At 38.2% G+C, this 67,225-nt stretch overlaps 6 protein-coding genes and 1 pseudogene across 8 annotated transcripts in view; 6 read left to right on the forward strand and 1 right to left on the reverse strand.

Moving 5' to 3' along the window:
* Positions 1-883: 883 nt before the first annotated feature.
* LOC131327502 (probable polyamine transporter At1g31830) lies at positions 884-8,888 on the forward strand (annotated as a pseudogene).
* LOC131325749 (probable hexosyltransferase MUCI70) lies at positions 8,796-15,012 on the forward strand. 2 transcript variants are annotated; one of them, XM_058358170.1, is made up of 8 exons: positions 8,796-9,157; positions 9,256-9,387; positions 10,793-10,972; positions 11,393-11,464; positions 11,551-11,747; positions 12,000-12,415; positions 12,860-13,044; positions 13,915-15,012. In XM_058358170.1, the coding sequence occupies exons 2-8, from the start codon at positions 9,306-9,308 to the stop codon at positions 14,286-14,288; spliced, it is 1,506 nt and encodes a 501-aa protein (XP_058214153.1). In that variant the 5' UTR covers positions 8,796-9,157; positions 9,256-9,305; the 3' UTR covers positions 14,289-15,012. The 2 variants fall into 2 exon arrangements, with proteins under 2 accessions (XP_058214153.1, XP_058214154.1); XM_058358171.1 differs by having other exon boundaries at positions 9,301-9,387.
* A 6,877-nt stretch (positions 15,013-21,889) lies between these two features.
* LOC131325747 (probable hexosyltransferase MUCI70) lies at positions 21,890-27,556 on the forward strand. The gene is made up of 8 exons (XM_058358169.1): positions 21,890-22,115; positions 22,213-22,344; positions 23,530-23,709; positions 24,144-24,215; positions 24,309-24,508; positions 24,797-25,212; positions 25,697-25,881; positions 26,359-27,556. The coding sequence occupies exons 2-8, from the start codon at positions 22,263-22,265 to the stop codon at positions 26,730-26,732; spliced, it is 1,509 nt and encodes a 502-aa protein (XP_058214152.1). The 5' UTR covers positions 21,890-22,115; positions 22,213-22,262; the 3' UTR covers positions 26,733-27,556.
* Positions 27,557-28,774: 1,218 nt separating this feature from the next.
* Positions 28,775-33,439, forward strand: LOC131325058 (protein CHAPERONE-LIKE PROTEIN OF POR1, chloroplastic-like). The gene is made up of 3 exons (XM_058357101.1): positions 28,775-29,274; positions 31,311-31,659; positions 33,118-33,439. Exons 1-3 carry the CDS (start codon positions 28,807-28,809, stop codon positions 33,291-33,293), a joined length of 993 nt encoding a protein of 330 aa, XP_058213084.1. The 5' UTR covers positions 28,775-28,806; the 3' UTR covers positions 33,294-33,439.
* A 1,815-nt stretch (positions 33,440-35,254) lies between these two features.
* On the reverse strand, positions 35,255-40,919 carry LOC131325059 (probable protein phosphatase 2C 60). Of its 2 annotated transcripts, none has more exons than XM_058357102.1 (5): positions 40,456-40,919; positions 39,117-39,507; positions 38,046-38,413; positions 36,477-36,713; positions 35,255-35,782 (listed from the first exon to the last, which is right to left on the reverse strand). In XM_058357102.1, the coding sequence occupies exons 2-5, from the start codon at positions 39,433-39,435 to the stop codon at positions 35,528-35,530; spliced, it is 1,179 nt and encodes a 392-aa protein (XP_058213085.1). In that variant the 5' UTR covers positions 39,436-39,507; positions 40,456-40,919; the 3' UTR covers positions 35,255-35,527. The 2 variants fall into 2 exon arrangements, with proteins under 2 accessions (XP_058213085.1, XP_058213086.1); XM_058357103.1 differs by having other exon boundaries at positions 39,117-39,510; positions 40,456-40,916.
* Positions 40,920-56,897: 15,978 nt separating this feature from the next.
* LOC131327428 (translation initiation factor IF3-1, mitochondrial) lies at positions 56,898-63,295 on the forward strand. The gene is made up of 8 exons (XM_058360588.1): positions 56,898-57,297; positions 57,957-58,047; positions 58,871-58,938; positions 60,536-60,634; positions 60,798-60,854; positions 61,362-61,430; positions 62,107-62,166; positions 62,270-63,295. Exons 1-8 carry the CDS (start codon positions 57,106-57,108, stop codon positions 63,041-63,043), a joined length of 1,410 nt encoding a protein of 469 aa, XP_058216571.1. The 5' UTR covers positions 56,898-57,105; the 3' UTR covers positions 63,044-63,295.
* A 1,529-nt stretch (positions 63,296-64,824) lies between these two features.
* The window catches only part of LOC131327430 (monooxygenase 2-like), a 3,157-nt gene continuing 756 nt past the window's right edge, over positions 64,825-67,225 (forward strand). The window contains exons 1-4 of the mRNA XM_058360592.1: positions 64,825-65,045; positions 65,361-65,507; positions 66,185-66,253; positions 66,480-66,883. Of these exons, the coding sequence (XP_058216575.1) occupies positions 64,969-65,045; positions 65,361-65,507; positions 66,185-66,253; positions 66,480-66,883 (697 nt within the window). The 5' untranslated portion in view covers positions 64,825-64,968. The remainder of the gene's footprint in view (positions 65,046-65,360; positions 65,508-66,184; positions 66,254-66,479; positions 66,884-67,225) is intronic.

The raw sequence follows: 67,225 nt of genomic DNA on the forward strand, positions 1-67,225 counted from the left end.
GAGTGCAATTATAATTCTGTAGTGGGGTGAATTATAATTAGTGAAATAAGAAATAGAATCCTGGTGGGATTAAGTTTTCTTATTTACACTGGGAGCCCAGACTTATTACTCCTTAGGTCCCTATCGTAGCTCTATATATACACGTTATGCTCTTTAGGTCAGGAGGATGTTTTTCTATTATTCAGTAAATAGAGGTAGGTTTAGAGAGAGCAAACAGATCACGAAAGAGTCCACACTTGGTTCGTGTTCTAGACGTGCAGGGAATACGATAGAAGATCGTAAGGTACGGTCGAGCAGTATTCGTGGTTTATAGCAAGACGTGCTATAACAAGTTCAACCAGCGTTCGTGTCGCAGGGAGTTGAGGTAGAACCCTAATTCCGTTTTATAGGGTTTTACAATTTTTGTTGTCTAATCTGTACGCGTCATTACTGGGTCTTGGGGATTCGGTTTCCCAACACTTACGTGGTGTTCCACTAATACTTTTTTTAATTTTAAAAAAAGTGCACATGTTGTTTTTATTCAAATTTTTTCTGTCTGTTAATTTGAGTCAAATTTTTATGAATTATTGATTCGTCTTAACGAGACGAATTGAAAAAGTAAAAGTTTTTGTTTTTATCCAAATATTTTGGAAAATAGTAGTATCAGCTCGTTTATAGTCTATAGAGACTTGCTTAGTAAATTGATCAAGCTTGACTCATTAAGTGCTCAGTTCGTTTAAAATCGAGTCAAACTCGAGCTTGAGTTTTGGTCTGTTCTGAAATAAGCCAAACTCGAACACAGCAAAACTCGAGTCGTTCGCAGCGCTTACGTGCTACTAGTTATTTATAGTACTACACGTTTCTCTCTCTCTCTCTCCTTCTCTCTCTCTGATTTAACCAAGCGGTGATTTCTTTAGTCAACTGAGAAGTTTGCGGTATCTGGCGAAGCTGACGCGTGGTGGGCCACTCGTAAGATCAGTCTGCAAGCCGTAATGCTACACTAGCACCGCGCCACTTGCGCAACCCTCCATCCCCACCGCTTCAATGGTTAGTTTTTTCACGCTCACATATCTGTCTTCTCTCTGTCTCTCTCTCTCTAACTTCTCAATGTACGGCGTGTGGAACTCTTGGCCCCATTAATCTTCAGCAGAGGTAAAAAAAAAAAAATTCAAACCCAAGTTTCTTTTTCCTTGCATCTTATTCCCACAAAATGCTGATTATAATAAAATGTAGGCTCTGTTATGTTTTGATTGTGTTTGTTACTATCTCAATTTTGATTTGGTAAATTTTGTTTGTGTTTTGCCTCCGGTTAAAGAGTAATTCAATTAGCATATGGGAGGAAAAAAAAAAAGGAGAGAAACACAGCTTAGTGGTTTTAGTTTTAGCTTACCCTTACAAAAGGGATGTGGAGGTAAGGTGACCAACCCATTACCCCGCCCCTGCCAGAGAGTATTGCCTCGTCACACCGCACCACTATTTCGTCACACCGCACCACTATTTGTTTGGGATCCAATGCACATACATGGTGACCGAAGCTAAGGTCTCCCCAATTTGTTTGGGATCCAATGTGGATGGTGTTACAAGTGTGTTTAGCCCTAATAAGGGGCTATGGGACTTGGGCCTTGTTCAACCAAGTCCGAATTTCCCGCACTAAACCAACCCCTCATTGGTGGCTTTGCCGCCATATTGGAACTGGTAAAGTGGTGAAGAAAATATATCATTCCAATATTGGAACCACATTTTTTGGCCAGCTTTATGCACATCTCCAGATTGGAGGGACATAAAGTTATAGTTCAAAGTTCAAACCTAGTTCCTATGGCCTTGTGGATTTTTTTTTTTTATTGCCGTGAGAGTCGAGTCTAATAAGCCCCTTGTGTTTTTGTGATGGTTTCACTCAACCAACTTAGAAAGTAAAAGCCTCAATGCTTCAACTCAACCACCCCCTTGGGATTCATATTGGAACTGTCAAAATGATGAAGGAAATAGTTAATTACAATTGGGATCATATGATTGTGTGCTTGGTTGTCGCTCAAGCATGGCTTGTTTCTTTTCTATTCAAACTAGAAAATCAAGTATGAGGTCTGCTCATTTTAATTGAATTTGAACATAGTCTAACCCACTCTAAGATTCGGTAAGTGTATGATTGTGGTCATATCCCACAGAAGCCTTAGCTGCATGGTTGGTTCTGTTGGGCTGCAGAAATAGTGAAAAACGCATTTCAGTAAATTGGGAGTACGTTATCTTGCATAAGGATAAGATCGAAGAGCAATCAGTATTATGATATTATCCTTGTTAGCTAGTAAACTAGTATGCACTAAGTTCTAACTGGTCTAGCCGATCAAAAAAGAAAAGTTTTAACTGGTCTATATGAGGGATGTGGACTGCATGCACCAGGATCGGCTCCAGATAACTGGGCTTCAACCCCCGAAACCCCTTGTCAACAGAGAAAGAAAGATAGTCCCCAATTCTGACAAAATCAAACCCATAAGGAATCTTATTATCTTTGTTTGTTAGGATTCTTGCAACTAGATGCAACAGAAATGAAAATCTTATGGAAAGGAGCAAACGTAATTGACACAAGAAGTTGCCCAAGGAAATCACGTGAGATAGAGTTCCTCAAAAGATATAACCCATCTAGCCTTTGATAGAGCAAATAACTGCAAAAAAGGCTTCATGTGAACTAACCCAAGTGTTTGGGACGCAAGGCTTGGTTTGTTTTGCTTCTTGTAGTATTTCAAACTGAGGGAACCATTATTTGCTTAATAAAGTTTGCAAAATGTCTGTGTCTGCAGAAACAAAGGGCTTCGTCAACAAAACAATCATCTACTCAAATGCGAGACCGCAATAATGCCGAATATGAATCTGTGGGGGAAGGATCTTCTCCCAGGTTAGAAAACTTCAAAAAGCTTTCGATTGTGCCTCTTGTTTTCCTGATCTTCTACGAGGTATCAGGGGGTCCATTCGGTGTCGAAGACAGTGTGAAGGCAGCCGGTCCTCTTTTTGCCTTCCTCAGCTTTCTGCTGTTCCCCTTTGTATGGAGTGTTCCTGAAGCTTTAATAACTGCTGAATTGGGTACCATGTTCCCTGAAAATGCAGGTTATGTTGTTTGGGTTTCATCAGCTTTCGGTCCCTTCTGGGGCTTTCAACTCGGTTGGATGAAATGGCTAAGTGGGGTAATCGACAACGCACTATACCCAGTTTTATTTCTTGACTACCTAAAATCATCCGTTCCGCAATTAGAAGGTGGGTTCCCCAGAGTGATAGCTATTCTGACTTTGACTACGGCACTCACCTATATGAACTATAGGGGTTTAACCGTAGTGGGATGGGTTGTGATATTGCTAGGGGTGTTTTCAATCCTACCTTTTGTGGTTATGGGACTCGTCGCGATTCCTAAACTAAAGCCTTCAAGATGGTCTGTGGTAGACTTGCACACCGTGGATTGCGGTCTGTACTTAAACACTCTCTTTTGGAATTTGAACTATTGGGATTCAATTAGTACTTTGGCTGGATAGGTGGAAAATCCCAGTAGAACTCTCCCGAGAGCTCTCTTTTATGCTCTTATCTGGGTCATTTGGGGGTACTTCTTTCCCCTTCTAATCGGTACAGGAGCTGTTCCACTTCACTGTGAACGATGGAGTGATGGGTATTTCTCAGATATCGCTCAAATGATTGGCAGAGTGTGGTTGAGATTTTGGGTCCAAGCTGCAGCCGCTCTCTTATATGGGGATGTTTGTAGCCGAAATGAGCAGTGACTCATTCCAACTTCTTGGAATGGCAGAACAAGGAATGCTTCCTGAGTTTTTCGCCAAGAGATCTAAGTACGAAACTCCTCTTATTGGGATTTTATTCTCTGCATCGGGTGTAGTTCTGCTGTCGTGGTTGATCTTTCAAGAGATCATGGCGGCAGAGAACTTCTTATACTGTTTTGGAATGATTATGGAGTTCCTTGCTCTGTGACATTAAGGGTGAAATACCCAACAGCATCTCGGCCATATAAGGTTCCGGTAGGTACAACTGGAGCAATCTTGATGTGTATTCCTCCAACCATATTTGTATTTGTGGTTTTAGCCTTGGCTCCTCCTAAAGTAATGGTCATTAGCCTTTTGGCCATCATTGTTGGCTTCATTTCTCTAAAAGTTCCGATCTTCCAGATATCCGTTCTCCTTTGCAGGAGGGCACTGAACCAGGAATTGTAATTGTATCATATTTTTGTTGACCTAGCTGTAGTGATGACCTTATCTGACGTATGCCTCCCCTTTTGTAACGGCTTTTTGAGAAGCTTATGGAATGGCCCAGCAAGTTTTGTACAGAGTCAACATGTTATATGCTTCAGTAACAATCATCTAGGTTAGTGTATCTGATGCAATTTTCTTCGATGGTATTTTCGTATGCTGGTTATTTGATTTTGAAGTTTTACAAGCCTAAGAAAGAACCAATTCATTTCTGGTGTGACTTATGGGCTTTGTCTCCACACTTCCTTTCCCTTGAGTTGTCCTAATCTACATTTTTATCTTTGTTTTTTCGAAGAGACTACTTGCCCTCTGTTATGTCAACTATTGATCTGTTTTACCTTCAGCCTATATAGCAGTTAGTAGCCCTCCGTATGAAATAAACTCACCTAGGTATATTTCTACTTGACATACTCCACCGTGTGCAGTTTGGACACCTGCATGAGCTTAGGAGAACATGGAACTGCTATAACCTAGGAGTACCTTGACATCCCAGGTATGATAGGAAGTGTGAAAAGAATCCATGGCAAAAGCTATAGTACCCAGACACCAGACGCCTCGGGATGGCGAAGCTCCATAGCAAAGATAACATCAAAAACCGATGGAAATCAACAACCCACCGGTCTGAATCCGGACAAAACAAAACAAAATAAAATAAAACATACACTCCCCTCCACCATTGAGCAACCCTTCTCTTGTCTAACTCCCTATCAATCAAAGCTCTGAAGCCGACGACTCAAGAAGCCACTGACGGCGAGCGGAGTGGTGACGAACGGCAAGTGGAATGGGTAGAGAAGGGGAAGGGGAAACCAGATCCGAAGGCAGAGATTGATTCCTTCCCTCCCGCCGCCCAAAGTTGGGTATAAACACAAGGGGGAGAGAGGAGGAGAATAATAAGAGAAAGTGTGGCGGCTGTTTTAGGGTTAGAGAGTGGTGCTTGAAATTTTGCATGTCAATGGAGTTAGTTTCTGAGTATTGGGCATGATTAAATTAATTCGTGACCAAGATGTATATTTTTTGTATCAGTGTTCTAATTGTAGTGTTAAACGGATTGATCTCGATGGAGTTAGTTTCTGAGTATTGTCGTTGTATCGAGCTCCAAAATTCTCATGCGAAAAGGCCAATTCGAATATATTAAGATTCGCGGATCAAAAAAGAAGAAGAATAATATATTAAGATTCTGTGGGGGCCTATATTTAGGTCATTCACAGTGGTATAATCAAAAGCAAATTATTTTTAAAGTTAACAATGTTGGTATAAAAAATGGCTCACAATGATATAATCAAACTTAGCAACATTCTTAAAAATAATCAAATTTTGGGCTTTGGATAATCAAAATTAGCAACCTTTTTCAATAATCAAAATTTGTGGATCTCACACCATATAAGTTAATTGGTTCCAAAATTGTATACACGCATGTTTCAAATGGTATTTTATTCTTCGCCTGCTCTATATCTCATTCTCTTTACCCACAAACTGTTTCTCTTTCTTTTCCTCAAAAAGTGAAGCTCATATCTTTCGTTCATCTACAATTCAACTAATTGTCGCCGGATTAAGGTATTTTACTTTTTTTTCCGTTTCTATTTTATTCTTTTTTCATTCCTCTCCTTGTGATTGAGTACATGAAGAACCTTGCATTCTTTTCCAAATTCAAGAACACATCTGATTATTTTTTTTTTGAATACATGATTTTTTTTTCCCAAATTCATAATATGAGGAATGGAAGTCACCAATTTTTTCCAAAATTAAGGAAGGTACGTAAACGATATATTTTTGCCCGAAAAAAAAACGTAATGGGGGAAAGTGATCAATGGTGGAAAACATAAGGAGAGAGTGAAATTGTAGTGGACCCCTTATTTTGGTTATGGACTAGAAGTGACCATTGTGGACCTCAACATTGTTAAGCTTAACAACCTCTTAAATGGATAATCAAAAGCTGATGTGTCAACTTTTGGTTATCCATTTTTGATTATACCACTGTAGATGGCCTTAAAACAATGATTTATCGTGAGAAAATTTTACTACTATGATTCAAATAACAAATTGATGAAATAAAATGGTTTATACCTTGGTTTAAAAATTTATGTTTCTATTTTCTTTTAGAGAATAAATTTTTTACATTGCCGGTATAAACATTTGTTTCCTTCAAATCAATTACATCTCGCCACGTTGCAAAACAGTAGTCTTAATCAATAGAATATGACGACGTGACACAATATAATTGATTTGGAAAAAATAAATGTTTACACCGACGGTGTAAAGAATTTAATCTCTTTCTTTTATTGGCAAGGACACAAGTTTAAGGGAAGGCAAACCAAGACATCATTGTATTATGGAAAAATCTAAAATCAGCCTACTGATCTGACAATAAGAAGTGTGAATGTATATTAAAAAGTGTAAATATATATATATAAAAATATATGTTTTCCTTATTCTCTTGTGTGCTTATTGTCAACCCAGTGGGTTGACAATAGAAAGACCGTTGTATTATTAGTTTACAAAATTGCTCCCGAAAAATCTTTGAGGCGAAGAACCGATTTAAGTTGTTGTGGAAATATTATTAAAGGGTTTGTGTGTATGGTAGCAAAATATTGTGCGGGGTTTGAATTTGAATGAAAATCAAGGAAAAGTGTATTAATACGACACCATACATAACAATATGCACAACGTGATTGTTCCATTGTTCTATACTTCTATTGATTTTCGTAAAATATCATCTCATTTAATAGCCAATGAAACACTGACACATGAACATGTTATATACATGAGAAATGATATTGGCATTCCAAAAATTAATGAATGCAGGCACTCCAAAAAACAAAAGGAAGTGGCTTTGGAGTTAGGCCATCCATAGTGGTATAATCAAAAGCCAATTATTTTTAAAGTTACCAATATTTGTGCAAAAGAAGACTTACAATGGTATAATCAAACTTAGCAACATCTTTAGAAATAATCAAATTTTGAGCTTTGGCTAACCAAAACTAGCAACCTTTTTCAATAATCAAAATTTGTGGACTCCACACCACATAAGTTAACTAGTTCAAAATTTTGTATACACGCGTATTTCAATTGGTATTTTTTTTCTTTTCTTCTTCGCCTACTCTATATCTTCTTCACTTCACCCACTCCCCACAAACTATATTTCTTTCTTTCCCTTAAAAAGTGAATCTCATATCTCTCGATTATCTACAATTCAACTCATTATCGCCGGATTAAGATATTTCACTCTTCTTTTTCGTTTCTATTTTTTTCTCCAAAAAAATTCATAATAGAAAGGAAAAAAGTTATTGATTTTTCCCCAAAATTAAAAGAGAGAATCGATATATTTTTGCAAAAAAAAAAATGTAAATATAGGGAAGTGAATTGCAGGAAACAGAGAGGGAGAGAGTGTGAAATTGTAGTAGACCCTTATTTTGGTTATAGATTAGAAGTGACCATTGTAAAGCTCAATATTGTTAAACTTAGTAACCTCTTAAATGAATAATCAAAAGCTGATGTGTCAACTTTTGGTTATCCTTTTTTGATTATACCACTGTGGATGGCCTTACACTGATTTTGAAGTACTTGCATCAATTTTTAGAGTGCCAATATCATTTTCCATGTACATTTGTTGTGAAAGATGGGTTAATCGAAGTACTTAGGCTCCGTTCCCGAAAGGGAAACAAGTACTTATTTTTTAAGAAGGCAATTTTAAGCTCAAAAATTATATGCTCATAGAAATAATTTTTTTATCAATATGGATCTTGTTTGATAGATCTCATTGAGATCTTTAATACGGTGTAAAAAAAATTGAAAAATTATTTTTCATTTACATTATTTTTAAGTTTAAAAATGTGAAACAAATATTTATTTTTTTAAAAATGTGTTCTAGAACGGAGCCTTAATGGGTTTCTCTTAATTTGGGAAAAATAAGTAACTTAATTTAACGATTCACTAAAATCATTATAAAAACAACAACAACAACAACAACAACAACGAAAAAAGGAGCAAAAACCCTCATTACGATTTTCTTTCACGATCTAAAACGTTAACGTCGGAGAATTTGTCCAAAAGATAAACAGTGGTAAACATATACCGATTGATATATAGTCGGAGATAATCAGAGTGAAATTTTAAGTACTTATTTTTCTTTCTGGAACGGAGTCTTAATCACATACCGATTGATATATGGTCGGAGACAATTTGAGTGAAATTTTTTATAGTATTATGTAAAAAAATAAAACATTTGGCCCCAATGTTTAAAACCCCGCCAAAGCTGAATTCTCTACTACTCCAATCTGACCTTAGCAACCCTACTGGAGATATTGCTATTTTTAATGTTTTTTATTAAGGCTCTGTTTGGAAGTCACGGAAAAGAAAGGAAAATTAAAAAAAATTTACTCCCATTGTTTGGTTGAAAGAAAAAAATAAAATAAAATAAAATAAAAATTTTAAGTTTAGTGAATAATAATTTTTCCGTTCTATTTTCTTCTCATTTTTCTTCCTTTTTCTTTTCCTTCCTTTTCTTTTCCATACGTTCCAAACAGAGCCTAAGTCGTTGGGGCTTCTTTTACTCAGTTTCCGCACTGGGGATTCTCTAACAGCACTGGGGATGGATTCTCTAACAGCACTGGGGATTCTCTAACTTCTTGGGATATTCAAATTCTTGACTCCAAGATTCAAGAAGCACCTCTTTGAATTGATCATGTCGCCTCCAGAAATTAAACGACTTTTTTTGTTAGTTCTTCACCAAGTAGATCCTCCCCCGGTTATCAAAAAGAAGAAGAAGAAGAAGATAGAACCCCACACCCCCCCCCCCCCCCCCCGCAGCTCTTTGCAACTCCCTCTCACTCCCATTCAAGTGAAGGAACCCAGAAAAAAAAAAAAAAAAAAAAAAACACCTTCTTCCAATTTGCATTCTGTGTGCATATGCATATGTAGATACAAACACACGGCGTGAAAAAAAGGTAATTATTTGTTGATTTTGATTCTGCCAGTTTGCCCAGATCTGGGCACCGAAAAATAATCTCTCCTTGTTTGTTTTCTTGCTTTTTTTTTGGGGTAGGATTCGATCGTTCTGTTTGGGTATATAATGAGAATCCGAATCCAGGGAATATGAACATCGATTACCAACGCTCCGTTTCGCTGCGGGCGAGCCGGAGAGCTGAACGTAACAATCAAAACCAGCAAACTGAAGGTAACCCATATTTGTTTGTGTGTCTGCATATTTTTTATTTGGTAATGCAGGGTGGCCTGACCCGGGCCAGCTTTCGCATACCTCGTACTAATCCCTATGGCCACTCCCACAATTTTTCACATGCTTATGCATGCTGTTAGGTGGCCCCAAGAGTTGCTGCAATTTTTGGGTATAGGAAAATGCTAGCCTCCTGTTCACACCACATTTTAGGAAAAATTAGGTAAACACCTCCGCTAGGTAGAGAATAATAGGTAAAAGGTGCATTGATATCCGAAAAGGTGTACTGATCGTTGTGAAAATGTATTAATATCTGTGAGCTATGTGTTGATATCCAAACTTGTTTGGAATTATTTGTGTATTATCCTCCGCCTAGTGAGCGAAAGTTCGCAAGACCATTGTGTATATGGGTTGGATTAGATATTAAATAAGGATGCACAAAAGGTGGTTAAAATCAATGGCGTCTCCAGTAGTATTTGTTAGGCCAAATGGTCATTCGAAAATGCTTCAGTTTTACATGTGATGTAAAAGCCTAGGTCGCGTGGTCACACCATGATACAGAGCGCCTTTCACGGCTATTCTACACAAGCTTTCAAGTGGCAGGGTGATTTTGCTCTGAGTGAAAGTTGAACTAGAAACTAGTGTTGTTCCAGCCATTAGAGTAAGCATGCATTGGATGGTTTGTTTTGGGTCTACAGGCCAACATATCTAGCAAAAAAATCCATGCATGTGCTTCAAATATAAATGCTACGGTGACTAATTGCCTATGCACCGGTCACGTATGAATGGTGGGCAGTGGCGGCTGCATGACAACGTCTACGGTGAGAACAAAAATTGTATTCCATATTTATATATTGTTAGTTGGTAGGTCTAAGTTTGTGTGTATGTACGTAGCCATTATTTAGTTTATACACATGACCAAAAAAATTGTTAATACTTAAAATTATAGGGAGTTTTCTGCACACATGTACACTTGTATTTATAATTTTTTCCATCCAAGGGTCTCATACCATATTTTCGAATAACCTGAAAAACTAATTCAATTAACGAGGATATTAAGAGTCGTGCAGGGGCCCGGGCACCCCCTTCCGTCCGACCCTTATTGTGGGTCAATAACATAATGTTGTTACTAGTTATTATAATGTAAAGATTTGTAATCAGATGGTACCTAAATACGGCGCCAAATATGGTCTCCTTAGCATTACTCATATTCATACTGCGCTTTTTTTCCCAGGCCAATATAGTTTACAAATTTCCAATAAAGCAGAACTTATAAATTGTGAGTAAGTGAGCTTGGATGGGTGGTTAAATCTTGGAGTTGTGGCTTGGGGGTTATAGTCTAGAGTGACCATAATTAGAATATAAAGCTTTACGTATCGCTATGCTAAACTTGCTTGTGTGGATGCAGATGTTGAAGGGGAGTTTTTTCCTACGGGCAAGTGGTCTCAGGATTACCCAATGAAGATTACATGGAGGAGGGGTTTTCTTCGTTTGGTTCTCGCGGGGGGCATCTTGTGGATGTTTCTCATTCCCACTGTTTTGGTGTTTCATCTTTGGTCTTGTCAATCTTCACTGGCTTTCTTTTCTGGTATTTTGGAGATAAGATTCTTTTACCTAAAGTTCGTTTCTTTGTGCGTATATCACCCAAATTGAACTTTTGAGACTGCTTATGCCAAACTTCCAAAGAAATTATTTGCATTTTGGGTAACAAGGCATAGAGTATTTAGCATCATATTTCAACTGAACACTTAATGTTAAGTTACATGATCTGACCTATTTATGTGCATCATCAGAAACATTTGCTAGACAAATCAGTTGCCCTTTTTGGTTGCACATGCGGTGGTATCAATTAGATTTTGTTTGAGTTGTTGACATGTAACAGTTATACTTTTTAATTGGGCTATGCATGCTAGTTGAAAAATGGTCAAGAACGTACTGTAAATATTTTAGATCTTGCTATCATTGTGCTTTCAGACAATCGTTGTACATTGTTTTTCTCCATGTGCAGCTATGTGTAACAGAGGCAGCAGGGTGTTAATCATGTTAGACACAATGGGACTTGTACCAAGACCTCCACACCGTAAGATTTTATTAAGTTTCCTAGTTTGAAATACTCATCTCTATAGGACGACGGTAAGGATTTTGTGTGTGGTGATATGCAATTAGGTTGTCTCATTCCCGTTGCGGATGACCCAGAAAAAATAATTATTCCAAAGAGAACTCCTAGCGAAGTTGTTGAACAGTTGACATATATCACGGAGGATGTGGTAGGAAATAATGGATCTAGTCAACCACCACTATTTGGAGGGCATCAGAGCTGGTTGCAACGAGATGAGAGTTTTGAACTAAAATCATCCATGAAGGTGAATAATTATCTAATTGTATGATTCCTTTTGCCATAATTTGGTTAGACGAATGGGTTATGGCCTTATGGGCCTTCTAGCTTTTCGGTAGCTGGCCTTCTAGCTTTTCGGTAGCTATCGTATGTTTGAACTTTAAAATCCATTGATTTTTAGTGAATTTTTTTTAGCCTTTTGTGAAAGTATATTGCAACTCAGTCCTTCCCTTCTGATTTATGTAGATTTTTCCCTTTTTGTTGTGTTTTCTATCTTCAGGTGCACTGTGGTTTCATGCGTGGTGGAGGTGTGGAAATGGCTACAAAAGATATCAGTTATGCCGAGAACTGTAGGTTTGTTGTTGCTTCTGGGATTTTTGATAGATATGATACTCCACATCAGCCTTCAGATATAAGCCCGCGTTCTCAAAAGCTATTCTGTTTTCTTATGGTGGTGGATGAAATATCCATCGACTTCATCAAGAAGAATGTCACAGTCAGAGAAGACAAGGATGGGGGACAATGGGTGGGTATTTGGCGTCTTATTGTGCTGAAGAATCCACCTTATGATGAACCCAGAAGGAATGGAAAGGTTCCCAAGATATTAACGCACAGATTATTTCCTCAAGCACAGTACAGCATTTGGATTGATGGTAAAATGGAGCTAATTGTTGATCCATTGCTTATTCTAGAAAGGTCTGGTCTTTTATACCTGATTAAGATGGACAAAGCCAGTTTACGGTGCTAATCAAGCTTTAAACAACCTTAAATGCTAACGACAGCAGTGTTTAAGGTGGAAATATTGTTAGAGTTTCAACACACTACCTATTTTTTAAGAAAAAATCACATTTTCAGTTCACTTTTTGAACCTTAATCACCTGGTTCGTATTTTCCCTAGACTATTGTTGACCAGTACGTGTGATGAGTTGCATAGATATCACTGTATGTTGGCATAGTTACAGGCCTTATTCAACAAATTAATGAATATGCCAACAAGTGTTATTGGTCGTGTGATATGAGGAATAATGCCGTGAAAGCTACTGTTCAAAACTGCCGTAGAACTTTGAGATGCTCTTATCAATTTGACCTTGAACTGATGGGATGTCTTAGTTAAGAGATGATTTCGTCATGATTTTGCAGATACTTGTGGCATGGGAAGCACACATTTGCCATTGCTCAGCACAAGCATCATCGCAGTATATACGAGGAGGCTGATGCAAACAAAAGGAGGAAGCGATATGCTCGACCTCTGATTGATCTTCACGTGAAAATATACAGTTATGAAGGCATGGAGCCATGGAGTCCAATGAAAAACACTATTAGTGGTAAGCAGGGATGGAACCAGGATTTTTTAAACTTGGGGGCCGAACTATGAACAACAAATTTTGAAATTTCAAGGTTCGGGAATCTGATAGTTTATTTGGTTTGGGTTTTGAGGGAGATTTTTTTGAGTAATGAGTGGAGAGAGATAGAAAAAGAAACGAGAGTAATAATTGAAGAAAAAACTGATTGGAGACAATGTGCAGAGAGAGAGGTTGGATTTTGGGACCCAAAACGAACATAGTCTAAAGTATTAAAATGTCTAAGACTCTAAATAACACCCAATACAAAAAATATAGATATATAGTTGCTCTTACCAAACAAAAAATCTTAATATTATTATTATTTTTAAAAAAACTCCGAAACTACACGGGGGGCCGTGGCCCCCATAAGCCTCTTATATGGCTCCGTCTGGTAAGGAAGGAATTGCCAACATCTTTTGGACCATGTTTTTCTTCCATTATATGTTTTTACCGAATGCCATGAAGGTGACGTAGAATAGGTAGTTTTCACACTTGATTGTGATGCGGAGCACCTCAAAAATAACATCCGCAGGCTTCTGCTTCTATGTTTATTTTCATAGGAAGGAGGAGGAGGAACTTCTCAAACTCGTGAAACCATGTGGGAAAATAGAATACTACCTTGTTTACTTGAATATGTTTTGTTTCCTATTATTTGTTCTTCCGAGTGCAACTATGGTAAATACTGAACAAGCATATGGCTCATCATTGGTTTTAACTTCTACTGGAAGTACTGGATACAGAATGATGAAGTCCTGCTTCCTGCACCATTTCCTCCTACAAATCTGCTTATTACTATTGTATTCTGCTTGTCAATATGTGTTGTACATACATTGACACTTTCTTTAAATGCAGATGTGCCAGAGGGGGCGATCATTATACGCGAACATACAGCTCTGAACGATTTATTTAGCTGCTTGTGGTTCAATGAGGTCAACCTCTTTACACCAAGAGATCAACTGAGCTTTGGCTATGTTGTTTACAGGTTAGGGGGTGTCTTCAAATTCTTTATGTTTCCGAACTGCGAGTACAACTCGCTCTTTGTGTTGCACCGACACACTCGCAAGCATTCTTCCAGAGTTGAATTGGTGAAATCGTTGGATGAGTTTAAGGGGAACAACGGTGATTTGAAAGAGAGTAGGGGAGGATTAGGGTTGTGGACTCCTTATCCTGGGAACCTTAGTTCCGTTTTACTACCGCCTGTATCACGAACATCAAAAGCAGGATGAATTTGAATTCATCTCACTTCCTGCTAATTTCTAGTTCTTTTTGTAGTTTTTTAGAATCTTAATACAATTCTTTCTAACTGACTTCGTCGGTAAGAGTCAATGGGGACCTATTCGAGCTCCTTGTGTAGTTTCATGGAAAAGAAGTGCATGTTGTTTGCTCTTCAAGTTGTTTTACGTCCTGGAATTTGTGTATTTAAACCATTCTCTCAGGGACAATGCAAAGTTGAGTTCTCATGGTCCTTGATGTAATATCAACTGCTGATGAGCGTGAGCACCGGTTTATCTGTGCAATAGATACCTTTGCAACAACGAAGACAAAAGTTTGAGTGATACATATCAGACACAGATATGCAACTCACGTGGCTGCCATATGGGGTGCTGACAAAGATTGGTCCTCTGTTATCCTAGAGGGAAATTCTCAAGTGGGGTGGTAAATGGTATTTTTGATAGATCGTGCAATCCTCATTTGTCGATCGCGCAACCAATGCAGCATATCGGATCCTCGTTCTCTTTCAATTTTGTACAGAGTCTCATTTTCCCCCGATATTGTCAAACAGTGCTTGCTCATGGGATGGCTCAGCGAGCTTTCAGGCTTAGTTTTCATGGCCTCTGGTTTGCAATTAGCTCCCGTGTGCATCCGGTCCTGGTTACAAACTTACAGTTTCTTCAGATATTTATTTACCCATTTAGTGGGGGTTATTTTTTTTGGCCCCTTTTTTCCTTCCCATTTTCATTTGTTCTGTTTCTTTTGTTTCTTGAATCTACCGAGGGGGAAAGAGGAGAAAGAATTGATCTTTAAGATGGTTTCAGAAGTCTCTTGTTGGAGTTTAAATTATTTATACAGCCGATGTAAACATTTGTTTTTTTCAAATCAATTATATTGCGTCACGTTGCCTGTTCTATTATTAATTAGGACATCTGTTTCGACAACGTGGCGCAATGTAATTGATTTGGAAGAAATAAATATTTACACCGCCGGCGTTGTGCCTAGAGATGGCAATCAGACCCGCTCAACCCCGAATGGAGCGGGTTTTTCACCACATTTTTGGGTATTGGGTAGGGGTAAAAATACTAAAACCCGGCTAGGTTTGGGTAGGGTTCGGGGTGATAGTACCCCATCCCGAAATGTATTTATTTATAAAATTATACTTTTATCCTAATCTAATTATCATTAATACTTCAAATTTTATATTTTTACCCTAATATTATTATCATTATACCAAAAAAAACCCTTATATCCTTACCTTTATGTTTTCACCGTTATGCTAAACTAATACTTTATTTGTGCTTGTCGAACCGCTTTTTCACTATCTCTCTTAAACCAATCGGTGTTAGGGAGGGTTTGAATTAAGTCTTTTATGGCATTCGATGTCACACCCGTAAGTTTGTTTTTAGAGCGATCGCATGGAGTGACATTGTGTAATCAAATCCATGAGGCACCCCGGGCCCAACAATACTTATTTTCTTTTATTTTGCTTTTAGATTAGCAATTTTTAAATTTTTTACGAAGCAGGGCGGGGTGGGTAAACCCGTTTCCCAATCGGGGCCAAAACATACCCGGTCGGGGAAAAAAGTATTTAACAGCTGTCTTATTTGCCCTAAGTGCCATCTTATTTAAATATTTTCAACATCGGTTCATATTTTTATACTTTTTCAATTCGTCTCGTAGCGACGAACGATTAACACCAAAAATTAAAACAAAAAGTTACAAAAAAAATTCCAGAATATAAGACTAGGCGGAGTTCCACCAAGCAGAAAGGACTTTTGAAGATTTTGTACTTGTTCAAAAAAATTGCGTTTGTTAGTTTTGCGCAAAACTTTTGTGAATTATTAATTTGTCTCAACAAGAGGAATAAAAAAATTAAAAAAATATTTACTTTTGTCCAAATATTTTAGAAAATAACTACTTTTCAGCAATAAAAATAAAAAAAGGTTGAGTTTTCTTTTTTGCTAAAAAGTGGTTATTTCTTAAAATATTTGAATAAAAGTAAAATTCTTTTACTTTTTCGATTCCTCACATCAAAACGATTTAATAATTCACAAAAGTTTGATGCAAAACTAACGAACATGTATTTTTTTAAATAAGGACAAAATCTCCCCCAAAAAAATGTTAAAAGTTAAGCGGAACGGAGCCTTAAAAGTTTACAAAAACGCAACCTCTATAATAGGGAGTACTATTTTTTTTTTTTTTATAGATAAAAAGATGATCGGTATAGTTTTTAGAGAATTGATTTCTACACTTCCCTAATTGATGCAAACATTTCTTTCTTTATCTTTTAGTGGGTGAATTTATGAAACAGTCCGGCATGTATACACTTTCTACAAATTTCTAGGGACTGTTCCGTAAATTTACCGGCTAAAAGATGGAAAAAAGAGTGTGCATCAATTAGGGGAGTGTATAAATCAATTTCCTTGAATGCGAACACAATATTACAAAAGTACGATTTTGACCTCTCAGAATTTATGTCAGGGCCAACCACAAGTCCTCTCGGAAACATAAACAAAGCATAATTTCCGGGAGTTTATAAATGCGACTGTGAATTTACTGCATACGACTTGTTTTTTAAGTAAGAAATATTTAGACAAAAATGCCCTCAATGAAATTGACGAAAATGCCCTTAAATTTAGTACATATAACCACATCCATACAATCACACCATTACAACACAACCCACATCTCCCTCCAATTCCATCCATTATCTTCCTCCCTTCCACCATAGCTGAAACTTTGGAAAACCAAGAGCTTCCACCATTGACCCAATCCACCTTCTAAATCTCACCTCCCAACTCTCAATGAAAACCGCAATTTCTTCCTCTCCCTCCATTCCTGGAGAAGAAGTATTTGACCCAACAAATGAAAGCAATATGCATTTCAAACTTGGTCTTTGGGGATTAGATTCATTTGCAACCAACATGGTAGTTGAGAAGGAAAAGGTAGTGCTTAACCTCCGAATCTCGCCTTCAAATGAGGTTGAGAAAAACCCCAAGCGTAGGGCTAGGTCGTCGGTAGCATAGTAAACCGGCAAGACCGGGATCGTACCACAGGGAATTCGAAATATAGCTAGTCTGGATTGTAGGTTTAAAAGGTAGAAAACGGCGTTCAAGACGGCCAACTTGATTTTGCGTAGAATTGGTAAAAATCGCCCGGGCAAAAGACTAGGAAAAAACTTAATTAACTTAAAGTAGGCAAGTCTAAGGATCTTCTAACCCTTGACAAAGGAGGTTGCCGGTTCTCAGAATAACTCAGGCGTGAGTCACGACCGCGTGCTCACGCCCGGAGAATTTAACTTTAATGACTACGTTCAATGAAAGATTTGATTAAACGGAGGCGAACCAACTTGTTTGACAAATTTGTCGAACACATAGGAGGCCACGAGCCCTCAGGGAGCCGCTTGCCAAGACCGCTTGACAAACGCCTCACCAAATAGTTAACACCCCTTTGCTTGGACCAAAAATGCAAGTTAAGTTCTATTCCGTAAATCATGCTTTTAAGCCCTAATGTTTGAGAACCAAATAATCACCTAAGTCCTCGAAAAAGATTATCCCAAGACTTGGCCAAACGATTACTCACACATACTTAAAGCAAAAACCAAAGTATAGAAATAAGACATGAATTTAAACCGATAGAAATGAAAATAAAGTTGATTTTATAAAGGATCTAGTCCGCGGCTACAACATTAATAAACGAGAAAACATTAAACGACAAATACCTTGAGGAGTTCTTTAAGACATTAGCTAGAAAAACTTGAAAGTCATTAATGGAGTTTTAGAAAATTAAAAGACTTAAAGTGGAAAGTGACAAGATGATCAAGAAGAGAGAGAGAGAGAGACCCTATTTATACAAGGTGGTCTCTCTCTCACAAAATATCCCAAGAAAATATCCCAAAAGTAGCTAAAAGTGGAAGATATTCCAAAAGTAGAAAGTAGAAAAAGCAGCAAAAACGTGGCTGTAATCTGCAGTATGAACCGGTACTGGCCAATTCCCAGTATCGGTTCATAGGTCTTCAAAAGCTGAAAAACTTCAACTCTGGACAGCATGAACCGGTACTGGCCAATTCCCAGTACCAGTTCATAGGAGGCAGAACTTCAGTTTTTGCTCTGCCCAGACAGCCCGACAGCGACCCGACACCCTCTTTGGCCTAGACTAAACACCCGACGGGGCTTGGTGGAACATTGCCTCACTGCCTCAAACCCTTGGATACTTCCGACTACGATCCTTGGCGTTAAGAATCGCCTTAGCACCGCGTATTACCTGAGACAACCAAAACAAACCCTTACGTGCAAAATGAGATACAAATGATCTAAGGGAATCAAAATGCTACAAATTAGGGAACTAGAGCACCAAGATTATACAATCTTGGTTGCTCATCAGGTAGCTACGGATGTTGTAGCTTTGGAGCCAAAATCGCAACAAAAGCAAAGCTCCTCCAATTTTCTGTTTCTCTGTCCCGACATTATCAGATTCTAGAGCTTGATTATATTCAAAAATTTCAAACTCTAGAATCTAAAATTTTTAGAAAATATCATATTCTAGAATCCGAAATTCATAGTGAATATCAAATTGTAGAATCTGAAAAATATATCATATGTCGTAAATAAAAATACGAACTAATATACATCCCTGAGGTTTTAAATGGTTCAGATATATAAGTACGAAATTAGTAAATTGTTTCAGATTCTTGTAATCAAATGTTGGTTTTCTTGTGTTCGAAATATTTATGAAATTTTAGATTCTAGTAATTGATGGTGGGTCTACCGTGGTGCTGTTATTCCCGGTTCCTTCCACCTGGTGTTGTTCGGATTATAGAAGTCAAAACATTACATAAATTTTAGGTATTACAATATGAATTTTCTCCATGTATTATATCCACAAAAAATCAAACACTACATTGACCAACATTCGATTACTAGAATCTGAAACTATTTACTAGTTTCGTACTTATATATCTGAACCATTTAAAACGGAATATTTAAATATTCATCCGCTTTATCCATGTCATGTAAGAATTCATCCCTCTTTTTTTTCATGCTTATGTTTTCATCCTCTTAGTAAGTGAATTGCCTTTCTTACCCTTTTCACTATGATATACATATATTATGTTATATTTCTTTTCTAATTTAGTGGGATTGGATTGAATTGTTTTCCTAATTTAGTGGAATTTGGTAAATTTAAATATGATTGATTACTTTTATTTTTTATCCTATTACTTTTATATTTCAAATTGAATCGCATCAAAACAATCATAATTCATGATTTTTTGGTAATTTTAATATGATTGATTACTTTTATATTTCAATAATAATATTTTTTGGAGTATGTCATGTTTATTAAATTGGTTTCAAGCTAGATTACGAATGGTCATGAAACGTTGAAATCGACATGATAATTTAACTATGAAATGCTAATCACGATAATACATGTTTTGATGGTAATTTAACCATATTTCATGGAATATGATCCACTAAAAATATGACCTTTTTGGATAATACGTGGGCATTTTAACATGATCAATACATGCAAAAATGTGGTCAATTTATCATGTTAATTTCATAAAATACGGTAACTTTATCATGTTTGGTTGGCCAATACCTATAATCCATAAAGCTGATGGCCAAAGGCCTTTTCATAATGAACCGTTCCGATCTTTCTATGAAATCGAATAAAACTAAATATAGAAAATTAGAGGCCGATCCACATTTTCATGTTAGGTTGGATCCCAATCCTGAATTTTTTTCCGAAGCTAGATGGCTCAGTTATGTTGTGTAATGAACATTTTTGCCCTAAATCCCAACAAAAGAAATAAAACTGCTCACAACCCAGACGAGCTCTCTCTCTCTCTCTCTCTCTCTCTCTCTCTCTCTTTGTTGCAACTTGATGCGCAACCTCGTTGCCACCAACCACCGTCCACCGTGTTCCTCACTTCCAGCCCATAATCCTCCCTCAACTTATTAAGATCAATTCCAACACCGACAAAGGTGCGATCGGCGTCGGCGAGACTATTGACATCATATTGAAGGGGCAATAAAGGGCTGTTCAAGGGGAAAAAGTGGACGACAACAAAATGAAATGAGTTGTTCAATGACCCAGATCCAGGTGAAAAAGTTAAATCGAGCGACAGCGGTGTTCTTCCTTTATCGGTGGATGTTTGCGTGAGGTGGAGACAGTGGCGGTGGCGTTCTTCCTTTTTCGGCATGCATGGAGGTTGAGCCATGAACGGAGTATTGATCAGTTATAACTGCATTCTTCCTGTGATGCATGGGTTGAGAGTGAGGAAATTTTAAGGAGAAAAATTTAGGATTGGAAGGCAGAATTTATGGGGAAGGATTGGGGGAGCAATTTTTGGGATTGGCCTGATTCTACGGTGGGATCAAAATCTGTTAAGTTTTCATCCCAAAATTATATATATATATATATATATATATATATATATATATATATACAGTCCGGATCCAATGAGGGATCCCTTACGGCCTTACGGTGCGGGACTCCCCTTTCCCGATCGAATTGCGACGATCTGAGCCGCTCAAAGTGTGCAGAACGTGATTTTAAGGGTACTCGCGAGAAATCAGCAAAAAAAATGATTGGAAAGAGCTTAATTCGAGCAGTTTTTTACGGAACCGTTCAATAAAAAACTGTTCGGATCAAGCCCTTCCCGATCATTTTTTTTTGCTGATTTCTCGCGAGTACCCTTAGAATCACGTTCTGATCACTTTGAGCGGCTCGGATCGTCGCTACCGTGCGGGATCCCTCATTGGATCCAGACTCTGTGTGTGTGTGTGTGTGTGTGTGTGTGTGTGTGTATATATATATATAAGGGCATTATGGGGATTATTAAAAAGTGAGGATGAAAACATAAGTGTTCAAATTGATCGGGATGAAAACTTAAAAAAAGTGGGTTCTGAGGATGGTTATTTTTTTTTTTTTTTTTTATTTTTTGAAAATGTGAGGATGGTTATTTAAGTATGTATGATATATGATATATTTTTCGAATTCTACAATTTGATATTCACTATAAATTTCGGATTCTAGAATATGACATTTTCTAAAAATTTTGAATTCTAGAGTTTGAAATTTTTGAATATAATCAAGCTCTATAATCTAATAATGTCGGGATAGAGAAACAAAAATTGGAAGAGTTTTTCTCTTGCTGCTGTTTTGGCTCCAAAGCTACAACATTCGTGGCTACCTTTTCCTTGTCCACCACCATGTTGGTTGCAAATGAATCTACTCCCCAAGGACCAAGTTCGAAATGCACATTGCTTTCATTTGTTGGGTCAAAATACTTCTTCTCTAGCAATAGAGGGTGAGGAAGAAATTGAGATTTTCATTGAGAGTTGGGAGGTGAGATTTAAAAGGTGGAAGGCGGACTGGGTCAATGGTGAGAGGTTGAGGTGGGAGCTCCTGGTTTTTCAAAGTTTCAGCTATCGTGAGAGGAAGGGAGGAAGATCAGATGGAATTGGAGGGTTGTGTTGTAATGGTGTGGTTGTATAGATGTGGTTATATGTAGTAGATTTAAGGGCATTTTTGTCAATTCCATTGAGGGCATTTTTGTCCAAATATTTCTTGCTTAAAAACGGGTTGCATTTATAAACTCGCAGTATTTATAAACTTTTTTTTTTTTTTCCTGTGTTTGTTCTTCACCAAGTAGATCCTATCCCAACACACCCCCCCCCCCCCCCCCCCCCCCCCCCCCCCCCCCCCGCGTCAATTCCCTCTCACTCCGATTCAAGTGAAGGAACCCAGAAAAAAAGAAGAAGAAGAGCTACTTTCTTTTTTCGAATTTGCATTCTGTATGCAATAGATAGAGACTCACAGCGTGGAAGAAGGTAATTATTTGTTGATTTTGATTCTGTCAGTTTACCCAGATCTGGGCACTACAAATAATCTCTTCTTGTTTATTGTCTTGTTTGTGTGTGTGTGTAGAATTCGGTCGTTCCGTGTGGGTATATCATGAGAATCCGAATCCAGTGAATATGAACAACGATTACCAACGCTCCGTTTCGCTACGGGCGAGCCGGAGAGCTGAACGTAATAATCAAAGCCAGCAAAATGAAGGTAAGCCACTTTTGTATGTGTGTCTGCATTTCTTTTAATTTTTCTTTGATAATGCGTAGTGGCCCGGGCCAGCTTGTGCGTAGCCCGGATTAATTCTTACAGCTAGAGGTGTCAAACGGAATGGAAATGCACGGTTCTAGATGGGCATGGGGCGCGGCACAACAAATACTAGGTTGTTACACAATTTTTTTTCCCTGACAAAACTCGGTTGGAGATTGGCCGACACGAGCACGGCACCTCACAACACCATAAAAAAATGGCACGGCACGATGAAGTAAATGGGCTGGTATAGCACGACCTGTTTGACACCTCCACATACAGCCACATCCACAGCCTTTTCACATGCTTACGCGTGGAGTGAGATGCCCCAAGAGTTGCTGCTTAATTGGGTATATGGGTTATATTAGATATTAAGTAAGGAGTCACAAAAGGTGGTTAAAATCAATGGCAGTCTCCAGTATTATTTGTTAGACCTAGTGGTCATTCGAAAAGGCTTCAGTTTCACATCTAATGTAAAAGTGTAGGTCACGTGGCCACACCGTAACCTTCCACAGCTATTTGGCACAAGCTTTCGCTGGCGGGGACAATGGCAATTTTGCTTCTAGTGGAACTCAAACTAGAAACTTGCGGATAAGGCTTATGCGCATACATTGTCTATTTTCAATAGGTAAATGAACTTTCAAATCAGACATAAAGAGATGTTAAGTAATGTTGTTCCGGCCATTAGAGTAAACATGTGGAAGACGGATCGTTTTGGGTCTACCGGCCAACATATCTAGCAAAATAATTCTTTGCATGTGCTTCAAACATCTATGCTACGGTATAACGTTTGTAATCAGAATGTACCTAAATATGTATCCAAATATAGTCTCCTTAGCATTACTCATAATCATACTACGTTTTTTTTTATAGGCATATATTGTTTCCACTAAAGCAGAACTTATAAGAACTTATAATTTGTAAGTGAGCTTGGATGGGTGGTTAAGTTGTGGCTTTGGGGGTTACAATTTAGGGTGACCATAAGTGTTAAAGCTTCCAACTCAAAACCAATTGGCAATGAGTGGAGAGGCTGCCCAGGCTCATATACTAGTTTTGGAGGAGAATTTACTGATGTGGGACAATTTCCAACAGTAAGCAGTATAGAGCATACGTGTTGCTACGCTAAACTTGCTTGTGTGGATGCAGATGTTGAAGGGGAGTTTTTTTCTCCGGGCAAGTGGTCTCAGGATTACCCAATGAAGATTATTTGGAGGAGGGGTTTTCTTCGTTTGGTTCTCGTGGGGGGCATCTTGTGGATGTTTCTCATTCTCACTGTTTTGCTGTTTCATGTTTGGTCTTGTCAATCTTCACTGGCTTTCCTTTCAGGTATTTTGGAGATAATCTTTTACCTAAGTTCCTTTGTTTGTGCGTAGATCACCCAAATAGAACTTTTGAGACTGCTTATGACTTCCAAAGAAATTATTTGCATTTTAGGTAACAAGGGAGACTATTTAGCATCCTATTTCAACCGAACACATGATGTTAAATTACATGATCTTACCTATTTATGTGCATTATCATAAACATTTGCTAGACAAATCAGTTACCATTTTCTGTTGCACATGTGGTGGTATCAATTAGATTGTTTGAGTTGTTGACAAGTAATAGTTATACATTTTATGATTTTAATTGGGCTATGCATGCTAGTTGAAAAAAATGGACAAGCACATGTCATCCATATTTTCTACTGCAAATATTGTAGATCTTTCTAGCGTAATGGTTTCAGATAATGGGTCTACGTTGTTTTGCTCCATGTGCAGCTATGTGTAACAGAGGCAGCAGGGTATTAATCATGTTAGACACGATGGGACTTGTACCAAAACCTCCACACCGTAAGATTTTATTAAGTTTTCCTAGTTTGAAATACTCATCTCTATAGGAAGATCCGAAGATGGTAATGATTTTTTGCGTGCTGATGCAATTAGGTTGTCTCATTCCCGTTGCGGATGACCCAGACAAAATACTTATTCCAAAGAGAAGAACTCCTAGCAAAGTTGTTGAACAGTTGACATATATCACGGAGGATGTGGTAGGAAATAATGGATCTAGTCCACCTCCTCTATTTGGAGGGCATCAGAGCTGGTTGCAACGAGATGAGAGTTTTGAACTAAAATCATCCATGAAGGTGAATAACTACTATCCAATTGTACGATTCCTTTTGCCATAATTTGGTTGTGTTTCTTGAATGAATCTACTTGTCACTTTAGATAAATTATGTTTAAAGCAAAAGATTGTGAGCAGGTTTTCTTAAACCAATGGGTTCCGGCATTTCAGTATCTATCGTGTGTTTGAACTTTTTAAATCCATTGATTTTAGTAAAAAACACTAGAGCCTTTTATGAAAATGTGTTGCAACTCAGTCCTTCCCTTCTGATGGTAGAATTTTTCCTTTTTGCTGTGTTTTCTATCTTCAGGTGCACTGTGGTTTCATGCGTGGTGGAGGCGCAGAAATGGCTCCAAAAGATATCAGATATGCCAAGAACTGTAGGTTTGTAGTTGCTTCTGGGATTTTTGATGGGTATGATACTCCACATCAGCCTTCAGATGTAAGCCCACGTTCTCAAAAGCTCTTTTGTTTTCTTATGGTGGTGGATGAAATATCCATTGACTTCATCAAGAAGAACGTCACAGTCAGAGAGGAAAAGGATGGGGGACAATGGGTTGGTATTTGGCGTCTTATTGTGCTGAAGAATCCACCTTATGATGAACCCAGAAGGAATGGAAAGGTTCCCAAGATTTTAATGCACAGATTATTTCCACAAGCACAGTACAGCATTTGGATTGATGGTAAAATGGAGCTTTTGGTTGATCCATTGCTTATTCTAGAAAGGTCTGGTCTTCTATACCTGATTAAGATGACAAAGCTGGTTTACGGTGCTAATCAAGCTTTAAACAACCTTAAATGCTAACAGCAGCAGTGTTTAAGGTGGAAATAATGTTTTTCAATGTACCTATTTTTTAAGAATATTCACATTTTCAGTTCACTTTTTGAACCTTAATCACCTGGTTCACATTTTCCCTAGACTATTATTGACCTGGCGGTGCGATGAGTTGCATAGATATCACTGTATGTTGGCATAGTTACAGACCTTATTCAACAAATTAATGAATATGCCAACAAGTGTTATTGGTCATGTAATCATAAGAGGATTTATGCCATGAAATCTGGCCTATAGAACTCTACCATTCAAAACTGCCGTAGAACTTTGAGATGCTCTAATAAATTTGACCTTGAATGTTTTTTTTGAAAGGAAATTTGACCTTGAACTGATGGGATGTCTTAGTTAAGACATGATTTCATCGTGATTTTGCAGATACTTGTGGCGTGGGAAGCACACATTTGCCATTGCTCAGCACAAGCATCATCGCAGTATATACGAGGAAGCTGATGCAAACAAAAGGAGGAAGCGATATGCTCGACCTCTGATTGATCTTCACATGAAAATATACCGTTATGAAGGCATGGAGGCATGGAGTCCAATGAAAAACACCGTTAGTGGTGAGGACGGAATTGCCAACATCTTTCAGTCCATGTTTTTTCTTCCATTATTTGTTTTTACAGAATGCCATGAAGGTGATGTAGAATATGTAGTTTTCACACTTGATTGTGATATGGAGCACCTCAAAAATAACATCTGCGGGTTTTGTTTATTTTCTCAAACGAAGGAGGAGGAGGATCTTCTCAAACTCGTGAAACAATGATGACATGGTTTGGTGTGGGAAAATAGAATACTACCTTGTTTACTTGAATATGTTTTGTTTCCTTTTATTTGTTCTTCCAAGTGCAACTATGGCAAATACTGAATAAGCATATGGGTCATCATTGGTTTTAACTTCTAATGGAAGTACTGGATACAGAATGGTGAAGTCCTGCTTCCTGCACCATTTCCTCCTACAAATCCGCATATTACCATTGTATTCTGCTTTGTCAATTTGTGTTGTACATACATTGACACTTTTTTTTTTATAAATGCAGATGTGCCAGAGGGGGCGATCATTATACGCGAACATACAGCTCTGAACGATTTATTTAGCTGCTTGTGGTTCAATGAGGTCAACCTCTTTACACCAAGAGATCAACTGAGCTTTGGCTATGTTGTCTACAGGTTAGGGGGTGTCTTCAAATTCTTTATGTTTCCGAACTGCGAGTACAACTCGCTCTTTGTGTTGCACCCCCACACTCGCGAGCATTCTTCCAAAGTTGAATGGGTGAAATCTTTGGATGAGTTTAAGGGGAACAATACTGATTTGAAAGAGAGTAGGGGAGGATTAGGGTTGTGGACTCCTTATCCTGGTAACCTTAGTTCCGTTGTACTACCAGCTGTATCACGAACATCAAAAGCAGGATGAATTTGAATTCATGCCTGTTAATTTCTAGTGCTTTTTTGTGGTTATTTACAATCTTCATACAATTCTTTCTTACTGACTTCTTGGGAAGAGTCAATGGGGACCCTATTCGGGCTCCTTGTGTATTATCATGGAAAAGAAGTGCGCGGTGTTTGTTCGTCAAGTTGTTTTACGTTCTAGAATCGGTGCATGTAAACCATTCTCTCTACAAGATGATGTAAAGTTTAGTTCTCATGGTCCTTGACTGATATGCGTGAAGATCGATTTATCTGTGCAACAAATGGGAGAGATAGGAAGAAAATTTGAGTGATACCTATCAAACACTGATGTGCAGCTCACATGGCTGCCGTCTGGTGTGTTGACGAATATTGGTCCCGTCTCCTAGAGGGAAACTCTCAAGTGGTGGCAAATACTATTTTTGATATAGATCGTGCAATCCTCTTTTGGTCCATTGCTCAACAGATGAAGGATATCGGATTCTTATTCTCTTCCAATTCTGTACGAGTGTCTCATTTTCCCCTATATCGGTATATCCTCAAATAGTGCTGCTCATGGGATGGCTCAGCGGGCTATTTTTCATGCTTCTGATGTGCAATCAGTTCCCCTGTGCATCCGGTCCTGGTCGCAGCTTCTTCAGATATTTCTTTGCCCATTAGTGGGTTGTTTGTTCTTTCCTTTTTGTTCCATTTTCTTCTCTTCTGTTTCTTTGTTTCTGTATCCTATTGATCTGAAGGATGCTTGCAGAAGTGTCAACTCTTGCCGTGCCAGCACAAGATCTCCGTTTGTTGCAATGCAAGTTTACAATGCAAAGGATTTTCGAGGTGAATTAACAAACCAAGTCGTTTTCGATTGTATATGATAGAAGTTTTTATTTTTTGGTTCGGTCGTGTCCAATTGAAGTCGGGCCAATTCTATCGATAATTTTTTTAGTTTTTCAGCCCTAGTTTCTTTGTTTCCGTTGATGTTGGATACTTTGTTGAATTAGTGTCAAGTGTTTTCAACTGTGATTAATGTAGTTTAATGCTTTTTTTGTTGGGGTTATTTTTCATGCTGCACTAGTCCAATTTCAGAGACACTCCGAAAGCGCTGATTACATAAGAACCTTAGCGGAACGTGAATTATATGTTCAAACTAATCATTCCGAACCCTATTGCGGGCTTTTTTGCGATAACTGATACACATATACTAAATTATAGTTTCACATTTTGCTGCAAATTATAGACTTTGGATTGTAGTAGAAGCAGATAAATTTGTTTACTACATATGTGAGATTATAATTAAGCTCTGGTAAAAGTTGGTAATACTATTTACTGTAAAATGCTGAAAATCAACTTCTATTTTTCTTGAAATCGAAATTATTGTCCGAAAGGCACCTAAAACCTTAGAATCCCCTTTCAAAAAAAACCTTAGAATCCCAAAATGTGCGAAAGGCACCTAAAACCTTAGTAATATTTTTCGTACACTCGCAACGAATAGATTACACTCCTAGTTTCGAAAACTTAAAGCAAATAAAACTAACAAACCAAACGGCCCCTCTTTCCTTAAATTTAATTAAATAGATATTAAAATCTTTTCACCTGCAATAGGATTTTCCACCACTGCCGTTGTGGGTTCTACTGTGCATTTACTGTTCTAATCTAAATTGTTCATCTTGTAGGGCTCTCAAGGCAGTATGAACGTTGATAAGTATTTCAAAATTTAAATTTTGGATAATAAAATGGATGAAGTTAAACTATCCATACCACCAATTTTATAATAATCATTCTACCTCAACACCTACTCACACTTACACATCTACACTCACAATAAGGGTTGAACCCGCATACTACACATCTAGCATGTCTGAGACCCACCCTTATTGTGAGTATGAGTATGTAAATGGGTATAGAGTTAAAATTTTCCATTTTATAAACCAAACTTTAATTTTGATACATCTATAGAATATCAATATCCGATCAAACTCATTATTTGATCAAGTACACTATTCTGCAAGTCCTGTAATATAAATGATTAGATTAGATCACTCATAAACAGACGATGGGACCCATAATCTCATTAACTTCCAAGTGATAATCAAATGGCGCAGAACCAAGAAAAGCATTCTCTCTCTCTCTCTCTCTCTCCAAACTCTACAGAGACAATCAGAGCAAACCAGCCTCACATTTCCACGCAACACAGAAAAGAACCCCAACAGATGGCCACCACTCTCTCGGCCCGGCCCAACCGAACCCTCCTCGGCCGCGAACCGGCCGGCCCGGTCCGCTCACGGCAGCCCTCCGCCGCCCAAATTGTGAAGATAACAGCGATGATGAACAGGACCGACCGGTGGCGGTGGGGGGCCGCGGTGTCCGCCCCCTTCCGCCGCACTCTACCGCCGGTCCTCCTCGCCGGCTCGAGAGCCGACGACTCGGCGCCGTCGGAGATGTCCGTGGAGAACGCTTTGAAGCTACTGGGCGTACCAGAGGGCGCTTCGTTTGAAGACATACTTCGGGCCAAGAAATCGATTATCGCCGGTTGTAAGGGCGACGAGGAGATAATTGCACAGGTGTAGTGTTATCTTGCACAGATATTCTTACGTGCTTCTTGAACTGTGTAGTTGAGTGCATCATGGCTCACCCCAGTTTTAAGTATTGAATGAAGTATAGAGTACAAGTTACATCAACCTAGGTTTATGTCACCAATTATCGTAATACCCATGTCTAGGATTTACCGTGACCTGAATCGAATAGTCCTCGAACCCCGAATAGTCAACCAAGAGCAAACCGAATCGAATCAGGCTTCATACTTAATTTGTGTATTGTTATGAAGATATGTTGTAATAATTAAGAACGTACAGAAGAATAGGAGAATCGCCGCTGTAGACTAGTTAGGAAATCACATTGATAGCTTCGACTCATGTCCTAGCTCGTCTGAGAGCTAGATTACTTCTCGCAGCGAGGGATAAAAAAGGAGGTGCAAATACAAATATGTGGATAAAGGGCAACACCATAAGCACTGTGGCGGGCACGGCTCGGCAGAGTGGACCAGAAGAGCCGTGGCTAGCCAGACCTGTAGACTTGAGGGTTGGTTGGTTCGGCGGTGCACAGTCGTTATGCCTCCGCCGGACCAGTCCTGCCGGGCCAAGTTCATTAACCCCCAGAGGAACCATGAATCCGGATAGTGGTCAATCTTAGCTTTCAGTTCGGCGGCACCCCACCGGACCAATTAGCAATCCCAAAACATGAAGTACTGCCGGGTCATATCGACCAGCAGAACCTTTAACCACCTAACCACCCCTGCTCCCTGACCTAAAGAGGAAGTCAGGTAGAGTCGAGTAGGAGTGACAGGTGGTGTGATACGGTTTCCTTAATTACACGAGCAGATTGTGGGGATCATGCAAGGGATTTGATTGCGGACCTGATTTGGTGCCACGACTGACGAACCAATCACGGAGCGCGTGATACATGTACATGGGTTGGTCTCCACGTTCCCTTGGCCTATAAAAGGAGCAGTCCCCCTAGAGATGAAGGTAATCAACTCTTCTCCTCTGAAACCCTAAACTTAACCTAAAAAGCTCCTCTTTCCTTTCACTGACTTGTCCGTCGGAGTGCCTATCCCGGACTCCCCATGATCCGGGTTTGGGTGCTAACGCGGGTGCTACTTGTGCAGGTCTCAACCACACCCAAGATATACCAACCTAGCCACCTTCTCATCCAAGGTTCAACCGGAGAAAGCACAGCACCACAAGCACATGTTTAGAGAATCTGATTCTTGGTCTGAAAATGGATAATAATCTAATTAGCTTTATCTGGGGGTTTCGTTTTGGGGGTTATTGCTTAATAATGGACTGTAAAGTTTTAGTAAATGGAAGATTGGATTGTGCTTCTGCGTTTTGAACGAAGTTGTTTATTACTTCCCTCGTGAATTTGCGGTACCATGAAGTTTAGCCGCAGAAAAAACTTAAACTTGACTGTTGATTTGTTTTGTATTCTTTTCTGTTTGGCAGTGAGAGTGCATTAGGTATTTTGCCTTTTATTTTCTTATAATAAGTGGTGGAACATACAAGGCTTTGCTATTGTATCATTTGAACTTTATTTCTAAGGTTGCTGCATTATTGGATACTGATTTGCGTCCTTAGTTTCTGGTGAATTTATCCCCTGAAAAAGCCACAACCCATGGATTACTGCAATTTCGTAGAATATAGGTGTGCTACATCTCAGGATTATGAAATTTTTATCATATCTTTATTTTAGGATAGTCTAATTTGAGAACTATGGTAATTGTGAGGAAAGCATTACTGAAAACCAACCAGTTACCTTCAGGTTATTCAGAAATTTAAGCAGAGCTTCAAAACCACATTCAACCTGGTTGGTGTGTTCTCTCTCACACTTGCTTGTGCCCCTGTGGATGTGCATAATTTCATTGAAGCCATCTTGGAAACGATTTAGTTTTTGGACATCCATGTGGTAGTAAACCAAACACATTTTCCAGTGCTTATTGAACTGTGCTTACCACAATGCATTTGTATGTTATTATTATGCACAGAATTGGTTGTAACCTAATTTTTTCTGGGTCATAACTTCTGTGTAATGATGGTTTCAGGTAGAGGCTGCGTATGATATGTTGCTTATGCAAAGTTTGTCACAGCGCCGAGCTGGAAAAGTTGTTGATAGCAACATCCGTTATGCTGATGTTAAAGCTGTAAACGCACCAATGCCTCAGTGGCTGCAAGCGACTATTAAGCGTTCGCAAGTTTCATTTGAAACGCCAGATACTGGTGACTTGGGCATACAAGCTGGTGTATATGGAGCCCTCATGGTCTTAAATTACGTCAATGGAGCCTCCACATCTTCTGCAGCACCCTATGCTGGGGCTGATGTTCCTGGGCTGATCCTGGCCACAAGTTTTGGAGCATCCTTATACTTCATGACTAAAAAGAATATTAAGTTAGGTAAGGAGCATTTATTCATAGCAGGCTTCCAATTCTGTCAGTATATTTAGATTTACTTTTATCTTCAATGTTCTGCTTATTTTATATTTTATTGTTGTTTTCCTATCTTATCCTTTCCTATTTTTGTCTTTTCGCTTGATATTGCATTTTGTTGATTCAAAGTCACTGTTGGCAATGTTGATCACATGAGCGCTGCACATGCTTACTCGTGTTGATTCTTTATGATGATCAATTTGATTGCTTCCTGTTATGGTTTGAAATTGGTAAATTCTCAACTATACATTATTTCACTTGAGAATATTCTCAACTATTCATTATTTCACTTGAGAATATTCTCAACTATTCATTATTTCACTTGTGAATATTCTCAACTATACGTTATTTCACTTGAGAATATCTGTGTTGGCATTGTTGCATGTTAGCCAAATGATTGTGGACCCCCAAATGTTGCACCTGAGCTGACCTCTCCCATGCAAGCCTGCAGAGTGAGGGAGGTATTGGTATGTCAGGGATTCATTTGTTTAAATGGAAATACTTGAAATACCCCTATTATGTTTCGATTTGTTTTGAGGTTCAGCCATAACTTGTTTCAGTTGCATCCAATTGTGGAGGTTAAGCACACGTCATTTTCATGTTGCTGGTACTGCTGCACTAATCTATGAACTCTCTTAGATGCGATTTGACCGATCTGTTTATGCCTCTGTCAGAGCCCTTAACAGTTTCTGACCTCAAGAATCCCGTCACGTTTATGTACTTCATTTTGCTAAAGAAAAAGAGAAAAATATATGGCGTACAATAGAAGAAGTGAATATGTTTTCGGTACAAGACAAAAAGCATGTTCAAAAGCTCCAAAAAAATAGATCTTGCAGAGGAACTGTGATTTCAAAAAGTAAACGCATGTTTCCCCTTTGATTGTTGAACTATTTGTGGATGATATTTTTGAGATGGGATTCAGGCATTCAGTTGAAACGATGTGGATGAGCTTTTTGCAATAGCTGGATGTATGATAGAACATTCTAGCTGGAGTTGGGTGATAATGGGTGAATGATGATTATGCACTCCACCTTTTGGTGGGAATTTTTCTTACGTTAGGTGATTACAAAGAGATGTATCAGAAGAGACGATGTTGGTCAGGGTTAGATACATTTTGCTCTTCTCTTAGAAATACTTATTTCATCCTTCTCTTAATTACAATTAGGTGATGAGTATGTGCTGGTGCTTCTATGTGGTCCTTTGTTGCTTCAAAAGCCCAATCTAGGACTGAGCACAGTTAGGAAACCCTTTAATCATTGGAAGAGTAGTTTCACATGCTGCCTGTATATCCTATCAAGCTACGGTTGATCCTCTCTCAATCAACTGTGTTTATGCTAATGTATACCTTGCACTGTATGCCTGTCAAAATTAGAGACACCACACTTACGGATTATTTCAAATTGGTTTGTATTTGTTCTTCTGCAGGAAAGGCAACTGTAATTACCATTGGGGGCCTTGTAGTTGGGGCGGCAGTGGGTTCTGTGGTGGAGAACTGGTTGCAAGTGGACATTGTCCCATTTTTCGGCATACACTCCCCTGCTGTTATAGTTAGTGAATTTATACTCTTCTCTCAGTTTTTGGTTTCCTTGTACCTGAGATAGGATAAGAAAAAGTTGTATACATGACTTAAATCACTAGTCCTGTAATTATTCATGTGCATGATCATAGAAAGTGTCTCATGACATATTTGTACAAATTGAATGTTGTAGAACTGAGACCTTTTATGCAACTTGTTTTCATGGGTCAACTCACATGTATAGCTCTTCTGCTTCAATTCCATGGCACCACCCTTCTTTTGACTGTTGAACTTTGTGATAATGAAGCGGAAGGGGATTAGGGTGGTAAGAAGGTAGGGTATCGATGGAGTTATGATGGTATTCTGGGGATACTATATGTTTTAGCACTATAGAATTGTTTGATAATTTTGTCGAACAGGGTGCCCTGCCGGCTGCCGTTGGTTGGGGGTGCAGCAGGGTGCTGTGCTCCTGTGATGTTTATGTCTTAAGAAAAACGTAGTTTATTTGAATTGCTGTCGATATAACTAATCTCATTTTTTGCATGGATGACCAATTCAGCGACAAAATGAAAGGTTGTGATCATATTAACGGGCATGGGATGGCCTAAATTTTTTTGAACTGTTGGGATGGCCTAATTAGAAGAGGAGAATACCCTTCTGTGCCCCCAACTTGTAGTAGGGCCCAAGTCCTAAATTTGTACCAGCACTATAAAAGTGAGGTAGGCAGGTTCAAAAAAACTAATAATAATAACGTTCAATTTGCCCCTTCCGTAGGATTCATGGGTTTAAGAGTTGGAACAATAAATTCACGGCCAAGAGGATTTTTTTTTTTTTTTTTTAAAGAAAATTTTCTGCAGTCTCATTTTTGGGAATTATTTTCCACGAATGCTAAATATGTGTATCTATTATTCAAGTTAGATTGAGAAATTTCTTACTGTTATATATACATTAAGTAATATTTTCTCTGTCAGCCGCCAGGAGGTCTTTTATCTCTTTGGGAGGAGTCACAAGCGACACCACATGATCTTGATCCATACTCAATTTCGGTAGTCTATCCGCCACCTTATTGCCTTCTCTCAACATGTGTGTTAGAGAGCTTCCGATTTCATCCAGCGTGGCTCGGCATTTGCTAGCAAAGCTGCTAGACAGGGCAGCTGGGGAGGACCCTTCGTTGATTCTCTCAACGTGTGCGTTAGGGAGCTTCCGATTTCATCCGGCATTCGCTAGCAAGGCTGCTAGACAGGGCAGTTGGGGAGGAGCCTTCGTTGATCATCTTCGCCGCCAGTTGAGAGTCCCATTCCGCTTGAACCTTTGCCATTCCCTCCTCTTTGATCAACTCTAACCCTCTCGGCAAGCCCCACAATTCGGCTTCAAGGCTAGAGCGATCCAGGAGTTTCGCATAGTACCCTAAAGATACAGTAGCTCCCAACTTCGACATAAATGATCGTCCGTTTGTGGGTACTTACACTGCCCAAATCGATCGTTGGTTGCTTGAACTAGAAATGAAATTTTAAGAATTTCGACAAAAGTAGACAATAGAAATATCATTGACACGTGCAGTAATTTTTTCAATCCATTTTCTTTTTATAAATGCACTCCAAAATTGTCATTTAGTGCTTAAAATTACAAAAAGCACAATTACCAAAGCACACTGGAAGACAAGTTTTGAAGTGCATATACAATACTAGTACAAAGTGGAGTGCATAAATCATTTCTCTAAAGAGTAAATGTACTTCTACAATTCTCGACGAGTAATTGCTCTTAAAATTGTTATGCATATCAACCTCAGTATGATAAAACTGAAGTACTACAATCTGAATATTTACGCAACCAAGCAATCACTCACCATCCGATTTCTAGTTAGCAATTCAATGATCTACAGGAGCTGAAAAGGAAAATTCAAGCGTATTATTTTAGATCATGAATTTGCAAATGGATTTATTACCGGGGAAAGAAAAACTGGAGAAAAAGCCAATGTCCTATACCTTTTCAATCCCCTCCATAAATCCTCACGCAAATCCTATGTTCAAAGGTAACCTAAAGGAATAAAAGTCAGGAACATAGTACTACTAAAAAATAGAACTGCACCAAGGGATTTTTCAGTCCTTTCTTGGGTTTAAGATACACAACCCAAGTTTTACTTCTCACAGTGGAAGGCTACAATGTACTTTTAAAGAAAGAATTAACAGCATGCTCTTTTCAAGAATCATATCCTTTAGCAGATACCTGGTATTCACACCACACAATAGTAGAACATATGAAGTTATGAACAGCACTAGAACCCACTTCTTCTTCTTCTTCTCCTCCTTCGGTCCTTCCTCAGGTGGGAGTAGTGCAGGGGACAAGAGTGTTGGAAGGGAGGTTGACTCCGCCCCCTTTCACGGACAGGTTGGGACTACGGACCGAGCTGGCCCTGCTCACCAGATTAGAATCGAGAAAAACAACAACTACCGTGATGTCGTCGTGGAAATGCCGGCGGACACCACGATCGATCTTCTTCAAGTCTGAATACCTCATCTCTCTCTTCTTCGCCGCTTCTCGCAGAGCAACTTTCACCAACCTTTTCGCACTTCCCTGCATCAAGGTAGCTCAAAAGTAAAATTTTCTTGCTTTCGTATTCTTTCTGGGAAGAAGGATTTTCAATTGCGTAACACTCAAAAGCATAAGATTGAGACATTAGCTTGTTTTAAGGATCATGCACTCGTCACTAAATTTCTGCATCGACAGTAGCACATACAGGCAAAAGCCACAAAACTAATATCAATTTTCATCAGATGTGAAGTAATAACAGCCCTGATAGTCACACCTAGTTATGTTTCCGTACAACATAAGATCTGGGGGATATGAATACAAAATATAAAGCAATACAAAGTACAAACACAAGAACATATAAATTTACGTGATTGAAGAATTTTTAGAAATATTAGTGTTTTTCTACCACTACATTATATAGCTAGAATCCAAGTTTGTGGAAAAAGGTACACTCAAGAATTTTTAGAAATATTAGCTCAGTATACACAACTATCATGGTCTACATAACATAAGAATAACTAACTCAACCATAAGAAAGTGGTTTTTACTAATTCCATAATGGGGCTACTAATATAACCCCAATTACCCATTTGGTTATTGTTATCAGGTAAGAAGACAAACTTGAGCAGAGGGAAGATTAGAAGTTGTCCTCAGTGTTCTTTGATGAAAGGAATAGTGTTAGTTTTAAGCCCCCTATATTGGAATTAGTGTTAATGCCCAGTGTCAAGCATCTTACGTTGCGACGATGATTTTGAACCAAATCCACTGCTTCCTGGTTGCTTAAGTGCTCCCAGAGACCATCTGAAGCGAATATAATAAACAGATCATGCGGCTGAAGCGGGTGCACCGAAATCGACGGTTCAGAGCTCAAGACCGGCCTTCTAAGAGGTTCGCGTAGCCGAAACTTAGCATATAAGGGCTCCCTATTGAACTCTGCCTTTTTCAAATAGAAATCACCAATAGATCTTGAAATCTGCGAGATATAATATAACCTGAACATTAGAGAAAAACAAAACTCAAAAGTTCAAGATGCATGATGTCTACCAACGAATGGTAGAGCCGAGATATTGCTGGTAGGTGGGGCATACGATGCAAAAACTGCTAAGCCAAATTTTATTTCCAGTGAGAAGGAAAATAGACAAAAATGATAAAACAATAAAATCAGCTGAACAAGCCTTTAAAACACCTATGTCAGGTCGGCTAGATGGATTCATCTCCTTCAGTTGGTACAATTTGACGCCATAGTCTCAACTTAGTTTAAGGCAATCATGACCTTCCTTATCAGCCTAACAATCATGTACGCTTTTATAACTAAAGTTCCATAAATAACTCAGCTTTGAAACCATCAGCAGATGTAGAATCAATGTGAAAAATGAAGTCACACAAATGGAGAACCAAATATCAAGCAACTACAACTACATGATCACCCAGAAAGAAAGCCTAAGCCATTCAACTTGCATGGTCCAAGATAAAAGCTTAAGGAAAAAAAAAATGTAGCCATCGTACAAGTATGAGATAAAATTAGTCTAGAAATTTCTAGTTATGTGTTTTGTGGCAGTGGTACAGCTTTTAAAAGGAAAAGAACTAGCAAAACAAGGACAAGAAGCATCCAAGTTCAACACAAAATAATCTCTACTCTTTTTTTTGTTGCAATCCTAGTTGAGAATCATACTAGAAACGAATTAGAACAATTTGTTGTTAGATATTGAGCAAACCACAAAATCAATGGAGCAAACAAAGAGCCCAATAAACAATTTGACGTTAGATGTCAAGCAAACCCATCAATGAAGTGATGCTTCTGGTGGAAAAGGAAAAATCTCAACATCTACGGTGTTGAGAAGGAAAAATACACAAAACATCTCTAAAGCAGCCTCAGAAACTAGCGACGATGCATTGCGTAGTATGAGGATGATTCGGATGAAGACTTTTACTCGGCATAAAAAAATTTGTGGCTAACTTAGGTATCATAATCAGTTTCCAGGATGCCAAATCTAATGTAACCAACTAACTACATGTACTATTCTACTCTCGAAATGTGTGCCAAATAAAGGAGGTGCAAACCTTGTAACCATCAAAACATAAGGAGAACCAAAAATTCACAACAACTCTAAATAAATGGAATAAAATGTTGAAGTATCACCCCGTGCATTATTCTATGATGTCCAACTCATCTAGTCTTACTAGTTAAGCCAGATGTTTATCTAGTAACTAGTTAACTAGCAATCATGGAATAGGAAGTACAAGTGTATGCAAACTCTAACTGTTGAGTCCAACATTAAAGCCTTCCCTTTCAAAGAAGACTTACTTGTATGAGGCCCTTCACACGCCATACGTTATGCTTTAAAACAACTATTTGTGAGTCATCCGGGTGCAAAGAACGCAACTCCTGTCTCACAGACTCTATAGCCACATTGTGCTCTGCTGAGAGCTGAATGGCCAGAACCTCCCCTGGTGATTTGACAAGTCTCCCCAAAACAGCTCTCGAATCACCAACGTTGGCAATGTAAAGGGTTCCATTGCAAATAACACCGACCAGGCAGCAAGATCCTACAGCTGCAATCTGCGGTGCCATTGGCCATTGTCTGGTAACAACAGAGAGAAACCCCTCCTCTGTTGCTTGGAATGCCTTCCGTATTACATCCGCCGACATAGATTGTTGCTCATGAGTAAACTCTGCATCATTGAGAGAAACAAAAAAAAATGACCTTAAAGCCCAAGCAACACAAGGATCAAAAAAGAAATACAACCCCAAAGATCATTTGTGGATTTTAAATGAAGGGGTTTTATATGCAGTTCAACAACAATATAAGAAGCTTGGCTATAGGTGGCTTGTAAAACAAGAATAGAAGATGGACCAGAGGTAGCAGAGATGTATTTTTTGGGATCCTCATATGACTACAATCCTTGGCATAAAGGATTTCGAATCACTCATAGCTTTTGCAAATAAATCATGATAAAGAGCTCCAACTCCTACATGATGGTGTGTAAGCTATGAAAACTAACCCTCAATGAGTAATGATGCCAAATCCCTTCATTCGAAATCCACATCTATCCAACGGAACCTAACAGCATTTTAACACCAGTAAATCTGGAAAATGCTAACTCAAAAAACCTTCCAATAATTCACTATATGAAATCCAGGATAGTGAAAATTTCCCCTCAATCAGCCTAATACAACTATTTGGATCAACTGAGAAGAGATTGGATGCAATATAAGACAACATACAAAGATCAAAAACCTATATATATCTCCTTCCTCTTCTTATTCTACAACCCAATAACTGCAGTGAAATAAAAAACAACAAATGAGTAATTAATGAATTAACTGGGGGGGAAAAATGGCAGCTACAAAGGCATTATAATTGAAGTGACTTACTCTTGAGATGCTGGAAGAGGTATTGATTGATGTATCGAGCAGTCTCGGGGCCTCCATGCCCATCATAAACACCAACAAAGGTTCCAAATGGACCCAAGTCATTTGTGCTCAAGCAACCTGACTCAATTTGGCTCTGATCCTCGAGTAAATTGTTGGCTTGAACCACAGCCATTGAGAATTCCCCATTAGAATGTTGTCCTGTATCTTTGTACCATAAAAGCCCTTCTTGCTTACCACAGGAATCCGAACCCGCATGAACATGCCCATCCGACCTCGGCCGAAAACAGGCCCTCAAGTAGTTCATCAACCGGGTTAACATACCTCATTTCCCCCAAATCCCCCCACAAAGTCTCCGCATCTAACAAACCTCAATTTTGAACTGTTTCCTTGTCTACTGCACAACAAATAAAAAAACAAAATATAAAACCTGTATTTACACCCTAATGAATAATAATTAATATGCTAGTGCATCAACACAACAAAAAATCAATACTTTCTGAGAAATTCAGCTTATTTCACTCTAATTATCTCCCACAAATTCACCACATCCAATAAGCACTCAAAATAACTCTATCCCAAATAACACCAATTGTGAACTGTTCCCTTGCCTACTGCACAACCAAGTCAATATCAAATCACTTTTTTGATAACCAAGTGTCCGGACCAACCTCACAGCACCTCGACTAATCTGGGCTAGATATCGAATCACTTTTAAATACAAAAACCTATACGATCATACTAACTAGATCAAAAGCCTCTCTTTATGGGAAAAACGACCAGGTGAGAATTGTAAGAAAATCTAAGGAATAAGCTTTATATGTGAAAACCATCTATATTTCATCTTAAGAGGGGAAAACCATGACTACAAAAGCCTCTTCTGTAACGTTCAGCTGAGAATTCAGAAGAAACTAAGGGATAGGGTTTATATTAAAAAAAATTATGCTACCCACATGTCCCCGGACCAAGCTGCGCGGGCACCTTGACCAGTTCCGGGCCCTATACCGATTGTGTGTGAAAAAACCCGTGTTTGTTTCATCTTCTTAAAATAGACAACAAAAACAGCGGCTAATGGTGAAAAATCAAGACCAATGCAAAGAGGCTGACTTTGAAAAAACCAACGGTCAAAAAATTCACTTTTTTTGGGTCAGCCACCTCAAATCCAGAAGGTTCAACTCCAAGCGTGGAAAATAATCAGCAACCATTTTCTAAAATGCCAAAAAACTCTGCAGGCATGAGAATTAACCAATTTATTTCAAAGAAAACTGCAGACATATTGATACACACATACAAGTATACAAAAAAAAGATGTGTGGGAAAAAAAACTGGGGAAAAATATTACCTTGATAATCGAAGGATGGGAAGATCTGAAAGTGAAAGAGTTGGATCTGAGGATCCGTTGGAATCAAAGAGAAAGTGAAGTGGGTTTTGTAGTTGGGTATGGAGATATGACGAGGTGATGGAGTAACAACAAGAGAGAGAGAGAGAGAGAGAGAGAGAGAGTTGTCAATGATCGAGCAAACAAGAGAGAGTTTTCAATTAGGGGGAGAGAGAGAGAGAGAGAGAGAGAGAGAGAGAGAGAGAGAGAGAGAGAACGAAGTTCGATTGGGGCCAAGTGAAGGTCTGGTGATGCTCAGCAGACAAAACCCATTAAAGAAGGCACCCAATTGAGAGCTTGGAGCCAGCAAAGCAGAGGACCGGTTTGGGCTCCACGTCCTCGATTCAGTCAGGCTAGCTAGAGACTAGAGAGAGAAGAGTCAAGAGAGAGAGAGAGCAGAGAGAGAGTCAATGAAGTTTTGTATGTGGATAATGAAAGTAATCAATCGGGGTGGGTAATTTCGTGGATTTTCCAGGAAACGGATGTTCACGCGGGGACACGTATGACTGTTTCGGAATGTCTTCCCAAAATAACGAAATGTTTACTTCCATCAAAATCCATTATAGAAATTGTTTACGGGGAGTAATTTTGTCACTCCCCTTCTTATTGTTAATGTCACTTCTTCTTGTGTCTATATTAGATGATTTATTTTGTGAGACAAAATAAGTGACATTAACAAAAAGGAGAGTGACAAAATCAATTCTCTTGTTTATTATTAGTCTTTTTCCTCGGTTACAAAAAAATGAAAGTGCAGGTAGCCCTGAAGCAAACGAACCGAGCTGCTCGCGAGCAGCTCGTGGCTTGGCTCTGCTCGTTTAGTAATCGAGCCAAGCTCGGGCTCGAAAACGAGCTGAGTCGAGTTCAACACTCAATAGCTCGACTCATAAAAACTCGGCTTGTCTAAAGAGACTTGTTAAGTGGATTAACCTGGCTCTACTCATTAAGAGCTCGGCTCAATTACGAACGAGCCAATCTTGAACACTATAAATCTCGGTTAGGCTCATTTGCACCCCTAAGTGCATGTATGATTCCCTGACTCTCCACCAGGGAGTTTTGAGATATTAATATACTAAACACTTGATTCAACTCTCATTTGATCTTCAAATAAAAGCTATTGAGATATTATTCTCAATCCAAAACGTTCATTGTTAAGATGTTCTATTTTAATAATTTGTAAAAAAGTTCAAGTTGTTCGGATACCAATAAATGTCTAATCGACTTCCATTCGTGTAAATTAGGGAGTGGCGCATGCCACACCCCCTCCATACAGCTTTGCCCCTGGCTAAGAGTTTGAATACTTGAGAGGTAGAACATTCCAAACTTCCTTTTGCTAGAATTAAGGATATGATTTAGTCAATATTTGATTTGGTCAATATCCTTAATTGTGTAATCTTATTTTATGCCATAAGTGTAGAATATTTTCATGTAATCTTGTATTCTTTCCTTGTTAATGTTTGTACTATATATATTGTACAACTACGATGAATGGAATTATCAGAAAATTACTCCACAATTGTGTTTATTTTCATGGTATCAAAGCCACCTTCAATCTCCTTTTCTTAAACTCTAGGAATTGAAGTAGGTCCTGTATTCACAATTGTTGGTGTTTCTGTTCATATCATTCCGCTGCAAAATTTTCTTCTAGTGCCGTCATGGCTGAAGTAAGTGGTGCTAAATTACCAAAGAAGAACGAATCTTCGACTATTGTGTCTGGTCGACTATTGTGTCTGGTCTCTGATCCAAAAGCAAATCTAGCCACAACCCTTGCATTCACTGCTAAGTCTGGTATGTCTTTTACTGGAAATAGTAATTGGATAATTGACTCTGGCGCAACAGACCATATGACTTGTGATCGTTATAAGTTTAGTCATTTATCTCCTAAATGTTCCAAAGCCACTATCACCACTGCTAATGATGTATCATCTCCGGTTATTGGAGTTGGTACAGTTCCATTATCTTCCACGTTAAAAATCCATGATGTCTTATTTGTGCCGTCGTTAAATTGTAATATTCTCTCTGTGAATCAATTAGCCAAATCTCATGATTGTGTTGCTCTATTTTTTCCTACTCACTGTGTCTTTCAGAACATCCATACTCGGGAGAAGATTGGCAGTGGTAGACAAATGGGCGGATTGTACTATCTTGAAGATGGATTCCAACAATCCGATAAAAAAGGGCACGCTCTTGTGGTAAATGGAGATTCTATGAATAAAAAAAAGGAGAAAATTTGGTTATGGCATAGGAGATTGGGACATCCTTCCTTTGGCTATCTTAGGAAATTATTTCCATCCTTGTTTCATGGATGTAATCTTTCAGATTTTGTTTGCGAAACTTGTGTGAAAGCAAAAAGCCATCGTACTAAATTTCATTTGAGTGATCATAAAACAGATTTACCTTTTTCATTAGTTCATTCAGATGTTTGGGGACCGGCCCCAATTTCTACTCTTAATGGGATGAGGTGGTTTATAACTTTTGTTGATGATTGCACTCGCATGACTTGGGTTTATCAAATGAAACACAAGAGTAATGTTTGTTCAATTTTTCGCATGTTCCATCAAATGATAACTACTCAGTTTGGTGTTCCAATAAAAGTCTTTCGTTCTGATAATGGTGGTGAGTACGAAAAGAAAGAATTGATGGAATTTATGCACTCTGAAGGGATTATTCACCAAACATCTTGCACAGATTCTCCTCAACAAAATGGTGTTGCAGAGCGAAAAAATCGACATTTATTGGAAATTACTCGGTCTCTTTTAATTGGGGGTCATGTTCCTATTTACTTGTGGGGTGAAGCTTTGAATTCGGCGGTCTATTTAATGAACCGTACGCCATCCAGTGTTCTTAATTTTCGAAGACCATTGGATGCCCTTTCTGACCATTGCACTCTCCCACCGGTAGTACTTCTGGCTCCACGAATTTTTGGGTGTGTGGTTTATGTTCATTTGCATCCTCGCCAACGGACTAAGCTTGAATCTCGTGCTTTGAAGTGTGTTTTTGTGGGATATGGGAACAATAAAAAAGGCTACAAGTGTTTTGATTCAAAAACTCGAAGGCTTTATGTTTCCATGGATATTACCTTCCACGAGACCGAACTTTTTTACAAGGCGCCAATTCCTAATTTACCATTTCCAGGGGAGAATTCAGACGAAGTGATAAATTATGCAGAACTGGAAGCATTTTTTACCTCAGAAAATATTTCTTCGTCCGGAGATTCTTCAGGACAGGGTGAATTTTCAGATGAAAGGGAAGAGTTATCGGTTGTTGAACCAGAGACGTCTCATACTGAAGATAATGCTCTTCATGATAGTACAATGCCTCCCAACAATTCAACACAACCACTGAGCCAGTCTTCTTCTGAGATTCCTCCAGAGGTATCCACTAACCCTAACTCCACTGGTAGTGATGATCTTTTTTCTGAATCTCAAGTGTCTCAATATCGTCTTCCGCCTCGTTCTAATCGTGGTGTACCACCTGTTAAATATGAGCCTGATCCTAAATCCAACGTTAGATACCCCATTAGTAATTATGTGTCTTGTCAAAAACTGTCCAAGTCATATGCGTCTTATGTGCTACAGTTATCATCTGTTCCTATTCCTAGTAAAATGCAGGAGGCTCTAGCAGATGATAGATGGACTCAAGCCATGGCAGAAGAAATGGCAGCGCTTGAGAAAAATGATACTTGGGAGCTTGTGACTCTACCGAAAGGAAAAAAGACCGTGAGATGTAGATGGGTCTTTGCGGTCAAGCATAAAGCAGATGGGACAATTGAGAGGTATAAAGCTCGATTGGTTGCGAAAGGATATACGCAATCTTATGGGGTTGACTATCAGGAAACTTTTGCACCTGTTGCCAAACTTAATACAGTTAGAGTGCTCCTGTCTTTGGCGGTGAACCGAGATTGGCCACTTCTTCAGTTTGATGTAAAAAATGCTTTTTTACATGGAGATCTTACAGAGGAAGTGTATATGGATCCCCCTCCAGGTGTGGAAAAATACTCAGATATTACAATGGTATGCAAACTTAAAAAGGCGTTGTATGGGTTAAAACAGTCTCCAAGAGCTTGGTTCGGTAGATTTACCAAGTCTATGAAGAGCTTCGGATATAAACAAAGCAACTCAGACCATACGTTGTTTTTAAAGCATCGAATGGGTAAAATTACTGCTTTGATTATATATGTTGATGACATGGTGGTGACAGGAGATGATCAAGAAGAAATTGAGAGCTTACAACGACACTTGGCCTTAGAGTTTGAAATGAAACAACTTGGAGATTTAAAATACTTTCTCGGAATCGAGGTAGCCCGCTCAAAGAATGGTATTTTCTTGTCTCAACGAAAATACGTTCTTGACTTGTTAACTGAAACAGGTATGCTTGGATGTAAGCATGCAAATACCCCTATTGAACAAAATCACAAGTTGTTTAATTGTTTACATGCAACTTCTACTGATAAAGCAAGATACCAGAGACTTGTGGGAAAATTAATTTACTTGTCCCATACTAGGCCAGATATTGTTTATTCAGTATGCGTAGTAAGCCAGTTTATGCATGATCCTCGTAAACCTCACATGGATGCTGTGGAACGCATATTGCGATATTTAAAGTCTGCTCCGGGTAAAGGGTTATTGTTCAGCAAGAATAATCACTTGAAGGTAGAAGGTTACACTGATGCAGATTGGGCTGGTTCATCTGACGACAGAAAATCTACATCAGGATACTTTACTTTTGTAGGGGGCAACCTTGTGACTTGGAGGAGTAAAAAACAACAGGTGGTAGCAAGGTCAAGTGCAGAAGCTGAATATAGAGGCATGGCTTTTGGAGTATGTGAGTTACTATGGTTGAGGAACTTGCTTAAGGATTTGGGTATTCACTCTCAGGAGACAATGAAGCTGTATTGTGACAACACTTCTGCTATAGAGATTGCTCATAATCCAGTCCAACACGATCGGACGAAGCATGTGGAAATTGATAGGCACTTCATTAAAGAAAAACTTGAAGCCGGAATCATTGCTTTCCCGTTTGTGAAGTCTGCAGACCAACTAGCCGATGTCCTTACCAAAGCTGTTGCTAGCAGTGTTTTTAGTCACTCTTTAGACAAGTTAGGCATGTGCGATATACATGCTCCAACTTGAGGGGGAGTGCTAGAATTAAGGATATGATTTAGTCAATATTTGATTTGGTCAATATCCTTAATTGTGTAATCTTATTTTATGCCATAAGTGTAGAATATTTCCATGTAATCTTGTATTCTTTCCTTGTTAATGTTTGTACTATATATATTGTACAACTACGATGAATGGAATTATCAGAAAATTACTCCACAATTGTGTTTATTTTCACCTTTCTCTCAATTACTGATCAAGCTCCTTGAGAGTTATGGTTTTCCCACAAACATTTTTTTCCCAAGAACCAAACACTAAAAACATGATGCAGCATCCAACCATCTTCATCCATTCCATCTAAAAAGAGTCCATTACCAATATCGAATTGAAATTAATTTTTAATAGAGATATCTGAAAAACCAAATCCCGTAAATGATCAAATTCGATCGTCAAAGTGAGGCCCGGTTAAGTACCATAGATAAAAAATGAGTACGTTCCTCCACTTTTCAAGTGAGTGAACAAAATAACTTTCGATTGAAAGGTACTCCAATGTGGTGGGACCCAAAACTAACCTCATTATATGAATATTTATTTTTTGGGACAAAATAAGTTATGGATCAATAAAAGTGCTGAACAACTATTCGAAGAAAGACTGACAAGAAGCCACCCAGGAAGACTGGATCTGATCAAGAACTATAATTATGTGCAAGCTGTATTTTGTTTCTTTGCTCTGTTCTCTGGATTCACATAGTACCATAGGGAACACACTTGTTTTGTTCCTTTTCTTTCTTGGGACTGTAATGTAATGTTATGACTGTGAAGCCTGATTCGGCTTAAGTTTTATTGCCATGTTTTATTTCCATTCTTTAATTATGTTGGGGTTCAACTCGGACAAGGAGTATGCGAGCATTGGTAAGTATTACGCTCCACACACCCGATGGAATCTGTACTATTTCTTTATTCGTTATCTACGAAAAATTAATGCCAGACGTGATGTTAGTCAGTCACACAACAGAAAATTTGAAGGGGAAAAAAAAATGTGTTTTCTGTTTGCGTTCTTCACTTGATTGTTATTACATGTTGTGTGTCTGTGTGATGTGATGTAGCTGATTTCTCAACCTGTAATTAAACTCATTATTATCTCTCTATTTATTCTATGAAATTATTTATTAAAAAAAAAACCCGGGAAGAGTCTTATATGGTGTAAAGTGTTATGAAACGTCACGTGGCCTAAACTTGGGCAAACAACAACCAGAGCAATCTGTCAATAGTCTACCACATGTTGAAGGCCCAATTTTTGTCACCAGGGTCAAGGTTTGACCGTTGTTGTCTCAATTAATTTACGCATATTTTGACTAATTTTTTTTTCAGTCTGGTAAAAAGCAAGCCATCTACGCCAAACCAAGATTATGGAATTCACAAGAATTTTTCTTTTACGGTATAATTTTAAGAATCGAACGCTGATCAATTGTGTAGAAAGATTCTCACCAACCAACTAGAGTAACCCTGGGGCCCAAGGATTTTGCTTTGGTCGTTGCTTATGTTTTCCATTATATGCATACTTTATATAAGAAAAAAAACTGTGCGCTTTGTCCTTATATGGTTGGTTTTACTTCATTATACACAACGTTTGGATTTTTAATTTGTCTGGTAAAAGAAAAAAGAAAACTAAATAAAATTGGCGGACAAATTTGCTTTTGGCAGGGAAAACAAGAAATAAAATGGTACAGTACTAGTAGATATTTCGATTATGGGACTCACTATTAGCAAATTTTGTATGATATCATTGACCTAAATTAGGGCCGCTTGTTGAAGAAAAAAAACATAGATACATAACTTTTTTACAATTATCAAACAGACCTCCTGAATACGAAATTCTGATTCCATATCTACTATTTCTTTCTTACATTAGGTTAGTTATGCTGTGAGTTTTAACTTTCGATTTGAGTGGTACTGTGTCTATGAATTATTTTCCTGAGAATTAGAGGGGGGAAATTAAGGTGTTAATATAGTTTATAGTTGCATGTTGTACCATCTTTTACCAATGATGTTTTCAGTTTAAACTCTACTGCAAATCACAAATAATCACACAAACGCTTTCACAAACACTTGCACACACTATCCCTCCAATGTGGGTGAGACTCATAAATAAATGTTAGTGTTGTTTGTGTAGAGGTTAATTTGCGGTCGTAGCATTTTCCTTCTAGCTTTGTTCCTTTTTTAATAACTCGGATGTTCGGGCCAACTTACGCGCACCTCGATTATTTCAATTATGTACTTAAATGAGATGGCATGATTAAATATACATGTCACATGTGTAATGTCCTCTATCTGCAGATAAGCAGGGACGAACCTATAGGATCCCATATATGCATGGGGCACGTACCTCCACTCGATTCTCCAGGATATATATTTATTTTTGGATAATTCAGAGTATTCGGACCAATTTATGTGCACATCAATTGATCTCTAGGGATCAAACCCATCTTCCACTACCAGAGGAACTGTCCTCGTAAGAGTTGTAGCACCTGGAATATTTCAAACCTAATACCGTAGGAGGAAAAAACAACCACGTCTCAGGCCTTAACCATCAAACCAACTCCTTGGGTTTAACTTTTCCAAATAATTTCAATACCCTTCTAATGTAGTCTTTAAATTCTGACAGTGTCCTATAAAATTACACTAAATTTTCATAAGCAAATATTTATTAAGCTTCTTTTTAGATCGGTAAATTTTACACATTTCTTTTCTCCGCACAATCCATTCTAGTAATCATGATATGAATGACATATGTCTTAACTTATAAATATTATTGGAAGGCATTACACCTCTAAGGTTTTTTTTGTAAGTTCACTTGAAAGAACTAATAACATACTAAGTAAAAATGATAGATGGAATTCACTATCCTTTTTATTTTATTTTATGAAATTCTTCTTTATCACCATAAATAATATGTGTTCCCACTAACGTAAATTTCTGAGTTTGTCACTGATCTGTTTGAGGCCATTCATTACCTCATATACCCCTATGAAAAATCTCTTGGGGTTTATTCAAGGGAGCATGCATAACATACTGTCATCATCCACTAACTGATCAGCAGGCCTCATCTCTTGACTCTATTGATCAAAGATAAGGCCTCATTTGGTAATATAATTTCCTTTGCCTATCCTTTTTATTTATTTAATAGAGAGATGTTAGAAGCACATCAATTTGTCACACTTCAACCACAACCCTCTTACATACCTGTAGGTCCCTAGCGGGTCTCTAGCATTTATTGTGAAATTTTCACACTTGCATGTGAGAGAGGTGTGATTGAAGTGTGACACATTCATGTGTCCTTAACATTTCCCTATTTAATAACATAATTAATAAACAACAAGCGAATGAGAAGGTTTGGTAAACCCATCTTGCTTATATTTGCCAATCTTTTTTGGTCACCTGCAATGGTCCCCTACGGATTGGGGGATCTTACTGTCCACGTAGGTCAATAGGTGTGTTGTCCCCAAAAAACGCTACTGTTTTTGCTGCAAAAAACTCTGCCCTTCTTATGCCTTGTTGGGTACCCATTAAATAGGTAAGAAATTAATAATTTTTTTTTATTTTTATGGGGCCCATTATGAATTCTATAAAGATGATTTAAACCACTCATGCCTTGTTCACTACACAACTCTATTCGAAAAAGGAAAATTTTAAAATCAGTCCAATGGGCTAACAATAATAAGTGTGTAAATACTTATAAATAAAAAAAAGGTGTGTAAATGTGTATTAAAGGGTGTAAAAAGTATACATAAATATGTGTTTTTTTTATCTTCTAGTATGTTTATCGTCAACTCAATGGGCTGACAATAGCAAAACCGAAATAGCTCAATCCAATATCGGTAAGGGATGTTTCTAAATTCGTAGCCTTGGGCGCTCTACGAATTGTGAAACAACACTTTAAAATGGGTCCTAGAGCACAAGAGATTATTTAGCACAATATTTCATAGAGCACTCTCGAGGCTATTTCCACCATACATTAGCGTGAAATTCACACACTTTGAGATGAGTCCTATACGGTGAGTGAATCCAAAAAGAATATGTTTTCATCATTGATCGATGGGTATTGCAATCGTTTTATAGTGGTAGGAGTAGTTCAGATTGATTTAATAATTCTAGAATTAGAAGATGTGACATACTCCTACTTGAAATGTACAAATTTCATTATTATTTGAGTGTCTTTTCAGGCCTTATTGGGAAACAACTTTTCATTTTATTTCTTTATTTGGCTTATTCATACAATTTCCATTGGCATTCTTTGATGTATTTGGATCTCTTTAGCTGGCATTCATCTATTTGAAGATTATTAAATTCTTTTGAATAAGGTTACTTAGAAATTATCTATTCTATTGATTTATTATTACCAATATTATATACATTAGCAGGGGTTAGTGGGATGTTAGAATTAGCACAGGCAGGTCCAAATATTTATCTATAACTCTGGCCTCCAAAGCCCGCCCCTCGTGGGGCTTGAACTGAGGTCTCCACGGAGAGGAAAAATGAGACAATTAACTACATTTGCTGTGGTTTCTCATTGATTTATTTAATTTGGTCCAGAAGATATATAGTTAACCTAGGGATTGATGAGAGAGAGAGAGAGAGAGAGAGAGAGAAGTGGATAGAAAGCAAGGGAGATGTATACCTTTACCTAACAAATATTTCCACAATGGGCAGTCCCATCTCCCATTGTTTGATTGTAACAAATCCTCACTTTGTCCAATGCCAAATATTTTACTAGTATATGATCCCTAGCCTTTTTTATGTTTTAGTGATGGAAAAATTAAATGAAAAGTGGTAGGGACCAAAACATGCACACAAACCTTCCTCATATTTTTTTTCCCTGCAGCTTGAACTAGGCCACGAATAAACAAAGCTCAAGGACCTCTCTCTCTCTCTCTCTCTCTCTCTCTCTCTCTCCATAAGTGGAAAAGAATGGATAACCCTAACCTAATTTTTAGGAGTGTAATCATAATCATAATTGAATAGTAACTTACAAATTAATAGTTTGGACCCACTTTTAGTACATTTACACATGCACTTTTAGTAATTTGAGATTGTGAGCTTTCCTCATTAATAATGTTGGTCCTCTATTTCTCGGTACAGAGAAATAGAGGGGAATCGGCACAGAAGAATTGAGCTTCATACTACTCTAGAAACGAATCTTGCACGTATCTGCCTTGGCATGCTAGCTATCATACCGATTGGAATGGGTCAATTTCTCTAACCCACTTTCTTCCATAACACTTCAAAAAATTTCACAAAATCTCGAGCGGGAAATCATCATTCACCCAAAATCAATAATTCCACAAACCAAAATCAGATCCACGACATTTTCTCTCTCCACGCCCCAAAAAAACAAAACCAACTCCATTTTCTCTCTTCTAAGCTCTACCTCTCTATTTATCACCACCACAGCTGCCGACAAACCCACCCACACCAGAGACATCTTCGACCACTAGAGACGCCACCGTGCACCGCCGACCACAAAGATCAACTACCCCCCTCTCTCTCTATAAGTGGAAAAGAGTGGATAACCCTAACCTAATTTCTAGGGATGGAATCATAATTGAACAACTAACAAATTAATAGTTTGGACCCACTTTTGGTACATGTACAAATGCATGCACTTTTAGTAATTTGACTAATAGAAAATTATTATGATAAAAAGGCAACAATATGTTCTAGTGGTAGGTGTTTAATTAGCGTCCCCTTAATGATCCCTATTACTCTAACCCTATCCAAACCCAAGATATCAACATTGTTTAAGTTATTTGGTTGGACTTGTCATTGAAAAAATTATTCAGGAGCACGGGTACTTTTTTTTTAATTATTATAAATTTATTATGGGGACTCTTAGAGTAGAATTTAAAAAGAAGAGAGATGATAGTGGGCAATTAATGGGAGGACCAACCATGTGTGAAATGACTTATCCTAAACTACCTAAATAGTACAGGCTAGACAAGCCATGTTTTAAATGAAAAAACAATGATTGTCTAGATTAAGGGGACTTTTTGGCCTAACTTGTGTATTTTGGCTTATAGTCTAAGTTTCTTTTTTTTTTTTTTGATAAGTACTTTCTATTAAAAAGCGCAAACCCAACTACAAGCTTGAAGGGGCTTTCCCCCGTAAAGAACAAGGCAACTATACATCAGAAAAAACAAACCTAATGCCAACTGAAAATGAGCAAGAAAAACTAGAAAGAAATCTATACATCAAAAATCCTATATGTGAGTCCCCAACTATTGCAAAGGTCTCTGTTTAGCTGTGTTCGGTCAAGACCCCTCTTCAAACACAAAGATTCTTGAACACAGGAAAAAGTTCGACGTATAATCTGATCTTGAGTTGAGGCATTCTGATTAAACACCCGTTGATTCCTTTCTAACCAAAGATTATACACCAATAAAATAAGAGAAATATTCAAAGAAGTTCAAAAATCAGGATACTTGAAAAAGTTTGGAAAGCACACAGATAATTTAATTATCTGTCTGTTTTGGATTAATTTTTATTTTAGTGATCTTTTTTTAACAGTTTTTATGATAATTTTTTATTTCTTTTTGTTGAGGAGAATAAGTAATTCAATAAATAAAATTCACCAATAAAATAACTTAAGCAAAGAAAAGAAAAAAACAAGCCAAGCTAATTAATATTGGCCAAACTCCCATTACAATTAATGATAGAAACTAATCATTAGAAATCTAAGATTGCTTGCTTTGATTAGATAGGAGTAGATGTTAAGTTGTTAACCTGCTATTTATTGTTCCAATTCTTGCACTCCATTATTCCTGGTTAAAAGTAAATATAGTTAAGGGTGATTGGAATTTGGAGAGGCTTAAGGTGTTTTTAGTTTAATCCATCAAGCTGCTAAAGGGGTTTATCTTTTTTTCTTCTTTTTTAATAACCGAATGTCCTGATCAACTTGCGCGTATCTCAACTAATTTCGAAATGTTGAGAACCTTTCCTAGTGAAGTTGGTTGCTATCTCTCTCCCCCAATGGTAACTAGGGTTCAAGTCCCACTTGGACAGGGCTTTAATTTGGGGCCCAGGGCTATAGATAGCCTCTGGACCCCCTTGTGCTAACTCTAACACCCTCCACTAACCCCGCTGATGTATACAATATTGAAAAATAAATAAAAATTTCGGAGCGTTGAAGTCAACGACGGGAGAAAACTTTCATTAGCTTGCGCGCACCTCAACTAATTTCGAATAATATGCCCGCTCATTAACTTCAAGATCCCGAAATTAGTCGACATGCGCATAAGCTTGGCCCCGAACATTCGGTCATAAGAAAAAAACAATAGATATTAATTAGTGCGAATTATAATCCATATGGAATTAATGAGGTTTATGTTTGAGACTCTCAACGGAGACCACAATGAAAAATTACTATATATTACAATTTACACTACCATATTTTATGTTATGTTAAAAAATTGGCCTATTAAACTTGTCTTATTGCCCCAAGTTTATTTATTATGAAACTTACAAAATTGCCCGTAAGCACCCGTCAAATTGTAAAATGTTATTCTAAGAATGAAAGTTGTGTACGCAAAATCAGAATGTTATTGAACGGGAAAACGATGGACAAATGATAGATTATATGTGCATATTGAAAACAAATATGTTCAGAACAATCCGATAAGGCTATCGTGCATTATTTTTCAATTCAAAAAATCATCTGTTTCTTCATTCATATCTTATCAGCCTATATTCGAAATGTCTTATTAAAAAAAAAAATTACGTTAGCCGTTATCACAAAACAAATATTTTGACCCCACTCATCGACATTTCTAGGTCCGCCTCTCTATGACAGCGAACTAAAAATTAAAAAAAAAACGCGGTTGATTAAAAATCGTATGTTATCTACGTGTGCATGAGGGAGAGAGACAGTGAGACTTTTCATGAATTGTTTGACAAGGGAAATTGGTGAGGAATTTGTGTTTGGGCTAGTTGAGACCTCCCTTGGAATGAATTCTAAAAAGTTATTATATTTTTTTTTTCCTCAAAGTAGTAAATTACTACTTTGTTTTTTTATTGACGTTCTAGATCCGCAAACTACACATGATGAAATAAACATACACGAGTGCCTACCTGTCATTTCATTTGGGTCATTTTGAATTTTTGTTTGAATTGTGATCCCATTGCATCACTTTGACCACTGGCTAGCAGTGTATATGGACCCCTTTCTTATCCAAATGCTAAAACTCCTTAAACCTTTTTTTTTTTTTATAACAGGGTCAATTTGCGCGCATCTTGACTAATTCTGGAGCTCTGAAAGTAACGATCGGACATAACTTTTAGTGGTCCCAAGATTTAGAATGTTTAGCGCCCTCCGTGAGAATCAAACTTATAAACTCATGAAGGAACACTTATTGCTTTCTCACAACTACACTACTTGGTCAAACCCGTTGGGGTTTAAAACTCCTTAAAGTTCTCCTTGATAGCTCTCTTTCAGCTAGCTCCATGTCAAAGCCAAAGCCAAAGCCAAATCCATCTCTCTCTCTCTCTCTCTCTCTCTCTCTCTCTCTCTCTCATGAGGAATGCTATGATGGAAAATTAGAAGGTCTACGAGAAAAGAATACCTTCATAGTCAACTTTGACGATAAACAAGATGAGATAAATTGAGTAGCAAGTTATCTAAACTCTAATTAGTTTAAAGTAGTAAAAGAGAATATCAACAATCAACAACCTATATTATAAAACAAAGCGATTTTTATTTACACATACAAACCCAACGTCCTCTGCAACCATCGGATAGCCTTTACATATTAATCATAACTGTTCGATCGGTAAATATTTTCTTATATATAAATCTACTAAGAGAAACGTTTATTGACGTGCTATAGGGTAATATATATACCTTCCTTTTGCAATTGATTTCCTCTTTTTTTTTTCTTTCCTCTAGAATGAGGTTGAGCACGAATCTGAACCACACATTGGTTTGAGATTGACACATTTGGGATCCATTCCCCAAGGTCATTGAATATCAATCTTCTCGAAATTGTGAAATAATCTGTTGATTAAAAGGATTGATACATTACATGAAACTTGGTCCATGAAAATAAATATTTCAGATTTACAGTTCTACAAATCTGGACTATTCATTCCTGTTTATGGACACATTCATGTATCTTATTTCTTTTTTTGATTAATTTGAGGAAGAATGGGCAAAGATACCATGAATCTACAAGTGGGACCCAATTATCAATTGTTGATCTATTAAACATCTCAATCTGCCCTCTTCAATTCTAATGGTCAACAAGGAATCTATGACCCAGTATTGAGGAGGAAAAAAAACATGCGAAGAAAATTCTAGACATGAGAACTCATTAAAAGAATTAATTAATTAGTTTGTTAATATAATTTGCATCAGTGTTTTTTTTTTTGGCTTGCAGAATGTCCTTAATCAGCTTGCACACACCTCTGTCTAACTCCTGCAACCCCTCCCGCAATCTTTTCCACACTTATACATGAGATGAGGTGACCTTCAAAAGTTGCTGACAAAAATAATCGATCATGAGAACTGAAACTTTAAGAAGGAACAAACCCTAAATTTCAGGCTAAGATCAATCAGCGACACCTTTGTGGTTATTTGTATGGGTTGTTGTCTATCACTTTTTCAGGCTTTGACATATGAATTCGTTGGGTTGATTTTTCGAGTTGAAATTTGTTCATTATTTTTATTATATTGAGGCGTGTGAGAAGGTAATGTTCAAAGGCATAGGAGCTCAAAATTAATTATTAAGCTTACATAAGCTTAGAAGGGACCAGAAAACATGATCACCCAAGTGTTGAAATTTTCTCTCTCTCCATTCTAAAATTGTGTTCGGAAGTTTGAAACTTGAGTGGAAAAACACAACAACAAATTAAAGGATTTACCGAATGTTTTAGTTGAATTCTTTTTCCCTGAGTGTTTTTTCAAAAATAACAATGTTAGAGAACCAGAACTCTTAAAAACCCATTTTAAACGAATTAAACGGCTTTGATCATTTGCGTGAAATTCCAATTAGTTTTGTGTCAGCATTTGTGAGAGGGGAACCGACCCTTATTTTATTTCATATATGTGTGTGTGTGTGTGTCATTTTAGGCTCAGTGAGAATTTTTCTTATTATGGTCTTTTTTACGGTCTCTAAATGTCCAGTATAGCCCAAGACGAACTTTTGGGCTAATGATGGTTTAGGTGTTAGGCCTAATTGTTTGGAACTTTGGGGAGAGAGAGAGAGAGAGAGAGAGAGAGAGTGTGTGTGGAAAGTTAAAAATGTTTTCCTTCAATTGTTTGGATTGGAGAGAAAGATGAGAGAAAATAAAGAACTTAAATTTCTTGAATAGTAAAATTTTCCTCCCATTTTTCTCTCATTTTCTTTTCCCTCACTTTCCATGAGTTCTAAACCGGCACGAGAATTTAAAGAGAGTCCAAGCCTAATCATGATTTGGGCTGAAAGGCAGCCATCACTCGTCTTAGAAATAGACCCAAGCCCAGTCTAAGACTTGGGCTTTTAATAGCCCCAATCGAATCTAACGCGTTCCAAAGTGGGTTGTAGACCATTGGGGGTGATAAACGAGCTGATCGAGCCGAGAAGCTAGTTGTTGATATTCAGATTGAAAATTTATCGAATTCCAAAATATGTTTAAGCTTCGGTTGTTAATGAGATAAGTTGAACTCAAATGAGTTTTACATGAGCCGATCTCGAATAGCTTAAATTATTTATACATTATAAGTCGAACAAACAGGAGTAGTATATTATTCGAGCTTGGTTTGAAACCCTTAACAAGCTTTGACAACAATGCTTATGTTTGTTTTGTCTATTAAATACTACATCAATTTTGAACTATCATGATAACTGTTTTATCGACATCTTGCATGTGGCTCTCAGACAACACTGACAGCCGAATTATTTTACCGCTGAATGCATTCTTCATTTGATTTGATTGTGTTGTTTGTCTTTATGTGTCCAATTTGTCTTTTTCAATTGTATTAGACCTACACGGCAGATTGTAATATTCTCTTATCAATTAAATTCTCTCTCCTTCTAAAAACAAATCAATTTTAAATGAGTTTTTTCAACGAGCAAATATGAATTTGAACTCGAATAGTTTGATTCGTTTATCGGTTTGGATCCAGCGAGAAGAGTGTAAAGTTTAATCTAAATCGTTAATATTAATAATTAATGGCTCAAATTTGTTAAATTTTTTACAGATAAAAATATAAAAGTATTATGGTATAACTAATAAAATATTTAAAATAATTTTGGACCATTGAAAATGCTAACCGGGGTCAAGCCAGATTCTATGGGTTTTGTATACAGGGCACTATTGGATACTCCGTTTGGCGATACCCAGATTGACATCGACGATCGGTTAGGGCTTCTCTGTGTGCGTGTGTCCACTGTCCGAGTTCACACAATTCTTCGGGTAGTGTAGAGCAATCAAGAGATACCCTTTAACTGATATATACATATGTGCAACTGAATTAAGAGGCAGAATGGCATACTGGGGCCGAATCAGGCAAGCGACGGTCACATGCTTGTCAACCCAGTACAGAAGATGCCATCTTCTCAATCAAACTACTGCGAACCCAATAACTAGGGTTCTCAAGAGCCCCACCGCGTTCGTCATTCGCGAGACCCAGATCGAGTTTGGCAACGGCGTCAGGTTCTTCGCCGCCCCAGTTCAGGTAATTGCACTGTTATGGCGCATTAATTTTTGATTTTTATTCACATTTTTGTTTTCAAAAGTCTACAAGCACAACTTTAGAACCCCACCCAGGGAACGCAACTGTGTCCCGAACCCTTCTGTGTATGCGGGTCCACGTGCATTTAGGGAGGCTAAACGGACCAAGCTACTCGAGTCAGAACTCATTGTTCGTTTGTTGAAAGCTTGTTCGAGATTGGTTTGTTGCATGAACAAACCAAGCTTGAACATTTTTTGGAAGCACGTTAGTATTTCCAACCAAGCTTGAACAAGCTATTACTCGGCTCGTTCAGCTTATTATGTACAAAAAAATCTAAGCTACTTGAGATTGGCTCCTGATTGGCTTGATTAAAGCTTGTTTGAGATTGACTCGTCTCATAAACAAGCGAAGCTTGCACATATTTTTGAAGCTTGTTATATTTCAAACCAACCTTGATCAACTACCTGCTTGGCTCGTTTATCACCCCGACGTGCATTCTGGAAAGTTTTGTTCTGATACGTTTTTAAGTGTCCGGAACCGATGCGGGTTAGATGGGCTCTGAATACAGTTGTGTTGGGAATCCTGTTTTTAAGTTGTGCTCCTAGCATTGCTCTTGTGCTTTCGGGTTAAGGATAATTAGTGGTGGCATGACTGAATTACAGGCCAAGTCGAAGCAGGAAGAGAAAGACACGAGTCGCCAACGGTTGAACGAGAAAATTACGGCGGAATTTGTTAGGCTTGTAACAGAGGAAGGTATGTCTCATAAAGTTCTGGAATTTAGGGTTGAGCAGCTTGAGCTGTTTGGTTATACAACTTATACTTTTAATATGTTTGTTTGGTAATTCCATATTGTGTACGGTTTGAAAAGTTTGTTTCATAATCAGATGGAGCTCAAATCCTGTGTACTCATTTTTCCCTGCACCAGGGTTTGGCGCATTTGCGGTCATTAGATCATGCAGGAATTTTCTTATCCCTTGAAATTTCCACATGATCTGATGGCTGAAAATTCAAGGGAACTCCGGTATGGAAAAAATTGGGTACGGAGTGTGTGAATTTTGAATGAATGGGTAAAGAGAATTTGGAGGGGAGTCAGATGAGCTATGTGTTTCCTCACTTTAAGAGCGCAGTTGGTGTAAGTAATTGGTGAGAACTGAGAAGTGATAAGACACAATGAGGAAGAGAGTTCTCTCTGATGTTTGGACTACAGATTGAGTGGAAATGATGGGGATGTGGGATAGTTTGGAGAGGAAGAGAACTATATTATCTAACCAGTTTTGTTTTCTCTCCAAAAAAGGGTGAGATTTCGAATTTTTGAGAGAAACAAAATTGCCCATGAAAATACAAACAAAGAGAAGTAAACCTCACCCATGTCCTTGTTTCTCATGCTTTACTTTCCAACTCCTCAAAATGTGATAGTGAGAAAACACAGTCGTTTATTTTCTTCAGTATTGTTGGTCGCAATTCACGACATTATATAAAATAGTGAGGAGATGGCTTCCCGATTGTATGGTGGGTGATTTATGTTTTGAGTGCACACTTTTTTGAACAACTATTTTAAAATTTGTGTATTATGCAGGGCATTGTGTTGTGTCAAGGAGGGAAGCTTTAGAACGTGCGAGACGTCTCAATCTTGATTTAGTTGAGGTGAACTTTGTCATTCTAATATCAATTTACTTAAGCTAGAAGTTGTTAGCCCTCTATTTGTTTGGATAAAAGCAAAAATAACAAAAGCTACTCATCTGGCACAAACTTTTCTGGTTTCCTATTTGAAATATTCCCAGGCATAGTTTCTTTCTATGGCCTACTATCAAGATTAGACTTCATAGTTGGGCTATGCTTAAGGACTGGGGTACCATGCCTCCAGCTCTCTAAAATTATTCCCCACCTGTAACTCAGAGGCGGCTCTATGTAGGGCAATGCATGGTCAATTGTACACCCAAATAATTTTTTATTTTTTTGCTTAGAATACATGTAAAAATTATGTGTTAATTTTTTTTGAACACCCAACTTAAATACCATTGAACACTCAATTCTAATAGTCTTGAACACCTAACCCAAAAAAAAATGGAACCCTGAACCCAAAACTAGTTAAACACTCAAATCACAATCCAATTATAGCCCATCAATCTAGATAATTTGAACACCTAACACATTACCTCAAATAAAGATCCTGTTCATAATTAAAACATTGAGAAAAGAAAGAGAGAAAAAAAGAATCTATAGGTGTAATATGCTCTGCCTTCTCTCTCCATTTTTATTGTCGATGGTCTAAATGTGTTAATTTCGTATTCATTACAAACTACTTTTTTTTTGGGTCTAGTTAGCTTTTGAATTACGGACAAAGCTATTAAAAAAAACTCAACTAAATTGCAAACCACATTACCTTTAATATTCTTCGAATTTAAGACTGCGATAGAAAATCTCATCATGTCATCCTAAAGAACGACATATTTTCGAGAAAGTCAGCCCCAACGTACTCGCAACAATTTCTTTCAAAAGGTTTTTGGTAGGTTAATATAGTTAAACGTTGGCACAAAATATGAGAACTCATCTAGGATATATCCCCTTTATTCTCGAAACATTTTCTATTACGGAACACAACTTTCAAAAAAAAAAAAAAATTAAAATAGTATATATTTTTAAGTTTTCATTTCGCTTGGTATTTAAGTTTTTACTAGAATAGAGGTTATGTTTTCTGACCACACTATTTATACAATCAGATGAGATTTTGTACGTATATCATTGGCTAATAGATCAGCTAGTAGAGTTGAGGCAAATTCTGAACACCCTACTTCAAATTCTTGGGGCCCCACTGCTGTAACTTTCCCTTCTTTGCGGGCAATGTACAGTTTCAGAGAACTTTTGCATTTTGAAACCTCAGCAACTTTGGCAAGACGAGATTTTGAGAGGTTTTGTTGCAAATGATATCACAGTATCAGAAGGAAGCTTGCTTTGCAACTGTGGTCAAGTACATATAGAGGAATAGAGTTCCAAAGTTATTAGAAAACTGCATGCACAACCTAATTTGCTTCTGGACTAAATTGTTCATGATGTTAGGAGTGCTCCTATCTGTTCGGTGGAACCACCTACCCACCCTTTTGTTGTAATGGTTATCTTGCATTATAAAGAAAAGAGTAAAATGCGATAATTCGTTTACTCTCTCATACTTTTAGTTACTTATGGTAGCCGGAATTTTTTTCGCGTATGGTTTCCTTAGTTATATTGGTCTCATCTTGTACAGGTTCAACGAAATGCTAAACCACCTGTTTGTAAGCTCGCGGACTACCACAAGGAGAAGTACAAACAACAAATAAAGGAAAAAGACCGTGCTAAAAGCAAGGTAATGGGTTTTGTGCTCTTGATACAGTCTATGCAATTGATCAAGTGGATTGGCTGATATTTTCAATATGATGTATCTTCATTTTGGTTTCTAGCTAATCACCATCAGAATCGCTTTAGAGACTCATTATCAACTTGTTTGTTATGTCTATCTCTTAGTGCAGTCTGAAGTGACTTTACGGAAAGGAGATTGCAAAGAAGTTCGGTTTTCTGTTAAAACTGTAAGATCTTTATCTGATAATTTGTTCTTTGTTTTACATTCCTGTGTTTATACTTCCTGAAGCTTGTACTATAGAAAGCTAATATAAATATCATATTATCATGGATGCCATCGATTTATTCTTTAAAAGCAGGAGAGCAATAAAATTCTCCCAACTCTTTCCAACGTTGTTGATTAAGCTCTGTGTAAATAGTAAATACTGTTTGGAATTTGTATTAGATTGTAGATGCCCCTTTCACCCAATATCTCATGAGATACAGGATGGTCCAATGGAACCATCCCATGAGTTGATAGTCTGTCCGAATAATTATTTTACCTACCTAAGGAGTTAAACAATTTAACTTATCCCAGGATTTGTGGCTAACTGATTAGGCATTTGAAAATTTTGAACAATCGAGTTTCAAACTCAGGTTCCATAGTTGTGAATTAAATAATATCCAAAAATAATAAGTGAAGTTAAAGAATGTTTAATAGATAGTACAAAAATATTATATTGTTCTATTTTCAGGAACAAAAAGATCTCCAAATGAAAGCAGATACGGTGAAGAGGTTGATGGACCGTGGTTATCGAGTCAAGGTACTCTCTATAATTCTACCCTTTTTCTTAAGACAACTTGCTGATTACTGTTACCCCGTTAATGTACTAGGAGTTATTTTGCAGCATTGTTTAGCGCTGATATTGCTTTTTTGTAATGGCTAAAAGAATCTACCTGGAAGTTTTTACTGTACAACCTTTTTTTGAAATTCACCTAATATTGAAACAGAGCTATAGTTATTGAGCTTTGTACCCACACTTTTATTGAAATTCACGTAATATTTAAACAGAGCTATAGATATTGAGCTTTGTACCCACACTTATTCACACACATCTCGTGCTTTGAACATTGAAATTTTTATTTTTTCCAGAAGATCTGGAACATAACCCAATATAGTAAATTGTGAATACCTGATCAGGTTTCGTTGGTGAACTTTGATAGATCAACTGTCTCTGCATTTATAATGGTCTTCTAGATGCAAAGACTGTAGAGTGGCAATTTAAGTAATTTTGCCTGCATGACAGGGAAATGTTTTGAACAACAAGCATTAGAAACTTCCAGATGAGAACAAATCTCAGAATTTGTGCTCCTCTCTGTATTTTGTCCCAAAACTTGCCTTTTGTACTACACATTATTTGTGTCAGAGAGCTATACCAACTATTTTGCCCTTCTTTTTTTCATAAGCTAACTATTTCACATTTTATAAATCTTGAATAGTGTATGGCCTTGGGTAAGGAAGATGACTTGGGGGGAATCTTATCTCGTCTCAGCGCTCTGGTATCGCCTCATCTTTTTAACCTTCTCCTGCATTCTCCATTCTTGAGATTGTTCTTTATGTCTTGCATTTTTATGCACCCTTTACTTTATTCGCTTTATCCAGATTGAAGATGTTTCTGTCGTGGAAAGTGGACCCAGGGTGGAAAAAAAACACGCTTATGTTATTGTCAGGCATGTGAAGTTTGGCCCATCAAAGAAAGGCTCAGGAAAGAAAGTTTCCAACGTTGTTGCCGATAGTACTGTGGTCCAAAGCCCTGTCCAGTCTGAAGACATTTTGGGTCATGACTCAGAATTTGAAACGGATGGTGAAAACCTTTCGGAAGAGGCAGAAACGCATATTCCAGACAAGAAAAATGATACTTGGTCAGCCCTTGAGGCAGACGATGATTATGACAGTGTGTTTGATTTGGGGGTTGAGGCAAAGACTGGAAAGAATTCTGGAGATGCACCAACGAATCCTGCACCAAATAGGTTTTCAGACATCAGCCCCAGACCTGTTGATCCTGTAAGAAAAGAAACGGTTTTACCTTCCCCAGTAGAGCCGAGGAATAATAACCCACCTCCAAAATCAGTGGACGGCAAGGGCACCAGTTTTGGTATTTTTAGTGCTTCAAAAGGTAACGATTCTCCTGATAGACATGGTCTACCAGCAGAAGTTAGTAATAGGTACAAGAAAGGAAATTCTTCTGATTCAAGAAGACACCCTATGCCTCGAGGGGTTTCAGAAAACGCATGCACACCCTTGTCAGACACCAATAGAGGTGGAAGGCCAGGAGTTGATAGTGGCGAACAAGGGAAATGGGGGATATTCAGCACAGAGAGCTCGAATGGGGTACCGAGCAGGAATTCTGAAAGCTATTCGAAATTTCGACGATAGTACCCATACAGTGAGTTTCGCAAGCCATGCTTCTCGACTTGTGGTACCAATAATGCGGCGGTGACAGTTCCTTAGTTTAGGCTACCCTGGTTTATTTGTCAGCATTGGGATTGTAATGTTACTGCTCCTACATGATGTTGATGCATGCCCTGGTTCGTAAGGGATGAAAGTTTTGTAACAGAACTAATTTAATAGTCTTTGTAGACGTATTATTCTTGATATGCAGGATAATCCCTGATATTTATACTTTTATCGGTACAGGAGGCACTGGTTCCCCAACTGCAGGAGTAGTCAACCTCTTATAGTGGCTGCCCACCAAAATCAAGCTTCATCGTTAAACATAAAAGAGCAATAACTACTTTTTGATCGTTAGAAACACCCATAACCTCTAAAATAGATTCCGTTCTCTTTTAGCCACTCCTCCGCCGCTAATGGTATTCTATAGAGCTAGCCCGAGAATGTTGGAGTTACAAGTTTCATAAACTGGTCACAGATAGTGCTATGCGGCTGGTATGATGAACTTGCCTTTGCACTCGTCTGGACGTGCATTGCCGCATCATTTTTCGATGTCGGTGCCAAGATTTCTATAAACAAGTTGTCTTGGCAAACCATTTTTCTGAAATGTTGTCATTTGATCGCATGCTGGTACATACCTTCTTGCACAAATGCAGTGAATTTGAATTTCCGTGTTGCGTCTTCAAAAACTAACAACAATAATGTAATCCACATTGTTTTCATTTTCTAAAGTTAACTTTTACAAAAGCAATATAATTTGCATTATTGGTTTGAATGGCTACTGTTGCGACTTCAACAACTACTACAAATAAACCCAATGGATTTGGATAATTGAGCATGAAAAAATAATAAGTGATTTTCCCTCATGAGGTCACACGTTTGAATTCCACGGAGGAAAAACATTTCAAATCTTGGAATCATTGGAGGGTTTGTCGTGTCGTTAACTGTAGGGTACCGAAATTAGTGGAGATGCGCATAAGGTGATCCGGACATCCGATTATAAAAAATTAAAAAAACTACTGCTACTGGGAATAGCCTCCAAGAAGCCTGACATGGAATGCATATCACTACACTTGTGTCCAAACTTACATACGCAAGGGCTGCCATCAGCATTATCTATCTTTATTATCCTTAAATTTTTATTGGTCAGGTGACATTGCAATAATTGCGGTCTGATGCTAAGGACAATCCTCCCCTTGTGAGAATGTAGACTAGCCTATATGTGAGACATCCACACCACCCCTCCATACCCCATCCATCCATGCTCCTATTTCCTTCGTCCACATCTCGGGTATGAAATTATGATCCGAACCGTTTAAATCGTAGGACACACATAAAGTACAAGTCTCCAGAATATCTATATGATCTGACATCGATAGATGCATGAACACGTTGCAAATTGTTATGCAAATTTAATGGTAAATATACTCTACGGTTTATCCTTAAAATTTACGGGCAAAGTGTAACTTATTCCAACACGTACACATACACATATATATCTCAGATATCTGATCATTCCGGTATTTCGTAGTCTTGTAGATTTTTGCAAGTTCTACGAGATGAACGATTCTGATCATAGTTTTGAATTCGAGATATGGATGAAAATTGAAAGCATAGAGGAGGGCATGGAGGGATGAGGTTTGGGGAGGAGCTCATCCCCCCACATGCATATCCATGGACGAAAACTGGTTTTGGTTTATAATAATCTTTAAAAATCTAGTGAAGAAATAATGTGACATCTTCTTTTGACAAGAGTTCAACATTTTTTAGGTGGATTTCTCTCTTATTATATACTGTCGTCACATGGGTCCCATGTGATATGTCTTCCTTATTTCAGACTTCCAGTATTCTTTTTCTTTTCTTCAAACATAGAACATAGAAAAACAGCTCTCAGAGACAGAAATACTATCATGGAAGGGGTTGAAGCAGAAATTGTGATTGTTGGAGCTGGGATTGCTGGACTCACCACATCCTTGGGACTTCACAGGTACCAACAAGCATATCCGTAATCTATTTTTTACAGAAATTTCAGTAGGTGTAAGCAGTGTTCTAAAAGTTACTAGGTGCTAGTTGGACGGAGAAGGAGACTAGCTTTCTAGGCGGCCAACTAGTCGGGGCCTGGGCCGTTTTTATGTTGGCATTGGACCCCGCCAACTAGTCGGGGCCTGGGCCGTTTTTATGTTGGCATTGGACCCCGCATAGTACCAAGGCGCCGACCAGTCGGTTGGCTAGACCAATTTTTGGAAACAAAGGGTGTGAGTACTAGGAATTGTTGGTTTATTATTATTATTTTTTTCTGTAGGTTAGGAATCCGGAGCTTGGTACTGGAGTCATCAGAGAGTTTGAGAGTGACTGGATTTGCATTCGCAACATGGTCAAACGCTTGGAGAGCATTGGATGAAATCGGCGTCGGCGACTCCCTCCGCCAACAACATCACCAACTCTATGGGTAAATATCATTTTCTCCAAATTGGGTCTTCAACTTGAGAAGTTTTTGGGTGCAAGTAGGGTATAGTTCATGTGGTACTGGTACCCGAGCACGCAATCGAGTCGTCCAAACGTGTTTTGCACGGCTAAGATTTGAGAGAGAGAGAAGGAGGAGAGAGAGTGTTCGGATCTGGATCGTTCAAAACACATTTGGATGGCTCGGATGTGCATTGGGAACCGCCAGGTAATTATCATTTTCTCCATATTGGATCTTCTACTTGAGAAGTTTTTGGGTGCAAATAGGGTATAGTCCACGTGGTATCCGAGCACGCATCCGAGTCGTCCCAACGTGTTTTGAATGGCCAGAATTTTAGAGGGAGAGATAGAGAGAGGAGAGAGAGTGGTTGACTGAGGAGGAGAGAGAGTGTTCGGTTATGGGCCGTCCAAAACACGTTTGGACGGCTCAGATGCGCGCTGGGTACCGCCACGTGGTACCCAAATATGGTATACCTACGTTCAAAATGGTGAATCTAAGAACGATCCGCATCCATATAAAGTAGGTTTGCATTCTCACACAAAATAAGCCGCGAAATTGCGCATTCCAAATCCCTACTTCCCTCACCTTGTTGCTTTTGATGAATGCTTTTGTTTACTACTAGTAATAAACACTGCCTGTTTTGTGTTTTGAGATGTGTCCAGGATAGTGGCTGCATCTACGATTTCGGGGCTTCCCACTTCAGAAATATCATTTACGACCAAAGCGAGCTGGTGAGTTTTCCATGGAGAAGTTTAAGCACACACTGTGCATATGGCTTTGAGTTTGGACAGTACCATTGATTTCAGAATTACCATTGCCACATTCTTTTATGTGCACAATACTTCAAAACGGATCTCATTTCCCTTGAGAAAAATGTTACTACTTCTGAATTTTCTGCATCGAAATTGTTTCTCCCCAAGGTCCATTTTTTCGCATTTTCTTCCCTTCGGTGTGCAGTGGACACCAAGAACTTCGATGCTTAAGAAGGAAGGTGTTACTGGAAACCCTTCAGAAGGAGCTTCCCAGTGGCACCATAAGGTTCTCATCCAAAGTGGTTTCTATTCAAGAGGAGGAATCAGGAGGTTGCTTTAAGCTGGTCCATCTTGCAAATGGTTCCGTGGTAAAAGCCAAGGTGCTGATTGGGTGTGATGGGGTGAATTCAGTGGTGTCAAAGTGGTTGGGCTTCAAGAAACCGACTTTCGTGGGCCGATCCACCATTAGGGGGTTTGCAGATTTCAAAGGCAGCCACGGTTTTGAGCCCAAATTCCTGCAGTTCTTCGGAAAGGGCGTGCGATCCGGTTTCCTCCCTAGTAATGAAGACACAGTGTATTGGTTTTTAACGTTCAATCCCTCCACTAAAGGTTAGAACCCTCTCATGCCATATTTTGCTTGTATGCAAATAGAAAAAATTAGGTGCACAAGTCCGATTGCATAAGTGCGCTGGAAGCTCCAGATTATCGGTTTAAGAAACTTTTGTAGACTGCATTTCAAAATTTTCGATTTTCCTATGCGAATTATGGGGGGCGCTCCTTCAATTGTATGTTGGCACGCGATCCTGATTTATTCCTAAATCCTAATGCCTCTCTAGCCCAATGCACTTCTCGTCATTGATCATTTCTCGAGATTCTTACATGATTCTTCTACGGTTGGGAGTGCATTGGGATACGAGGGCATAGGAATTTGGGACAGGAGGATCCATAAAC

The sequence above is a fragment of the Rhododendron vialii genome, chromosome 5a, assembly GCF_030253575.1.
Source record: "Rhododendron vialii isolate Sample 1 chromosome 5a, ASM3025357v1".
Classification (NCBI taxonomy): Eukaryota; Viridiplantae; Streptophyta; class Magnoliopsida; order Ericales; family Ericaceae; genus Rhododendron; species Rhododendron vialii.

Bases quoted from the DNA above. Each gene is read 5' to 3' on its own strand.
- LOC131325749 (XM_058358170.1), top strand. From the start codon at position 9,306: ATGAACATCGATTACCAACGCTCCGTTTCGCTGCGGGCGAGCCGGAGA. The intron at 9,388-10,792 runs GTAACCCATATT...GTGTGGATGCAG, and splicing joins TCAAAACCAGCAAACTGAAG to ATGTTGAAGGGGAGTTTTTT. The intron at 11,748-11,999 runs GTGAATAATTAT...TTCTATCTTCAG, and splicing joins AACTAAAATCATCCATGAAG to GTGCACTGTGGTTTCATGCG.
- LOC131325747 (XM_058358169.1), top strand. From the start codon at position 22,263: ATGAACAACGATTACCAACGCTCCGTTTCGCTACGGGCGAGCCGGAGA. The intron at 23,710-24,143 runs GTATTTTGGAGA...CTCCATGTGCAG, and splicing joins TTCACTGGCTTTCCTTTCAG to CTATGTGTAACAGAGGCAGC. The intron at 24,509-24,796 runs GTGAATAACTAC...TTCTATCTTCAG, and splicing joins AACTAAAATCATCCATGAAG to GTGCACTGTGGTTTCATGCG.
- LOC131325058 (XM_058357101.1), top strand. From the start codon at position 28,807: ATGGCGCAGAACCAAGAAAAGCATTCTCTCTCTCTCTCTCTCTCTCCA. The intron at 29,275-31,310 runs GTGTAGTGTTAT...TGATGGTTTCAG, and splicing joins ACGAGGAGATAATTGCACAG to GTAGAGGCTGCGTATGATAT. The intron at 31,660-33,117 runs GTAAGGAGCATT...GTTCTTCTGCAG, and splicing joins TAAAAAGAATATTAAGTTAG to GAAAGGCAACTGTAATTACC.
- LOC131325059 (XM_058357102.1), bottom strand. From the start codon at position 39,435: ATGTTAACCCGGTTGATGAACTACTTGAGGGCCTGTTTTCGGCCGAGG. The intron at 38,414-39,116 runs GTAAGTCACTTC...TCAATGATGCAG, and splicing joins CCTCTTCCAGCATCTCAAGA to AGTTTACTCATGAGCAACAA. The intron at 36,714-38,045 runs GTAAGTCTTCTT...TATATCTCGCAG, and splicing joins GTGTGAAGGGCCTCATACAA to ATTTCAAGATCTATTGGTGA.
- LOC131327428 (XM_058360588.1), top strand. From the start codon at position 57,106: ATGGCATACTGGGGCCGAATCAGGCAAGCGACGGTCACATGCTTGTCA. The intron at 58,939-60,535 runs GTGAACTTTGTC...CATCTTGTACAG, and splicing joins TCAATCTTGATTTAGTTGAG to GTTCAACGAAATGCTAAACC. The intron at 60,635-60,797 runs GTAATGGGTTTT...CTCTTAGTGCAG, and splicing joins AAGACCGTGCTAAAAGCAAG to TCTGAAGTGACTTTACGGAA.